We start from the raw sequence: 52,008 nt of genomic DNA, 5'->3' as shown, positions 1-52,008 counted from the left end.
CCACATAACTACTGCACTTATCCATTGGTCGTACGATACCCTTTCAGAAAATAAGGGCGGGGGGGGGGGGGGAGTTATATCCGGTCATCTTTATCCTAGGTTCAGCCATATATCCATTTTTCTTTCTCACTCACTTCTTGCTTGGTTTGATCTGGAAAAGTTGTATCTTTCAACCCTTCACATTTGCACAGCAACCGTCCTCTGCTACCAATTGTTAGACGTTTAGCTGCTGTTGTATAAAGAGTCAAAGCTTCTGCTCCTTTTCACAAATACCTTTAATTTACTTTAACAGACTCTGCACACAACTCTAACATCACATCACCTGACACAAAGGCCACCTGAAGCCCCTTTACATATCAGTGTCAATTATTGGATACGTAACAGAATTAAAAAAATTTTTTTTTTAAGAGTACCCAATTAATTTTTTCTAATTAAGGGGCAATTTAGCGTGGCCAATCCACCTACCCTGCACATCTTTGGGGTGTGGGGGCGAAACCCACGCAAACACGGTGGGAATGTGCAAACTCCACACGGACAGTGACCTAGAGCCGGGATCGAACCTGGGACCTCGGCGCCGTGAGGCAGCAGGGCTAACCCATTGCGCCACCGTGTTGCCCACGATACTTAACATCGTGGGGGCAGCACGGTAGCATTGTGGATAGCACAATTGCTTCACAGCTCCAGGGTCCCAGGTTCGATTCCGGCTTGGGTCACTGTCTGTGCGGAGTCTGCACATCCTCCCCGTGTGTGCGTGGGTTTCCTCCGGGTGCTCCGGTTTCCTCCCACAGTCCAAAGATGTGCAGGTTAGGTGGATTGGCCATGATAAATTGCCCCTAGTGTCCAAAATTGCCCTTAGTGTTGGGTGGGGTTACTGGGTTATGGGGATAGGATGGAGGTGTTGACCTTGGGTAGGGTGCTCTTTCCAAGAGCCGGTGCAGACCCGATGGGCCGAATTGCCTCCTCCTGCACTGTAAATTCTATGATAATTCTATGATAAATGAGACAACTAATTGGACTGTCTCTTAACCCATTACTTAACGCTATGTTTTATGGTCAACTCACCCACCCACTTTGCTAGGTGTTCAGTATTGTCAGTGCTGGTGGCTGTGCCACCATCTCAAAGTTTGAATCCAAGGTTTCTGGTTCCACCTAAATGGTGTCCTGGGGGTCCGGGACCTGTGGGGACGGTGCCTGGGGGCCCGGGACCTGTGGGGACGGTGCCTGGGGGTCCGGGACCTGTGGGGACGGTGCCTGGGGGCCCGGGACCTGTGGGGACGGTGCCTGGGGGTCCGGGACCTGTGGGGACGGTGCCTGGGGGTCCGGGACCTGTGGGGACGGTGCCTGGGGGTCCGGGACCTGTGGGGATGGTGCCCGTGGTAACGGGGGGCGGGGGGTGTAGTGATCTCTGTATTAAATAATACATGATCAGACTATGTTAAGCGAGTACAGGCAAATGAACACTAGATGGCCTCACTGCAGGACCTATATAAAAGTTTCCCCACTCTTTCTCAGAGGAGTGTGTGTCAGGATTGCAGAGAGAACAGAAGTGAGAAAGCTAGTGAAAATAAGTGGGGCCGGAGCAGCCAGGAGTGGGTTGGTCTGCACTGGGACGCAATTGCGGAGGTGGTCCATGTGTCTATTCAAATTCTGGCCTTGCGCCCGCACCATATAGGACACCGGTTACATCTGCTTCAGTACTACGACCCGGATCCATGTGGCTCCAATTAATTAATCAATCATCCAAGAGACAAATACTCAATTCAGCGAAACTTTCCCTTTTTTACACTAGCATAACATTTTACTGTGTTTTTCACATTTCTTGATTGTTTTCTCTTGTACTCTGATTTCTCATTCTTTAATATTTACAGGGATATTTGCTGGTTGCTCAAATGATCCCAATCTCTGGGCTATCAGTAATCTTTGCAGCATTTTATGTATTTTCTTTGTTTGATACCATCCAGAACTACTTCTAATCTTTGAATTACTGAAATTGGAATATAACCAGAGGAAGTGCTGCTTCGGTGGGAGGAGGCAGAGCAAAGAGTTGTGAGGATCGATGAAATCTGCAAGCCAGACTTGATAATGTCGTGAAATGAAAGCTAAATTGAACGTGTCAAGGGGCTGTTTAGCACAGGGCTAAATTGCTGGCTTTGAAAGCAGACCAAGGCAGGCCAACAGCACGGTTCAATTCCCGTAACAGCCTCCCTGAACAGGCGCCGGAATGTGGTGACTAGGGGCTTTTCACAGGAACTTCATTTGAAGCCTACTTGTGACAATAAGCAATTTTCATTTTTCATTCAATAAGTGAAGTTGGCGGGACATTATAATAAAACTATTGAATATTGGGCAAAGGCAAAATTCTGCAGGTGTTGGAAAGCTGAAATACAAGCAGGTAAATAAAAAAGCTGGAAATGCGGAGCAGATGAGGCAGCGTCTGTGGAGAGAATGTTTCAGCTCGATGAGCAGAACAGTCCAAATGTTGACAGAATTGGTACAGTGCAGAAAGGAGGCCATTCGGCCAATCCTGACTGTGCTGGCTCTCCAAACGACCATTCTGACTTCGGGCCATTCCCCAGACACCTGCACATTGCTGGCATAGTGGTTAGCACTGTGGCTTCTCAGCTCCAGGGTCCCAGGTTCGATTCCGGCTTGGGTCACTGTCTGTGCGGAGTCTGCACATCCTCCCCGTGTGTGCGTGGGGTTCCTCCGGGGGCTCCGGTTTCCTCCCACAGTCCAAAGACGTGGTTAGGATTGGGCATTCTGAATTCCCCCTCTGTGTACCCGAACAGGCGCCGGAGTGTGGCGACTAGGGGCTTTTCACAGTAACTTCATTGCAGTGTAATGTAAGCCTACTTGTGACAATAGATTATTTCTATTAGAAGAGTGGGGGGGCTGGTGCAGACCGGTTGAAGGAAACCGGCCACTGCTCAAATAAATTTATTTAAAAATCAGTGTTGGGAAATGTGACCCGGAAGAGAATTTTATCTTTTGTTTGCAATCAGAGGGTCAGGATCTGCGCCTGGGTCGGCCCCGCGCGGTGCAGTGTGGGACGCGGCCTCGCGCGGTGCAGTGTGGGACGAGCCCCCGCGCGGTGCAGTGTGGGACGAGCCCCCGCGCGGTGCAGTGCGGGACGAGCCCCCGCGCGGTGCAGTGCGGGACGAGCCCCCGCGCGGTGCAGTGTGGGACGCGGCCGCGCGCAGGCGCAGTGCAGTCGCGGGCCGCCATGAGCCGCAGCTACAATGAGGAGCTGGGATTCCTGGAGAAAATCCGCAACAACTGCTGGAGAATTAAAACCGGCTTCGTCCCCAACATGCAGGTGGGGCACAGCGGGGGCACCCCCCCCCGAAACCCTCCCCCCCCCATCCCCCCCCGAAACCCTCCCCCCCCCATCCCCCCCCGAAACCCTCCCCCCCCCATCCCCCCCCGAAACCCCCCCCCCATCCCCCCCCGAAACCCCCCCCCACCATCTCCCCCCCCCCCCACCATCTCCCCCCCCCCCACCATCTCCCCCCCCCACCATCTCCCCCCCCCACCATCTCCCCCCCCACCATCTCCCCCCCACCATCTCCCCCCCCACCATCTCCCCCCCCCACCATCTCCCCCCCCACCATCTCCCCCCCCCACCATCTCCCCCCCCACCATCTCCCCCCCCCACCATCTCCCCCCCCACCATCTCCCCCCCACCATCTCCCCCCCACCATCTCCCCCCCCACCATCTCCCCCCCCACCATCTCCCCCCCCACCATCTCCCCCCCCACCATCTCCCCCCCCACCATCTCCCCCCCCCACCATCTCCCCCCCCCACCATCTCCCCCCCCACCATCTCCCCCCCCCACCATCTCCCCCCCCCACCATCTCCCCCCCCACCATCTCCCCCCCCCACCATCTCCCCCCCCCACCATCTCTCCCCCCCCCACCATCTCCCCCCCCCACCATCTCCCCCCCCACCATCTCCCCCTCCCACCATCTCCCCCCCCCACCATCTCCCTCCCCCCACCATCTCCCCCCCCCACCATCTCCCCCCCCCCACCATCTCCCCCCCCCCACCATCTCCCCCCCCCCACCATCTCCCCCCCCCCCACCATCTCCCCCCCCACCATCTCCCCCCCCCCCACCATCTCCCCCCCCCCACCATCTCCCCCCCCCCACCATCTCCCCCCCCCACCATCTCCCCCCCCCACCATCTCCCCCCCCCACCATCTCCCCCCCCACCATCTCCCCCCCCCCACAATCTCCCCCCCCCACAATCTCCCCCCCCACCATCTCCCCCCCCCCCCCCCACCATCTCCCCCCCCCCCACCATCTCCCCCCCCCCCACCATCTCCCCCCCCCCACCATCTCCCCCCCCCCACCATCTCCCCCCCCCCACCATCTCCCCCCCCCCACCATCTCCCCCCCCCCACCATCTCTTCCCCCCCCCACCATCTCTTCCCCCCCCCACCATCTCTTCCCCCCCCCACCATCTCTTCCCCCCCCCACCATCTCTTCCCCCCCCCACCATCTCTTCCCCCCCCCACCATCTCTTCCCCCCCCCACCATCTCTTCCCCCCCCCACCATCTCTTCCCCCCCCCACCATCTCTTCCCCCCCCCACCATCTCTTCTCCCCACCCCCCCACCATCTCCCCACTCCCACCATCTCCCCACTCCCACCATCTCCCCACTCCCACCATCTCCCTCCCCACTCCCACCATCTCCCTCCCACAATCTCCCCCCACTATCTCCCCCCACTCCCACCCCCCCCCCCACTCCCACCATCTCCCCCCCCCCCCCCACTTTCACCATCTCCTCCTCCCCCCCCCCCCCCCACTCTCCCATCTTCCCCCCCCCACACTCTCACTCCCCCATCTCCCACCCCCCCTCCACACCCTCACAATTACTGTTCTATGCTTTGAATAATGTCATTGGATCTTTTGCAGTTATGGTTCGATGTCTCACCTTAATGGATGCACTTTTACAAACATCGCACTGTCTGCAAGCTGCATCAACCTGGCAGGCACGATGCTGAAGATCACTTCACTGTTGCTGGAGCTTACAGCCTGTTCAGTTTGAGGCCAGAGTGCTATAAATAAGCAAAAGTGGCATCTTCACCTGAGATGTAGCTGTTTGGCATTCATTTGTGTCAGTCTGGTCCTATGTACAAGTCTCATTCGCTGTTGGAACTGATCCTGTTTCAAGGTGGAATCCCAGAATTGGACTTGGCAGGAATTCCTATCTCTCCTGTATTTGAGAAATCATAATCACAGGTTATTGCAGATTGCAATTTTGAAAAAGTTGATGCTTTATTTATTTTCTCTTCTCTTTTTATAAATTTAGAATACCCAATTCTTTTTTTCCAATTAAAGGGCAATTTAGCGTGGCCAATCCACCTACCCTGCACATCTTGGGTTGTGGGTGTGAAACCCACGCAGACATGGGGAGAATGGCAAACTCCACACAGACAGTGACCCAGGGCCGGGATTCAACCTATGGGGCCATAGTGCTAACCACTGTGCCACCCCCGATACTTTAATAATTTTGTCAGATCTAACTTCTTAAAGACTGATCTGATTCTTCTGTATTGTAGGTGGAAGGGATGTTTTATGTCAATGATACCCTGGAGAAATTGATGTTCGAGGAGCTACGAAATTCATGTCGTGGAGGAGGTAAGAACAAATTGCAAGGTGTTGTGATGTGCAGTTTTGAGTCCACAAACTAGATTTATTTGCTTTAAAAATATGAACCGCAAACGAGCGTTGTGTGCATGTTATCACACCAGCAATGCTATCAGACTCAGTACAAATCCCACCACAGAAGCTGGGCACTAAATTTAATTAATTATATAATGCTGGAATGTAAGACTGATGTCAATATTGGTGACCACTAGACTAACAAATATTGTCAGAAAATTCCATCTGGTTGACTGATATCCTTGGGGAAGAATACCTACCATCCTTATCTGGTCGGGTCTAGATGTAACTCCAGATTCACAGCATTCTGGCTGTGTTTAAACTACCCGTCATTTAAACTACTTCAGTCATAATGAAGCGCTTCGAGACGTTGGTCATGAAGCACATCATCTCCATACTCCCAGAACGCCTTGATCCACTGCAATTCGCATACCACCGCAACCGGTCCACAGACACCATCTCCCTGGCCCTACGCACATCCCTAGAGCATCTCGACAACAAGGACACCTACATCAGACTCCTATTTATTGACTACAGCTCTGCCATCAACACCATAATCCCAACCAAGCTCATATCAAAGCTCCAAAACCTCAGACTTGGCTCCTCACTCTGCAAATGGATCCTCAACTTTCTGACCCACAGACCACAATCAGTAAGAAGAAACAACAACACCTCCACAATAGTCCTCAATACCGGGGCCCTGCAAGGCTGCGTACTTAGCCCCCTACTATACTCCCTGTATGCACAACTGCGTGGCAAAACTTGGTTCCAACTCCATCCAGATGTTTGCTGGCGATAAGTCTATAGTGGGCCGGATCTCGAATAACGACGAGTCAGACTACAGGAGGGAGATACAGAACCTAGTGGAGTGGTGCAGCGGCAACAATCTGTCCCTCAATGCCAGCAAAACTAAAGAGCTGGTCATTGACTTCAGGAAGCAAAGTACTGTACACACCCCTGTCAGCATCAACGGGGCCGAGGTGGAGATGGTTAGCAGCTTCAAATTCCTAGGGGTACACATTTCCCAAAATCTGTCCTGGTCCACCCACGCCGACGCTACCACCAAGATAGCACAACAGCGCCTATACTTCCTCAGGAAACTAAGGAAATTCAGCATATCCACATTAACTCTTGCCAACTTTTACCGATGCACCATAGAAAGCATCCTATCTGGCGGCATCACAGCCTGGTATGGCAACTGCTCGGCCCAAGACTGCAAGAAACTTCAGAGAGTCCTGAACACCGCCCAGTTCATCACACAACCTGCCTCCCATCCATTGATTCCATCTACACCTCCCGCTGCCTGGGGAAAGCGGGCAGCATAATCAAAGACGCCTCCCACCCGGCTTACTCACTCTTCCAACTTCTTCCATTGGGCAGGAGATACAAAAGTCTGAGAACACGCACGAACAGACTCAAAAACAGCTTCTTCCCCGCTGTCACCAGACTCCTAAACGACCCTCTTGTCGACTGACCTCATTAACACTACACCCTGTATGCTTCACTCGATGCCGGTGCTTATGTAGTTACATTGTGTACCTTGTGTTGCTCTATTATGTATTTTCTTTTATGCCCGTTTCTTCCCATGTACTTAATGATCTGTTGAGCTGCTCGCAGAAAAATACTTTTCACTGTACCTCGGTACATGTGACAATTAACAAATCCAAATCCCTCTGAAATGGCCCAGTATTCAAGAAGCTGACTCACCACCTTCTCCAAGGCTGGTTGTGATGGCAAATGGACAGCGAGTCAAATCTGTTTGGACTGGATGTAGCAACAAATGAAAGGAATTTCAGGAAGAGCCATTTCTGAGATGTACCCTACTCTAGCCAAGATGGACTTTTAAAAATGTAGTTGGTCATAGTTTTCTAAATTGTAGACGTGTCTTGTGACTCCTGACCATTGTGAGGCTGCACTTAATAAAGGAATTAGAATATTAAACAGAAATGAGAAGTCATTGGGAGTTTTGTTAAAAACTACATTGCTGTGATCCGGTCACACTGTGATTTCTAGACACTAAGCCATCATCGTGACATTTAGCCTCCAGAGGTATTTGAGAGAAAAGCAATAAGGCTGATCCCGTGTCAGGTGACAGATAGGTGAGTTTTAGAGGGATATAAAATAATCAGTTGAGAAACTTCAAACTGAACAATAAGGGGGCATGGTTGAAATGTGTAAGTGCAAACATAGGACTGAAAGGAAGTTTTTATTTCCACAAAGACTGATCATATAGAATGGAACGCTGGAGGTGACAAACCTGAAACTGTAAGAAATAATCAGTGTCATGGGAGATTTTGGGTTCTTCCTGTGAACTCCCTCATCATTCTCTTTGACGTTATGGTTACGGTTTGTATCCAGTAACTTTCCCAGCCCCTACTTCCATTGCTTTAAAAAAGAAACCCTAGAATCAGACTCTTGCAATCTCCATCCAGATTTTGGTAGTTTAGTATCTTGTATTAAGTTGACCAGGGTTGAAATTGCTCAGTTGGATAATAAAGCTTTTCTTGGGTAACTCCAACTGTAATGTAATTGGTTCTTGGTACTTTTTATTCCTCATCTTTCCCTATGATGCACATTAATGTAGATAGTATATTAGTTGAGATCCAGCACTAATCTCTGTGGCACTAGTTACAGTTTGCCAACCTGATATTGATTCTTGTTAGTTATGCAAATTTCTAACCATGCTAATATATCACACCAACACCATGAGCTCTTTGTGCCGTAACCTTTTATGTGGCACCTTATCAAATGCCTTTTGCAAATCCAAATACATCTATTGTTTCCCCTTTGTCCCATCCTCAAAGATGTCTAATGAATTTGTCAAACATAATTTCCCTTGACTGATTGTATTGTCTGATTGTATTGTGATTTTCTAAATGTCCTGCTCCTACTTTCTTAATAATGGATTGTAGCATTTTCTCAATATCAGATTTAGACTCTCTGGTCCCTGTCGTTTCCTACTTTGCCTCCCTCCTTTCTTGAAGCGTGGTGTAACATTTGCGGCTTTCCAATCCGCTGGGACTTCTCCAGAACTAGGGAATTTTGGAAGATTACAACCAATGCATTCACTGGCTCTACAGCCGCTTCCTTAAACACCCGAGTGTGCAGGTCATCAGGTCCAGGGAACTTGTCAGCCTTTAGTCCCATTAGTTTTTCTAATGCTTGATAAGTGAGGTGACCAGAATTGTGCACCGTATTATAGATCAAGCTGGGCCAGGGCTGGCCTTGCATTCTGTGACCTAACTGTAACCTATACTGGGTTCACCTTCGTAACAGCTCATAAACACTTTGAGCTTTGATAAAGAGTCATCCAAACTCAACGTTAGCCCTCTTCTCTCCACAGATGCTGTCAGACCTGTTGAAATTGTCCAGTATTTTCTGTTCTTATTTAATAAATACTGGTGGTATAACTTCAACAACGTATCTATTGAAGTTGTTCAATACTTCAATTGAACAACTTAGGTAGCACATGGTTAGCACTGTTGCTTCACAGCGCCAGGGTCCCAGGTTCGATTCCTGGCTTGGGTCACTGTCTGTGTGGAGTCTGCACGTTCTCCCCGTGTCTGCGTGGGTTTCCTCCGGGTGCTCCGATTTTCTCCTACAAGTCCTGAAAGATGTGCTGTTGGGTGAATCGGACATTCTGAATTCTCCCTCTGTACCCGAACAGGCGCCGGAATGTGGTGACTAGGGGCTTTTCACAGTAACATCATTGCAGTGTTAATGTAAGCCTACTTGTGACAATAATAAAGATTATTATAACCTCTGATCATTATCTTCAGCTGCCTCAGTGCACCTCTCTGAATGATGTGTAGATATTGTATGTGGAGTTTCTCCACAAATACAGTCATGCATCACATTGCATTTATTTATGTTGCTGTTAAAGGCATCTAGATGCTGTCCCACTGCCCCATCATATCCAGATTTTCCTGCTTGATCATCTTTGCAGTCATACACAGCTGAATATTATCAGCCCACTTGTGAATTGTTCTCCAAATGTGTGAGAGAAATTACATGGTTCAATCTTGAACCGAGATGTTAATGATTTATCTGCTGGACAATCTTTTCTGTTCTCTTTACGTTTTGTGACAGCAATTTTAAGTTTGGTTAAAATGTGTGTCCTGACGGATAGGGATGGTTTGGAGCATGGTGTTGTGTACATCTCTGCATGTGGTCTGTTCTTTCTTTTGTCACTCAACTCTTACCTTATTGCTCACAACTACAGGGAAACTCAAAAGGTTAATCCTTGTCTTGTTCTAGGTGTGGGTGGCTTCTCGCCAGCCATGAAGCAGATTGGAAATGTGGCAGCATTGCCTGGGATTGTTCATGTGAGTTTTGTGATCGCTTGTTTAAAATATATTAACAATATGGTATTGCATCGGAAAATAAAATCCAACAACATTGTTTATTACATAAAGTCTGAAGTATGTTGGAAGTGTAAACCATTGAGAAGTGTCTGATATAATTGTAAGAGGATTTTAGCTTGAGGGGCGGCACGGTGGCACTGGTTAACATTGACACTCCGAAAGAGCACCCGACTTATGACCCATATCTACAATCAATGAGGCAGAAAGAGAGGGAAAAGGGGGAGTCGCAAAGCTGAGTGCCTTTTTTCTTTACTGACACAAGACACCCAGCCCCCAAAAATAACTGCCACAAATTTATTAACCGACAAGACATTCCCAAAACCAGGATTGTTGACAAACACCCTGATCTGAACCGGAAAACCATGCTAAAAACCTACAGCTTTTTTTGCATCATTATAGTCAAATCTGTGTCAGCATCATAAGAACATAAGAACTAGGAGCAGGAGTAGGCCATCTGGCCCCTCGAGCCTGCTCTGCCATTTAACGAGATCATGGCTGATCTTTGTGGACTCAGCTCCACTCTCCGGCCCGTACACCATATCCCCGAATCCCTTTATTCTTTAGAAAGGTATCTATCTTTTTCTTAACGTTTAAAGAAGGAGCCTCAACTGCTTCACTGGGCAAGGAATTCCAGAAATGCACAACCCTTTGGGTGAAGAAGTTCCTCCTAAACTCGGTCCTAAATCTACTTCCCCTTATTTTGAGGCTATGCCCCCTAGTTCTGCTTTCCCTGACCAGTGGAAACAACCTGCCCGCATCTATCCTATCTATTCCCTTCGTAATTTTATATGTTTCAATAAGATCCCCCCCGCATCCTTCTAAACTCCAATGAGTACAGTCCCAGTCTACTCAACCTCTCGTCATAATCTAATCCCCTCAACTCTGGGATCAACCTAGTGAATCTCCTCTGCACTCCCTCCAGTGCCAATATGTCCTTTCTCAGGTAAGGAGACCAAAACTGAACACAATACTCCAGATGTGGCCTCACCAACACCTTATACAATTGCAGCATAACCTCCCTAGTCTTGAACTCCATCCCTCTAGCAATGAAAGACAGAACTCGATTAGCCTTCTTAATCACCTGTTGCACCTGCACACCAACTTTTTGCGACTCGTGCACCAGCACACCCAGGTCCCTCTGCACAGCAGCATGTTTTAACATCTTACCGTTTAAATAATAATCCATTCTGCTGTTATTCCTCCCAAAATGGATAGCCTCACACTTGGCAACATTGAATTCCATCTGCCAGACCCTAGCCCATTCACCTAACCTATCCAAATCCTTCTGCAGACTTCCGGTATCCTCTGCACTTTTTGCTTTACCACTCATCTTAGGGACCCCACTAGTTACAGGTTGCCAACCAGAGAAACACCCATTTATCCCCACTCTCTGCTTTCTGTTAGTTAACCAATCCTCTACCCATGCTTCCATTTTACCCTCAATGCCATGCATCTTTAGTTTATGCAGCAACCATTTGTGTGGCACCTTGTCAAAAGCTTTCTGGAAATCCAGATATACCACATCCATTGGCTCCCCGTTATCTACTGCACTGGTAACGTCCTCAGAAAATTCTACCAAATTAGTCAGTCACGACCTACCCTTTATGAACCCATGCTGCGCCTGCCCAATGGGACAATTTCCCTCCAGGTGCCCCGCTATTTCCTCCTTAATGATAGATTCCAGCATTTTCCCTACAACTGAAGTTAACCTTACCAGCCTATAATTGCCCGCTTTCTGCCGACCTCCTTTTTTAAACAGTGGTGGTGTCACGTTTGCTACTTTCCAATCCTCTGGGACCACCCCAGAGTCTAGTGAATTTTGATAAATTATCACTAGTGCGTTTACAATTTCCCTAGCCATCTCTTTTAACACTCTGGGATGCATCCCATCAGGGCCAGGGGACTTGTCTACCTTTAGCCCCATTAGCTTGCCCAATACTGCCTCCTTAGTGATTACAATCATCTCAAGGTCCTCACCTATCATATCTTTATTTCCATCAGTCACTGGCATGTTATTTGTGTCTTCCACTGTGAAGACTGACCCAAAAAAAACCATCACCTGGTAGGACTGAGCCCTATCTTGGCATTGCAATCTCTGCACATTTGCTGGAAGGGGAGACAGGTCCACAATTTGCTTTCTCTGGTCCCTCATTTTGCTTCTACTTGTGTCTCAGAACAGTACAGCACAGTACAGGCCCTTTGGTCCACGATGTTGTGCCGACCATTTATCCTAATCTAAGATCAACCTAACCTACACCCCTTCAATTTACTGCTGTCCATGTGTCTGTCTAAGAGTTGCTTAAATGTCCCGAATGACTCTGACTCCACCACCTCTGCTGGCAGTGCATTCCACACACCAACCACTCTCTGTGTAAAGAACCTACCTCTGACATCTCCCCTATACCTTCCTCCAATCACCTTAAAATTATGTCCCCTCGTGACAGCCATTTCCACCCTGGGGAAAAGTCTCTGGCTATCCACTCTATCCATGCCTCTCATCACCTTATACACCTCTATCAAGTCACCTCTCTGCCTTCTTCGCTCCAGTGAGAAAAACCCTAGCTCCCTCAACCTTTCTTCATAAGACATGCCCTCCAGTCCAGGCAGCATCCTGGTAAATCTCCTCTGCACCCTGTCCAAAGCATCCACATCCTTCCTATAATGAGGCGACCAGAACTGGACACAATATTCCAAGTGTGGTCTAACTCGGGTTTTATAAAGCTGCAGCAAAACCACGCAGCTCTTAAACTCAATCCCCCTGTTAATTAAAGCCAACACATCATATGCCTTCTTAACAACCCTATCAACCTGGGTGGCAACTTTGAGGGATCTATCTATGTGACCCCAAGATCCCTCTGTTCCTGCACACTTCCAAGAATCCTGCCTTTAACCCTGTATTCAGCATTCAAATTTCGCCTTCCAAAATGAATCACTTCACATTCATCAAGGTTAAATTCCATCTGCCACTTCTCAGCCCAGCTCTGCATCCTGTCAATGTCCTGCTGTAACCTGCAACAACCCTCAACACTATTTACAACTCCACCAACCTTTGTGTCATCGGCAAACTTACTAACCCACCCTTCCACTTCCTCATCCAAGTCATAGATCATAGATCATAGAATTTACAGTGCAGAAGGAGGCCATTCGGCCCATCGAGTCTGCACCGGCTCTTGGAAAGAGCACCCCGCCCAAGGTCAACACCTCCACCCTATCCCCATAACCCAGTAACCCCACCCAACACGAAGGGCAATTTTGGGCACTAAGGGCAATTTATCATGGCCAATCCACCTAACCTGCACATCTTTGGACTGTGGGAGGAAACCGGAGCACCCGGAGGAAACCCACGCACACACGGGGAGGATGTGCAGACTCCGCACAGACAGTGACCCAAGCCGGAATCGAACCTGGGACCCTGGAGCTGTGAAGTAATTGTGCTAACCACCATGCTACCGTGCTGCCCAAGTCATTTATAAAAACCACAAAGAGCAGAGGACCCAGAACAGATCCCTGCAGGACACCACTGGTCACCAACCTCCAGGCGGAATATGTTCCATCCACTACCACTTGCTGTCTTCTTTCGACCAACCAAAAAAATATTAAGGTAGATATGTCCCCAGGGCCTGATGGGATCTACCCCAGAATACTGAAGGAGGCTGGAGAGGAAATTGCTGAGGCCTTGACAGAAATCTTTGGATCCTCACTGTCTTCAGGTGATGTCCCGGAGGGCTGGAGAATAGCCAATGTTGTTCCTCTGTTTAAGAAGGGTAGCAAGGATAATCCAGGGAACTACAGGCCGGTGAGCCTTGCGTCAGTGGTTGGGAAATTACTGGAGAGAATTCTTCGAGACAGGATCTACTCCCATTTGGAAGCAAATGGGCGTATTAGTGAGAGGCAGCATGGTTTTGTGAAGGGGAGGTTGTGTCTCACTAACTTGATAGAGTTTTTCGAAGAGGTCACAAAGATGTTTGATGCAGGTAGGGCAGTGGATGTTGTCTATCTGGACTATAGTAAGGCCTTTGACAAAGTCCGTCATGGTAGACTAGTACAAAAGGTGAAGTCACACGGGTTCAGGGGTGAGCTGGCAAGGTGGATACAGAACTGGCTAGGTCCTAGGAGGCAGAGAGTAGCAATGGAAGGATACTTTTCTAATTGGAGGGCTGTGACCAGTGGTGTTCTGCAGGGATCAGTGCTGGGACCTTTGCTGTTCGTAGTATATATAAATGATTTGGAGGAAAATGTAACTGGTCTGATTAGTAAGTTTGCAGACGACACAAAGGTTGGTGGAATTGCAGATAGCGATGAGGACTGTCGGAGGATACAGCAGGATTTAGACTGTTTGGAGGCTTGGGCGGAGAGATGGCAGATGGAGTTTAATCCGGACCAATGTGAGGTAATGCATTTTGGAAGGTCTAATGCAGATAGGGAATATACAGTGAATGGTACAACCCTCAAGAGAATTGACAGTCAGAGAAATCTAGGTGTACAGGTCCACAGGTCACTGAAAGGGGCAACACAGGTGGAGAAGGTAGTCAAGAAGGCATACGGCATGCTTGCCTTCATTGGCCGGGGCATTGAGTATAAGAATTGGCAAGTCATGTTGCAGCTGTATCGAACCTTCGTTAGGCCACACATGGAGTATGGTGTTCAATTCTGGTCGACACACTACCAGAAGGATGTGGAGGCTTTAGAGAGGGTGCAGAAGAGATTTGCCAGAATGTTGCCTGGTATGGAGGGCATTAGCTATGAGGAGCGGTTGAATAAACACAGTTTGTTCTCACTGGAACGACAGAGGTTGAGGGGTGACCTGATAGAGATCTACAAAATTATGAGGGGCATAGACAGTGAATAGCCAGAGGCTTTTCCCCAGGGTAGAGGGGTCAATTACTAGGGGGCATAGGTTCAAGGTGAGAGGGGCAAGGTTTAGAGTAGATGTACGAGGCAAGTTTTTTACGCAGAGGGTAGTGCGTGCCTGGAACTCGCTACCGGAGGAGGTGGTGGAAGCAGGGACGATAGTGACATTTAAGGGGCATCTTGACAAATACATGAATAGGATGGGAATAGAGGGATACGGACCCAGGAAGAGTAGAAGATTGTAGTTTAGTCGGGCAGCATGGTCGGCACGGGCTTAGAGGGCCGAAGGGCCTGTTCCTGTGCTGTACTTTTCTTTGTTCTTTGTTTGTTTGGAGAATGCCTTGGGGTTTCTCCTAATCCTTCCCACCAGGGCTTTTTCATGCCCCCTTCTAGCTCTCCTCAGTCCATTTTTAAGTTCCTTCCTGGCTGCCTTGTAACCCTCGAGAACCGAGTCAGTTCCGTGCTTCCTCAACCTTACGTAAGCTTCCTTCTTCCTCTTGACTAGAAGCTCCACTTCTCTTGTCATCCAAGGCTCCTTCACCTTACCATTCCTTCCTCGTCTCTGTGGGACAAAACAATTCAGCACTCGCAGCAAGTGCTCCTTTGACAACCCCCACATTACTGTTGTGCATTTCCCAAGAACAATTGTTCCCACTTTATACTCCTCCGTTCTTACCTAATAGCAGAGTATAATTTCCCCTCCCCCAATTAAATACCTTCCCATCCTGTGTGTTCCTATCCCTCTCCATGACTATGGTAAAGGTCAATGAGTTGTGGTCACTGTCACCAAAATGCTCTCCCACCGGACAGCCGAGCACCAAGTCCAATATGGCCTTTCCCCTAGAAGGCCTGTCCACATATTGAGTCAGGAATCCTTCCTGTACACACCTGACAAAATCTGCTCCATCCAAATTGTTATGGGTCCGGGTTCACAGAACCCCAAAGTGTTTCATGGAGTTCAACCGACCACAACCTTTAATAGATTGTGGTGTGGGAAGCACACGGCGTACTCTCCAGGTGTGGTACAGCAATTATGGACAAATGGTTTTTAAAACAAAACCATGTTTATTCTATGAACTCAAGTTAACCTTTTAAAAACAAACATTGAATATCTTAACACCCATTACTTCAAAGATAACCCCAAAAGACTACAATACTAAATAATCCTTCAAACTGTTCCTTTAAACATCCAAAAGACTTCAAACCTTCAAAAACAGACACGAGGTTACATTCAATATATTTATAGTCTTCGGATTTGTAGACATCAACAGACCAGCTCTCAGCAAAACACACACAGACACTCCCAGCTGCCTCCTCAAACTGAAACCAAAAGCAGAAGTGAGCTCAGCTCCCCCCCACCCTCCGATATCACTTCAGCAATATGATCAGCTCCATTTCTTAAAGGTACATTGCTTAAACATCCATTTCGTAAAGGTACTCTCACATGACACCTTCCCCCCAAGAAAAAAGAAATAAACCATCAACTTCAAGATGGTTTCATTTTTCATGTTTGCACCATCAATTAAGAAATGCACACAGTAAAAACACTTTACCGGTTCAAAAAAAACAACACACGCCAACAGGTATAATAATATAGTCCATTTTTTTCCCCCCGTTCTTCTTCCTCAAACCGAAATCCTTCCGTTCATCACATTCGTGACAAAGCATCGACTGTCACGTTTTCCTGTCCTGCCACATGTACTATTTTTAAATGAAATGGCTGTAACAATAAACTCCAGCGAAACAGCCTCGCATTGTTATTCCGGAATCACTTCAAAAACGTCAACGGATTATGATCAGTATATATAATGGTGTCAGACGGATTGCTGGTCACATGGAATGTGAAAATGTTGCAAAGCCGAATGTGAGAATGTTGCAAAGCCAGCACCAAACTCAAAGTCTCCCTCTCAATCGTCGGAATACCTTTTCTGGTGAGAATTCAATTTCTTTGAAAAATAACCAACAGGCCGCTCTAGCCCTTCGTCGTTTGGTATAATTTGGCATGACTAACACAGGAGCAGTGGTTAACACAGCCTTCAGGCCGTCAAATGCCTGTTGACACTCCGCTGTCCACTGGAATTCGTTAAGCTTCTTGAGCAAGTCCGTCAGTGGAGCGACCACACTGCTAAAATTTGGTACAAATGTCTGGTGAAATCCACTCATACCAAGAAATCGCATTATTTCCCGTTGTGTCGAGGGTATCGGAAACTCCCCAATAACTTTTGCTTTCACATCCTGTGGGACCAATTGATCCTGTCCGATTGCATGGCTAAGGAAAGTGACTTGGGCTTTTCCAAATTCACTTTGGGCTAGGTTTACCACCAAACCCGCCTCCTGAAATCGATCGAATAACTCCAGAAGATGTTTTAAATGTTCTTTCCATGTCTGGCTGAAAACTACCAGATCGTCGATATATACCGCACAATGGGGTAATCCTGAAATGACTATTAGTTAACCGTTGAAATGTGGCTGGGGCGTTTTTCATGGCAAATGGCATAACTTTGAATTGGTATATACCATCTGGAGTCACAAAAGCTGAAATCTCCTTCGCCCTTTCGGATAAAGGTACCTGCCAGTAACCTTTAAGTAAATCCAATTTAGAAATAAAAGCGGATTGTCCCACTTTCTCAATGCAATCCTCCAAACGTGGGATAGGATAAGAGTCCGTTCTTGTAACTGCATTCACCTTTCTATAGTCCACACACAACTGTTGGGTACCGTCTGGTTTAGGTACCATCACTATGGGTGAGCTCCATTGGCTGCAACCCACTTCAATTATGCCATATTTAAGCATGAAAATGAAATGAAATAAAAATCGCTTCTTGTCACGAGTAGACTTCAATGAAGTTACTGTGAAAAGCCCCTAGTCGCCACATTCCGGCGCCTGTTCGGGGAGGCTGGTACGGGAATTGAACCATGCTGCTGGCCTGCCTTGGTCTGCTTTAAAAGCCAGCGATTTAGCCCAGTGTGCTAAACCAGCCCCTTTGGTTTCTCTCAATCTCTCTGTTAACCTATGCCAGTTTTAAAGGATTAAGTCTATATGGATGTTGTTTGATAGGAACAGCATTTCCCACATCTACATCATGTACTGCCATTTTAGTACTTCCCAATTTATCTCTACAAACTTGCCCATGTGATATTAATAACTCTTTCAGGTCAGTTTGTTTTTCCTCTGGAAGGTAGCTCAACAATTTATCCCAAATAAGTTCATCCTCATTTTCCAATTTAATTTGAGGTATGTCAAATGCACAGTCATCTGGATTTGGTTCGCCACTTTGAGTTAGAATTATTAAAACCTCCTCCTTTTTCTCTCCTTTCCTTTCAAAGTACCTTTTAAGCATATTCACATGGCACACTCGGTGAGTCTTCCTTGTATCTGGTGTTTTTACCACATAATTCACCTCACTCAATTTCCTTTCAATCTGATACGGTGCACAAAACCTAGCTTTTAAAGGTTTACCTACCACTGGTAACAACACTAAAACTTTATCTCCACTGGCAAAACTACGAACTTTGGATTTCTTGTCCGCTACCAGTTTCATCACATTTTGTGCAACTTTCAAATGTTGTCTCGCCAATTCACCTGCTTTATTTAATCATTCCCTAAAATTTGACACGTAATCCAATAATGTAACTTCCGATTTCTCACCCACCAATTTTTCTTGAATCAATTTAAGTGGTCCTCTTACCTCATGACCAAAAATTAGTTCAAAAGGACTAAATTTGGTTGACTCATTAGGTGCATCCCTAATTGCAAACTGTATGAATGGAATTCCTTTATCCCAATCCTCTGGATAATCTTGACAATAAGCCCTGAACATTGTCTTTAATGTCTGATGCCACCTTTCTAACGCTCCCTGCGATTCTGGATGGTACGCAGTTGATCTAAATTGTTTTATCCCTAAGCTATCCATAACTTCTTTGAATTACTTTGAAGTAAAATTTGATCCTTGATCTGATTGAATTTCTGTGGGTAGTCCATATCTAGTAAAAAATTTAAGTAACTCCTCCACAATCCTTTTCGCTGTAATATTATGTACTGAAATGGCCTCTGGAAACCTAGTAGACACATCCATTATAGTCAAAAGATATTGATTCCCACTTTTTGTTTTCGGAAGCAGTCCTACACAATCAATTAGGACCCTTGTAAAAGGTTTCTCAAATGCTGGAATGGGTATTAAGGGCGCTGGTTTTATCACTGCTTGACATGTGTGACCTGATTGACAAAATTTAACTCCATCTTTATGTAGCCCAGGCCAATAAAAATGTTTCTGGATTTTAGCTTGAGTTTTCCTTATTCCCAAATGACCTCCCACTGGTACCTCATGTGCCACTCACAACACCTCCTTTCTATACCCTACCGGCAATACTACTTGATGAACTCTGCCTACTTTTCATCCGCCTGCAGATGTACAGGTCTCCATTTTCTCATCAAGACATCACCTTTACGGTAATAACACTGGTATACTCTCAGATTCCTCTTCCGTATATGCTTTCTGATATATCCGTTTTATTTCTACATCTTTCTGTTGTAACTCCGCCAATTTTCCTGAACTAAAAATATCTGCCTCATCCTCCACCTGTTCTTGTTCTTTTTCAACCATCTGATCAAAAATCGTTTCTGATAATTGCACTTCAACTTCATCTTCACTCTTTGATTTCTCCCCTTGTCTTAACCTGTGACTTTGCGACCTTGTTACTACACAACTCGGAAAAATCCCAGGATATCCGACCTCCAACGCTTCAGTTGTCTGATTTTCCACTGGCTTATCAGCCACAGTAGGCATCACTCCCACCTGCGATCCAGCTACATAATTACCCAAGATAAACTGTATTCCTGGACAAGGTTGTTTCTCTATTACTCCTACTACCACTTCACCACTCTTCACTGGACTTTCCAACCTTACCTTATATAATGGAACACTACACCTCTCACCCTGAATTCCACATATTACTACCTTTACTGGCAACATTCTTCCCAACTACATAATTCCTCATCTCTTACCATTAAAGATTGACTAGCTCCTGTATCTCTTAAAATTGTGACTTCTTTACCTGCTCCTCCTGATACTCGTGAGTAAACTTTACCCACACAAGTACATTCTTTAAAGAGATCTGGCACCTTCTTATCAATCACCTTGATCAGGCTGTACAATCTTTTGCACCTCCTTCGCTTCACTTGGGCTTTCCTTTACCACTTTCACAAACCCCACTGTCTTATCCTGTTTTACCACATCAGCCTTCCCAGTGCTTTTCTTCAATCACCAACACTGTGACTTTACATGGCCTAGTTTATGACAGTAAAAACATTTAAAACTTTTCATTTCTTTTCCACCCTCCTGGATTTCTTTTTTAATCTGAGGTACACTCTCCTTATTATCTCCCATCAGATCACCTTTACCTTTACCACTTGAGTATTTCTCATGTCCCCAGTTTCTATCCCTCACCGGCTGAAACTGATGTCGGAAACCAAGCTTTGATTTATGAACTAATTCAGAATCATCTGCTATTTCCGCTGCTAATCTCGCAGTTTTAACCCTCTGTTCTTCCACATGAGTTCTCACTACATCAGGAATTGAATTTTTAAACTCCTCCAAAAGTATAATTTCTCTGAGAGCTTCATACGTTTGGTCTATTTTCAAAGCTCTTATCCACCTATCAAAACTTCTCTGTTTGAGCCTTTCAAACTCCATGCATGTTTGACCAAAATCTTTCCTTAAATTTCTAAACCTTTGTCTGTAGGCTTCAGGCACTAGTTCATATGCACCTAAGATGGATTTTTTTCACCTCCCCATACATCCCAGACACCTCCTCCGGTAGTGATGCAAACACTTCACTAGCTCTACCTACCAGCTTTGTTTGAATCAGTAACACCCACATGCCCTGTGGCCATTTCATTTGTTTTGCTACCTTCTCAAATGAAATGAAAAAGGCTTCCACTTCCTTCTTGTCAAACCTTGGCAATGCTTGGACATATTTAAATAGATCCCCACCAAGCCTTCTCTCTTTCTCACTATCCTCATCACTATCATCCAACTGTAGGTTTCCCTTTACACCTGCCAATTTTAACTGACTGTCATGTTTCATGGCCATTTTCTGAATTTCAGACTCTCTCTCTATCTTTTTCCCTGATCTGTATCTCCCTTTCACTTTTTGTTCTGCTGGGACTATTCTTTTCTAATTTCTTCTCTCTCCTTTTCTTTTTCCTCTCTACCTCTTTCGTATTCGAGCTGCTTTAATTCTTTCTCATGTTCCATTTGTTTAATTTGCAACTGAATTTTTGCCATTTCCAATGAATCAAATGGTATCTCAGGCAACTCTAAATGCTTAACCACTGCCATAATTACCTCATCTTTTCGCATTTTGTCAGGTAATGTTAACTGCACTGTTTTTGCCAAATCTAACAGTCTGCTTTTAGTCCCTGTTCGTAAGGTACTGCGTGTGACCGTCTCCACCCCCAAAAACTTCTGAGCCTCTGAAAGAGCCATTGTCCACAACACACTCCCCACTTAAACTAAAATACCACACCTGAAAAGCAACCACCATATGCTCACCCCTCACTGTCTTTAAGTTCACTAAGCCAATCCAATAGACAGACTTTTATCCCCCTCCAGCCCCAATTGTTATGGGTCCGGGTTTACAGAACCCCAAAGTGTTTCATGGAGTTCAACTGACCCACAACTTTTAATAGATTGTGGTGTGGGAAGCACACGGCGTACTCTCCAGGTGTGATACAGCAATTATGGATAAATGGTTTTTAAAACAAAACCATGTTTATTCTATGAGCTCAAGTTAACCTTTTAAAAACAAACATTGAATCTCTCAACACCCATTACTTCAAAGATAACCCCAAAAGACCACAACACTAAATAATCCTTCAAACTGTCCCTTTAAACATCCAAAAGACTTCAAAACTTCAAAAACAGACATGAGGTTACATTCAATATATTTATAGTCTTTGGATTGCAGACATCCACAGACCAGCTCTGTGTTTCTTCCTGCAGCTCTCAGCAAAACACACAGACACTCCCAGCTGCCTCCTCAAACTGAAACCAAAAGCAGAAGTGAGCTCAGCTCCCCCCCACCCTCAGACATCACTTCAGTAATATGATCAGCTCCATTTCTTAAAGGTACATTGCTTAAACATCCATTTCCGAAAGGTACTCTCACATGACACAACCATTTGCACTAAAGAGGTTCCAGTTAATATTAGGGAAGTTGAAGCCACCCATGACAATGAAATGAAAAATGAAATGAAAATTGCTTATTGTCACAAGTAGGCTTCAAATGAAGTTACTGTGAAAAACCCCTAGTTGCCAGATTCCGGCGCCTGTTCGGGGAGGCTATTACGGGAATTGAACCGTGCTGCTGGCCTGCCTTGGTCTGCTTTAAAAGTCAGCTCTTTAGCCCTGTGCCAAACCAGCCCCTGTTACCAACTCTGTTACTTCTGCACTTTTCCAAGATCTGCCGCCCAATCAGTTCCTCTATCTCTCTGCTGCTTTTGGGGGGTCCATAGAGAACTCCCAATAACGTGACTGCTCCTTTCTTGTTTCTAACTTCCACCCATACTGACTCAGTTGACAAACCCTCCTCAACTACCTCCTTTTCTGCATCTGTGGTGCACTTCCTAATCAACAGTGTCACTCCCCCTCCTCTTTTATCTCCCTCCCTATTCTTCTGAAAACATCTAAACCCCGGAACATCTAACAACCATTCCTGTCCCTGTGAAATCCATGTCTCCGTAATGGCCACAACATCGTAGTTTCAAGTATTGATCCATGCTCTTAAGTTCATCTCCCTTATTCCTGACACTCCTTGCATTGAAACAGACACACTTTAACCCATTCCACTGAGTGCAACTTTGCCCTATCAACTGTCTATCCTTCCTCACAGACTCGCTGCATACTATTTCTGCCTGTTCAACAGCTACCCTATCCTCTGATCCATAGCTCTGGTTCACATCCCCCTGCCAAACTAGTCTAAACCCTCCCGAAGAGCTCTAGCAAACCTCCCACCCAGAATATTGGTGCCACTCCAGTTTAGGTGCAACCCGTCCCTCATTTACAGGTCCCACCGTCCCCAGACGATATCCCAATGATCGACATATCTGAAGCCGTCCCTCCTGCACCAGCCCTGTAGCCACGTGTTCAGCTGCACTCGCTGTTGTCCTAGTCAACCTCCGAAAGTTAATGCCTTTTCATGAGTCATCAAAACTTGACAAGAGTAGTTGATATTTACTGACAGGGTGGCACAGTGGTTAGCACTGCTGCCTCACAGCACCAAGGACCCAGATTTGTTTACAGCCTTGTGTAACTGGAGTCTGCACGTTCTCCCCGTGCCTGCGTGGGTTTCCTCCGGGTGCTCCGGTTTCCTCCCACAGTCCAAAGATGTGCAGGTTAGGTGGATTGGCCATGATCAGTTGCTTCTTAATGTGCAAAGGTTAGATGGGGTTACAGGGTTCTGGGGCTAGGGTGGGGGAGTGGGCCGAGATAAGAGTGTGGTCTTTCAGAGGGTCCAGGCAGACCCGATGGGCCAAATGGACTCCTTCGGCACTGTGAAGATGCTTTATTGAAGATGCTTTATTGAAGATGCTTTATTGAAGATGCTTTAATATGAGATCACTTGTTGAAACTTAAAATAAACTCAAGATGAATGTTTAGCAAGTATCTGTTGGGGCAGCACGGGGTTGCAGTGGTGAGCACTGGTGCCTCAGGGTGCTGAGGACCCGGGTTCGATTCCGGACCCGGGTCACTGTCTGTGTGGAGTTTGCACATTCTCCCCGTGTCTGCGTGGGATTTACCCCCACAACCCAAAGATGATGTGCAAGATAGATGGATTGGTCTCGCTAAATTGCCCTTTAATTGGGTACTCTAAATTTTTTAAAAAAGTATATATTATGTTCTGCCAGAGGGTATTACGATCCTAGACCAGATCCCAACTGTGGCTAGGATATTAGACAGAAACGCCAATTTTTAATTTTGTCAGACTGTGAGGAAAGGTGACCTCGCTCCAGGAGTGAGTTCACACAAAATAGGGATTTGGTAAATGAAAACAAATTTTATTACTAACACATTATTAAAATATCTTTAACATCACACCAGAAAATAGCTTACAACTAACTTTTAAACAAGCTAATCAATACAGTGACACAATAACCCTTAACTGCTATCTTTATTCCCACTCAAATAAGCCCATCTCAGATCACGATCCACTTTTAAACACAGTTAGCAGACCCAGGCACACTTGCTGAAGAGATGTTCTTTGAGACTGTTTTAAGAGACTGACCTGAATTCTGTACGAACAATGCAGGATCTCCAGCTGAAGTCTTCAGAAACGGTCGTCATGATTTGACTTCCAGGAAACAACTGAACAATATCTGTTTCTTTGCTATAATGCACGGTACTCCTGCTCCTCCCATTAGTTACATCATCTTATCGAGCTGAATTCTACAGTGACTGCACAGGGAACTCTCTTTATCCAAACAAAAATCCATTAGCCCAAGCTTTTACAATGCTGTAATTGCATATCAGGCTCCCGAAAGGCCTGGCTGTCTTGCAGACCAGGAGTTTTGTTAAACACCACTGCAGCAGTCACGCAAACACTAAGCCTTATTGCACAAATACATACAATATATCTGAAATCTACACATCACAAAGGGCACATGTTAAGAACTTAATTTTGCATTTAAAAAGTTGCAGGCAGTGAGTTGAAGAATCTGGTAGACACTGTGTGGATCTGTGTGTGTTTGTACATCACACTGTGCGTGGGTCTGTGTGTATTTGTACATCACACTGTGCATGGGTCTGTGTGTATTTGTACATCACACTGTGCATGGGTCTGTGTGTGTTTGTATATCACTGCGTGGGTCTGTGTGTGTTTGTACATCACACTGCGTGGGCCTGTGTATTTTACATCACACTGCGTGTGTTTGTCCACCACACCGTGCGTGGGTCTGTGTGTTTCTACATCACACTGTGCATGGGTCTGTGTGTGTTTGTACACCACACTGTGCATGGGTCTGTGTGTTTCTACATCACACTGCATGGGTCTGTGTGTGTTTGTATATCACACTTTGCGTGGGTCTGTGTGTATTTGTACATCACACTGCGTGTGTGTGTGTTTGTACATCACACTCTGCGTGGGTCTGTGTGTTTGTACATCACACTGCGTGGGTCTGTGTTTCTACATCACTGTGCGTGGGTCTGTGTGTGCTTGTATATCACACTATGCATGGGTCTGTGTATTTGTACATTGCACTGTGCGTGGGTCTGTGTGTGTTTGTACATCGCACTGTGCGTGGGTCTGTGTTTATACATCACACTGTGGATCTGTATTTCTACATCACACTGAGCGTGGGTCTGTGTGTGTTTCTGCATCACACTGGGTCTGTGTGTTTGTATATCGCACTGCGTGGGTCTGTATGTTTGCACATCGCACTGTGCGTGGGTAAGTGTGTATTTGTACATCACACTGCGTGGGTCTGTGTGTTTGTATATCGCACTGCGTGGGTCTGTTTGTACATCGCACTGCGTGGGTAAGTGTGTATTTGTACGTCACACTCTGCGTGGGTCTGTGTGTGCTTGTATATCACACTATGCATGGGTCTGTGTATTTGTACATTGCACTGTGCGTGGGTCTGTGTGTGTTTGTACATCGCACTGTGCGTGGGTCTGTGTTTATACATCACACTGTGGATCTGTATTTCTACATCACACTGAGCGTGGGTCTGTGTGTGTTTCTGCATCACACTGGGTCTGTGTGTTTGTATATCGCACTGCGTGGGTCTGTATGTTTGCACATCGCACTGTGCGTGGGTAAGTGTGTATTTGTACATCACACTGCGTGGGTCTGTGTGTTTGTATATCGCACTGCGTGGGTCTGTTTGTACATCGCACTGCGTGGGTAAGTGTGTATTTGTACGTCACACTCTGCGTGGGTCTGTGTGTGTTTGTACATCACACTGAGCGTGGGTCTGTGTGTTTACATCACACTGCGTGGGTCTGTGTGTTTGTATATCGCACTGCGTGGGTCTGTGTATGTTTGTACATCGCACTGCGTGGGTAAGTGTGTATTTGTACATCACACTGAGCGTGGGTCTGTGTATGTTTGTACATCACACTGAGCGTGGGTCTGTGTGTGTTTGTACATCACACTGAGCGTGGGTCTGTGTGTGTTTGTATATCACACTATGGCTCTGTGTGTGTGTGTGTGTACATCACTCTGCGAAGGTCTGCGTGTGTTTGTACATTCTGATGTTTCAGACTTTATTTCTGGTTATTGAAAGATTGTTTTCTTTTTAAAGAAATCCATTGGACTTCCTGATGTCCATTCGGGTTATGGGTTTGCAATTGGAAACATGGCAGCCTTTGACGTGAATGATCCTCAGGCTGTGGTATCTCCAGGTAAAAGAAATATTTCACTGCCTCGATTAGGCTGGTGTAGGCACTTAGTTGTGGAGCTCTTGACAGGTTGAAGATCTGGAGTTTACCTTAGTGATTTACATATTATTCTGTTACATTAGATAAGAAAAGCACAAATATAACCTTCCTTGTTACTGCAACTATTATTTCTTTTCAAGGGATAGTGGCCGGAATATTGCATGGAAATAGGAATGTCCAAATGCAGCCCAGGAGCACCATTGGTTAGGCCACAAAGTGCTCGTCACTTGTGCGTAAAGCAAACTTTAGAAGCTTTTGACTTTAACTTGATATAATACTCAGACTGTCCTTCAATTGATGAATTTTAACCAAATCTGGAATTTTTAAAGAGCTAAAGTTTCCAAGATCCTGGGCTTTGGAGAAGGGACTCGGCAGAGTTGTGCACTGAGGTCTCCTGCTATTTATAAATATGGAGCGGGTGGTCCTTTTTTATTCACAATAAGAGTTTCATCTTTTGTTTACGCGGAGGGCTCCGATTACTGATCATTTGGCTGCAGTTACTGTTTTAGTGTGTATTTGTTTCCCACGTCCAGCTATTTGGACACTTTTGCAATAGGAAAGTTAAAAGCCAGAATTCCAGTTTCTGTTGGTGATCCATACTCCTTCCAATCCATGTCGGCATGGAGAATCTTTCTGCATTTCTGGAGGCCTCTGTGGATTGAACAATGCGTGCATTCATTCGGATACCTGAATTTGGCGTAGAAAGGGGTGTGGGATGTGTTGTGGAGATAAGAAAGTAATGATGTTTATGAAAATATGTTTTTGTAGGTGGTGTGGGTTTTGACATTAACTGCGGAGTGCGTTTGCTACGTACCAACCTCGATGAAGGGGATGTGCAGCCAGTCAAGGAACAGCTAGCTCAAGCCATGTTTGATCACATTCCTGTTGGAGTCGGATCCAAGGGAGTTATCCCTATGGGTGCCAAGTAAGATCGCTGCTTGAGACCTTGCAAGAAAGGAATGGAAAAGCTTTATTTTTAGCAGCAAGAAGCAGGAAAGGCTGACCTTGAAGTTTAGTTGCAAATTATATTATTTAGCATTTATCACTATGTGAATGTCATTTTTTAATGGGCGGGGGGGTGTTCAGTGTTAATATTCCTACATTAACTCTGACTTAGAAAGTTGTATGCTGAGGGAAAGAGATGTGCTCTCAATGTCTAAATGTGCAGTTCTTCGGATGAACAGTAATCTTTAGTTTGACAGAGTGCAGAGACAAATTAGTTGTAATTATTTAGCCCTTGTTCTCCCAACATATGTTCCACATTTCAATTTACTTTCATCGATGAGTTCCCCCTCACTCCTGGAGTGGTTCCATTTTCTAGATTTTATATGGATAAACAAAAACAAATCTTTCCACACCAAATAGTGAATGTAATCTTTTTAAGTTTGAGTTTTGGAGTCTTTAATTGATCATTAATTGATCGTTGTGTGACCTTGATTAATGAATTGATCATTGTGCGACCTTGCTGACAATTGCCATTTACTTGCAGAGATTTAGAAGAAGCCTTGGAGATGGGAGTGGACTGGTCCCTGAGGGAAGGCTATGCCTGGGCTGAGGATAAGGAGCACTGTGAGGAATATGGCAGAATGTTGCAAGCTGATCCTTCCAAGGTCTCTGCAAAGGCCAAAAAGAGAGGATTGCCTCAGGTATTTGTTTTGTACCATGCATTCTCCCTGGCTCGAGGTAGCTAGAATAGTAATTTTTATTATTGTCACAAGTAGGCTTCCATTAACACTGCAATGAAGTTGCTGTGAAAAGCCTCTAGTTGCCACACTCCGGCGCCTGTCCGGTGTGAGATTGGCTCTGTGACACAGTTATAAACAGGTCCAGGAGCAGTCTGCAGTAACTGTGGCATCGCCGTCATGTCAGTTTTATCTAAGATTAATTAGTTGTGTGAAGACGCACCGGTATCCACTTATCTGCGGTTTTAGAATGGATATTATTGCTGTTTGCGTGCATGCCCTTTTGTGATCTGACATTTCCCTGTGTGGACAATGCACAACTTTCTGGATCACAGAGTTCATTGTGATAGCAATAATGGACAAACATTTCTTACTTTTCTGATGTGCAGTGGGGTCTCATAAGTTTTGCAAAGTTAACTTTGGAAATTATTTTAGAAAGTTGAACATTGTGGTTACAATGTGAATATTAGGACATTTTTGCAATTGAACTGACACCAGCAGTTACATTGTAATGTGTATGCATTTTGTGTTAGCTGGGAACTCTGGGTGCCGGAAACCATTATGCCGAGATTCAGGTGGTAGAAGAGATCTACAACGATTATGCTGCACGTAAAATGGGCATTGACCACAAGGGCCAGGTGTGTGTCATGGTTCACAGTGGGAGTAGAGGCTTTGGACACCAGGTTGCAACAGGTGAGGCACTTTTCCTGTCTCTACTTATTATAGCACAGCTCGTGGGTTCGTGTAAAGCTTCAGCTGGACGTCAGTATTCCAACCTAAGAATATTAGCAATGGGAACAGTCACTTGAGTGACTCAGTGAGATCACAGCTGATCCTGGACCTCACCTCTGCTTTCTCACCTGCCCCACACTTCATTTGGTTCCCATAGAACCCAAAAATCTTATCGATTTGAACACCCGAGTATGAATCGATAGTATGAGGGGACAGCCTTATAAAAGCATGCCTGATATAATTACACAAAAGGTGTTGAAAAGCTCCTCCATCACGTTGATCCACCTAAAGCTTGTGGTCTGATGACCCCCCCCCCCAAACGAATATCATGTCTGATCGATTCTTTGTGGATGACTGCGTCTATAGAACCATTCCTGAAGTAGCAGGTGAGGTTAGCTTTCAGGAAGATCTGAATAATCTCGTCAAATGGGCCAACATATGGGGAATAGCACTCAACATAGAGAGATATAACATAAGAGTCAACAATAATCAAGGTCTTTCAGTATCCAACTACACAATGCATGATTCCCCCCTTGAAGCTACTAAAGAATACCATTACTTAGGAATCCACATCCAAAATAATTTAAAGTCGAAATGGACAAAGTCAATACGCAGCCTCCAAGACATCCAGAATTCTGGGTTTGTGAAATGGACCGTCTGTCACACTAAAGGGAATGCAGTATCAGACATTTGCAAGACCACACCCGGGTATGGGGTAGCCACTTGGGACCCAGGTACTGCTTAAAAAAAAAAAAAATCCCCCCTTGAGAAAGTTCAACGTCTGGCAGCTTGTTTTGTTACAGTTACACTATTACAGTGTCTCCCAGTTGGTCACATCACTGGGCTGGTACAGTCTCCAAAACCAAAGTAACCCGTCGGTTGAAGTTCCTCTACAACATTTTTAATGAACAAGCCAATGTTTATAAGCAGAAAACCCAAAAGAGCCCAGAAAACTTCCTGACCGGCAGCTGTAAACTCCCCAACGTGTGATCTCATTTTCCCCAACAACAATGAAGGATTGGAACAATCTTCCATAAACTTTGAGGGCATGAAGATTAAGGAAAATCTTTTGAGCTTTTTTTTTAAATGAATGTGTCTATTGACTATTTATGCATAAGCCTGTGAAAATTCCCTAGGGAAGGTTACAATCGGAAACCTTACCAAGTACCATTCTCAGCTTGAAAATACCGAACAACTGAGCATACATAACCTTCTGAAGTAGAGTATTTCAAAGATTCACAATCTCTGAATGAAGAGATTTCTCCTCATCTCAGTCTTAAATGGCCGACCCTTAGTGCTGTCTTAAGCGTCTCGAAGGGCTATTTGGCCTACTCCTGTGTATGATACTGCATGTGTCTCAGCAAACTGTGTACAATTGGAGACAGGCTTCTTTAGCCTTGTAAGCTGCTGGCAAAAAGGGTAAAAATCAGTGAGATGATGGTGCATTGTGGTGCCTGTTTCATCCGATTGCAAATGGTTTACGTTGTAGCACTTTCCTCTGATTTGAAAGTGTAAAACTCTGTGACTACACAGTGAATATTTTCTCTATCTTCCATTGTGGCTCTAAAACCTTTAACCAACAGTTAAGGGTAACTACCAGATATGGCAGAATAATGCTTTTAACCTCGTGTTCTTAATTCTAAATATATTTTGATGTTTAAAGCATTGATGTAATTTTGAATGAATATTTCAATATGCATGGAAAACAAAGGTTTCAGCAAATGCCTGCCCTCTCCTACTAATGATTATTAGTGACATAGCCTGTCTCACTGTTAAGATAACATTGCATTAAGTGGCTTTTGAAGTCATTTTAATGAAATTAAAAATGCAAGTTATCAATGCCACAATATAGGCATCATTTCTCTTCTGTCCATTGCAAGAAGATTATTCATCCCTCTTCATAGAACTCCAGATAAGTATTGGCAGCCTGAAGGTACAAATTATTTTTTTATAAGTATGATCAATTTATGCATGTTTTAAGATTCATACATGTCTTAAGTGTCTTTTGTCAGATTTAACAAATCTCTCTTTTACTGCATTGAAATGGTATAGAATATCCCCAATATACTTGCTTAGTGAGGCAGAACATTGCTTTGTTTTTCAGATGCCCTAGTGGCAATGGAGAAAGCTATGAAGAGGGATAATATTATTGTCAATGACAGGCAGCTGGCATGTGCCAGGATCAATTCCCAGGAAGGTCAGGACTATCTCAAAGGCATGGCAGCAGCTGGAAACTATGCATGGGTGAATCGCTCCTCGATGACCTTTCTGACGCGGCAGGTAGAGATTGTGTTGAACTGCACCAGTCATCTAATATTTCAAACTTTGTGTGCTAAGTGCTTCTTTATTTGTTCTCCAAGTAAAAATTTTGCATTACTGTAAGTATTTACCTTGAGCAATATTTAAAAAAAACTATTGTTAGAGCCACTGGGGCTGGATTAGCACAGGGCTAAATCGCTGGCTTTTAAAGCAGACCAAGGCAGGCCAGCAGCACGGTTCAATTCCCGTACCAGCCTCCCCGAACAGGCACCGGAATGTGGCGACTAGGGGCTTTTCACAGTAACTTCATTGAAGCCTACTTGTGACAATAAGCGATTTTCATTTCATTTCATTCACTGTGTCAACACAACCTTTTTCTAAACGATTTCCTGAACGGGAGCTCCTTATCTCGTCCAATCCATTCTGGGACATGCAAGGCAGCTCATCTTCTCTGGCTCTTACAAGCAGCTTCGGATTAAACAATCTCCCCTGTTTACCTGAAGGTGTAGTTGCTGCACAGTAGGATTTATTGCCGGGCGGTTCATCAATTCAGAGGGAGGGCTAACACGATACGGTCCTAGTTGATGATGTTACTGGACAAGTCCGATCCCAGAGTGAAACCTGGGTTGACGAATCCTAACTTTATAATTTTATTTTTAAGCCCTGGAGGTAAGTTACTGAACAAATTCACAGGAGTCTGTTGATGAACTTTTGACAAACATTTATATTAAACAAGAAATATGAACTATACCACAGTCGCTAAAAAAGGTCGGAAAGATCTTAAGAAGTCAAGAAAATGATTCTAGTATTCACAATTCCTTCACCCAGCTATCTGTTTACAGATACACACATTCAGAAAGAAAAAAACAATTCACTGTATCTACCTTGTACTCTAATGTTCAGGGTAAGTTTGCAGTACATGTGAAGCAACTGCCAAACTATGGTCAGGCACACTATACTCCGAAGTAAATGACAGATGCGACCAAAGCAGATGCTATGGATTTCTCCTTTTAAATTTTGAGTATCCAATTTTTTTTCTCCCAATTAAGGGGCAATTTAGCGCGGCCAATCCACTTACGCTGCACATCTTTGGGTTGTGGGGGTAACACCCACGCAGACATGGGGACAATGTGCAAACTCCACATGGACAGTGACCCAAGACTGGGATCGAACCCGGGTCCTCAGTGCCGTGAGACAGCAGTGCTAACCACTGCGCCACCGTGCCACCCATGGATTCTGTGGATTTCTCAACATCTCATCCAGACGCTTCTGCCTTTATGACCCGATCGGTCTCACTGAAACTCTGTCTGTCTCTCAATGGTTTCCAGTTACCTGCAACTTCCTCCTCAGATTGTCAAACTTCTCTTGAGCCCATTTTGCTTCAAGTCTGCTCCCCGCAGCGCTCTCTTTAATGTGGAGCCTATTCTCTGTTCCTTTCTCACAGCTTTATTCAACAGGATCTGTTTCTGAGCTCTGTCTTTGTCTCTTGGATGAGATCAGGAGCTCCTGGTCAGGAAGTCTTTTTCTGGACCTTCTTCTGCCCCACTTCACGGCTTGGGAAATCATCTTTTGTTTGGGACCTTCCCCTAACAAAGGTTAGTGGAATTGCGGATAGCGATGAGGACTGTCAGAGGATACAGCAGGATTTAGATTGTTTGGAGACTTGGGCGGAGAGATGGCAGATGGAGTTTAATCCGGTCAAATGTGAGGTACTGCATTTTGGAAGGTCTAATGCAGGTAGGGAATATACAGTGAATGGTAGAACCCTCAAGAGTATTGAAAGTCAAAGAGATCTAGGAGTACAGGTCCACAGGTCATTGAAAGGGGCAACACAGGTGGAGAAGGTAGTCAAGAAGGCATACGGCATGCTTGCCTTCATTGGCCGGGCATTGAGTATAAGAATTGGCAAGTCATGTTGCAGCTGTATAGAACCTTAGTTAGGCCACACTTGGAGTATAGTGTTCAATTCTGGTCGCCACACTACCAGAAGGATGTGGAAGCTTTAGAGAGGGTGCAGAAGAGATTTACCAGAATGTTGCCTGGTATGGAGGGCATTAGCTATGAGGAGCGGTTGAATAAACACCGTTTGTTCTAACTGGAACGACGGAGGTTGCGGGGCGACCTGATAGAGGTATACAAAATTATGAGGTGCATAGACAGAGTGGATAGTCAGGCTTTTCCCCAGGTAGAGGGGTCAATTACTAGGGGGCATAGGTTTAAGGTGAGCGGGGCAAGGTTTAGAGTAGATGTACGAGGCAAGTTTTTTTACACAGAGGGTAGTGGGTGTCTGTAACTCGCTACCGGAGGAGGTGGTGGAAGCAGGGACGATAGTGACATTTAAGGGGCATCTTGACAAATACATGAATAGGATGGGAATAGAGGGACACGGACCCAGGAAGTGTAGAAGATTGTATTTTAGTCGGGCAGCATGGTCGGCACGGGCTTGGAGGGCCGAAGGGCCTGTTTCTGTGCTGTATATTTCTTTGTTCTTTGTTTTGTTTGCCCACTGGAGCACTCTTTCTCAAATGACACTCCTGTTAGTTCACTTGAACTCCAGTTTTCGATTGTGCAAGCATTCAGGGCTGGTTCCCTGGCTAAAGAAACAAACTGCATGCGCACAGGGCCAGTTCCTGGCCTGCAGAGAGGGAAAACCACTAGTGCAGGTGGGACCATTCCTGCATGCGCAGGAGACCGAAGGCCCACTGGGAACTGTACTTCCTGAACTGCAACTACATAACAAGGTAAAGATTTACATTTGTTAGCAATGTATTGAATGGAAATTAGGAAATGTTTTTTAAAATTCTCTGGTGTACCAAGTGTCGAGGGTTTAAAGATACAATCTTAAGAAAAGGTGGAATTTGAGTATATAGCTGACATTGTACTGAAGTTTATTTCCTCTTTTTTGCCCGATTTTCATATCTTGCTCAAGTTTTTCATCTTCATTTTCTTTTTTCTCACTTTCACCTGTCTTTTTCCAACTTTCCTATTTCTCACCTATGTTCTCATCCACTTTCTATTCCCTCCGCATATTGTGCATTGTCTGTTTATATCTCCTGGTCACTTTATTTCCCATGTATTGTGTGCACCTGCTCCCACATCTCGCTGTGTTTTTTGTCCATATTCAAACTCTTCCAGTTGTTTTTTATTGGTCCTTATCTCACTAATTTATTCTTCACAAATTGCTTTTTGCCTACCCTTCTCATTCGTGTTGCTCTCTCTCTCGTGCATTAATTCTCTCTTGCTCTCCCACTCTTTATTTTAGGCATTTGCCAAAGTCTTCAACACTACACCGGATGATTTGGATATGCATGTGATTTATGACGTATCTCACAACATAGCCAAAGTGGAAGAGCATGTGGTGGATGGGAAACAGAAGACGTTGCTAATCCACAGGAAGGGTTCCACGAGGGCCTTCCCACCACATCACCCTCTTATACCAGTTGATTACCAGGTATGGAAATTACCGAGGTGGAATATATGGGCTCTCTGCATTTTTCTGGTTATCTCGAGGCTATTTACTACCTGGAGAAACCAGCATGATGTTAAGATTATTGAGAGTTGGATGCATGGTCTGTAAAGAACTATTTAACAGTTAAATTGGACATTTAGTACTAAAAGTTGGAGCAGTTTGCTGTTACTAAAGAAGTACAACATTTGAGTAAATATGCAGCTGAAACCTCTGAGGACTGGCTGTCACTGTCAGCTTGTCACTCGGCTCCTATTGGTTTTTACCTGCATTCGAGATGTTCATTTCTGACCCAGGCCTCTTACTGGGCCTCTTCAGAAATGTGGGGTGTGTACATGTTCTGCAAGACTGTTTCCATCCCAGGAAACCTAGCCACCTCTCCTCCACACCGTTTAATGACACTAGCTGCTGTATTTTGGGGAATCTTCATTAGAACATAGAACATAACAGCGCAGTACAGGCCCTTCGGCCCTCGATGTTGCGTCGACGTTTGAAACCACTCTAAAGCCCATCCACACTATTCCCTTATCGTCCATATGTCTATCCAATGACCATTAGAATGTCCTTAGTGTTGGCGAGTCCACTACTGTTGCAGGCAGGGCATTCCACGCCCTTACTACTCTGACATGTCTTATATCTATCTCCCCTCAATTTAAAGCTATGTCCCCTCGTGCTAGACATCACCATCCGAGGAAAAAGGCTGTCACTGTCCACCCTATCCAATCCTCTGATCATCTTGCATGCCTCAATTAAGTCACCTCTTAACCTTTTCTCTAACGAAAACAGCCTCAAGTCCCTCCGCCTTTCCTCATAAGATCTTCCCTCCATACCAGGCAACATTCTGGTAAATCTCCCGGAAAGCTTTGGGACCTTTAAATAACTTTTCAGAGTTGAATGAGTGTGAGTGAGGTAATTAGGTAGGATGGTGGGGTCCAGAGGAGGTTCACAGTGATGATCCCTGGAATGAAGAGCTTGTCGTATGAGGAACGGTTGAGGACTCTGGGTCTGTATTCGTTGGAGGTTAGAAGGATGGGGGGGATCTTATTGAAACTTACAGGATACTGCGAGGCCTGGATAGAGTGGATGTGGAGAGGATGTTTCCACTAGTAGGAAAAACTAGAAGCAGAGGACACAATCTCAGACTAAAGGGACGATCCTTTAAAACAGAGATAAGGAGAAATTTCTTCAGCCAGAGTGGTGAATCTGTGGAACTATTTGCCGCAGAAGGCTGTGGAGGCCAAATCACTGAGTGTCTTTGGGACAGAAATAGATAGGTTCCTGATTAATAAGGGGATCGGGGGTTATGGGGAGGAGGCAGGAGAATGGGGATGAGAAAATATCAGCCATGATTGAATGGTGGAGCAGACTCAATGGGCCGAATGGAACTCGAAGGGAGTCAGAGGAGCGGGGAAGAGGTTCGGTTGAGGGGCGATGATTGATTGGTATGGCCGGGGGGTGGCGGTTGAGGTGATTGTTGGGTCACCGAATCTGCGGCATTGCGACAGGTCCTTCAGCCTAAACTGGCCCATGTCAACCAGAAAGCCCATCGAAACTGAATAGAATCAATAGAATTGTAGTCGAAAGAACTGTTTAGCTGGGAGTGTAAGTGGTTATTTATAGTTACCCATGAGTTAGAACATTTTTCTCTAACATTTCCTACATGACTATCCAAGTGAGTAAGTTGGAACCCTCTGAAGTCCCTGACTCGGAATGTTCTCAGAGGAGTCTGACGGTTTGACTAGTGGGAGTCCGAACGTTGCAGGTGCAGTTCCCATGTAGTCCGTGCACCAGGACTTCTGAGGTGTCCCGTAGCACATCCCATCGCTCATTTGGGTTGGAAACAGTGAAGTGGCATTTAAAACAGACCAAGAATATTATAGCATTGGGATTAGCATTCTCAAGCTGATAAAGTGATACCACAAACAATCGAGGAACGTAGCTGTCACGAACCTTGTGATTTAAATGTATTTCAGAACACCTTGTAATCCCTGCTTTACTTTTTATCACCATTTTATATATGCTTTCTTAATTGGCTTCTTGTTCAATTTTATAAAGAACAAAGAAATGTACAGCACAGGAACAGGACCTTCGGCCCTCCAAGCCCGTGCCGACCATGCTGCCCGTCCAAACTAAAATTCTACACTTCCTGGGTTCCGTATCCCTCTCTTCCCATCCTATTCATGTATTTGCCAATATGCCCCTTAAATGTCACTATCGTTCCTGCTTCCACCACCTCCTCCGGTAGTGAGTTCCAGGCACCCACTACCCTCTGCGTAAAAAACTTGCCTCGTACATCTACTCTAAACCTTGCCCCTCTCACCTTAAACCTATGCCCTCTAGTAATTGACCCCTCTACCCTGGGGAAAAGCCTCTGACTATCCCCTCTGTCTATGCCCCTCATAATTTTGTAGACCTCTATCAGGTCTCCCCTCAACCTCCTTCGTTCCAGTGAGAACAAACCGAGTTTATTCAACCGCTCCTCATAGCTAATGCCCTCCATACCAGGCAACATCCTCTTTTTTTTGGGGGGGAAAATCTTTTTATTGGCTTTTCTCGTATTTATAAACTATTGTTACTTATACACATTACATTTTTCTTGCCCGCGCTAATTTGCTTTATTTTACAGAGAGATTTGTTTTGTCCTTCATTTGACTAACTGTACGTACATCTTGCTGCCCTCTGGATCGGTCTATGATATCCCCCCTTCCTCCTCCTCGCCCCCACTGGTTTCAGCCCCCTTCCTCTTCTATTATGGTCCCCCCCCGGGTTGCACAGTCCTTAGGTTCTTCATCTTTTTTCTCCCTGGCTTACTCCTCGTTGCTGGCCTCGAACAGGTTTTGGAACAGACCGACGAACTGCCCCCAAGTATCCAGGAAGCCTCCTCTGACCCCCGGGTGGCGTACTTAATCTTTTCCAGGCGGAGAGATTCCGAGAGGTCAGCGAGCCAGTCTGCAGCTGTGGATGGTGCTGCCGATCGCCAGCCGAGCAGGATTCTCCGGCGTGCGATTAGGGAAGCGAAAGCGAGGGCGTTGGCCCCCTTCCCCATGTGCAGCTCTGGCTGCTCCGATACCCTGAAGATTGCAACTATTGAGTATGGCTTCATCCTCAGCCCCACAACCTTGGACATTGCCTCGGAGAAGGCTGTCCAGAACCCAGCAAGCTTGGGGCAAGCATACCAGGCAACATCCTGGTAAATCTCTTCTGCACCCTCTCTAAAGCCTCCACATCCTTCTGGTAGTGTGGTGACCAGAATTGAACACTATACTCCAAGTGTGGCCTAACTAAGGTTCTATACAGCTGCAACATGACTTGCCAATTCTTATACTCAATGCCCCGGCCAATGAAGGCAAGCATGCCGTATGCCTTCTTGACTACCTTCTCCACCTGTGTTGCCCCTTTCAGTGACCTGTGGACCTGTACACCTAGATCTCTCTGACTTTCACTACTCTTGAGGGTTCTACCATTCACTGTATATTCCCTACCTGCATTAGACCTTCCAAAATGCATTACCTCACATTTGTCCGGATTAAACTCCATCTGCCATCTCTCCGCCCAAGTCTCCAAACGATCTAAATCCTACTGTATCCTATGACAGTCCTCATCGCTATCCACAATTCCACCAACCTTTGTGTCGTCCGCAAACTTACTAATCAGACCAGTTACATTTTCCTCCAAATCATTTATATAAACTACGAACAGGAAAGGTCCCAGCACTGATCCCTGCGGAACACCACTAGTCACTGCCCTCCAATTAGAAAAGCACCCTTCCATTGCTACTCTCTGCCTTCTATGACCTAGCCAGTTCTGTATCCATCTTGCCAGCTCACTCCTGATCCCGTGTGACTTCACCTTTTGTACTAGTCTACCATGAGGGACCTTGTCAAAGGCCTTACTGAAGTCCATATAGACAACATCTACTGCCCTACCTGCATCAATCATCTTTGTGACCTCGAAAAACTCTTTTCAAGTTAGTGAGACACGACCGCCCCTTCACAAAACCATGCTGCCTCTCACTAATACGTCCATTTGCTTCCAAATGGGAGTAGATCTTGTCTCGGAAGAATTCTCTCCAGTAATTTCCCTACCACTGACGTAAGGCTCACTGGCCTGTAATTCCCTGGATTATCCTTCTTAAACAGAGGAACAACATTGGCTATTCTCCAGTCCTCTGGGACATCACCTGAAGACAGTGCGGATCCAAAGATTTCTGTCAAGGCCTCAGCAATTTCCTCTCTAGCCTCCTTCAGTATTCTGGGGTAGATCCCATCAGGCCCTGGGGACTTAGCTACCATAATATTTTTTAAGACGCCCAACACCTCGTCTTTTTGGATCTCAATGTGACCTAGGCTATCAACACACCCTTCTCCAGACTCAACATCTACCAATTCCTTCTCTTTGGTGAATACTGATGCAAAGTATTCATTTAGTACCTCGCCCATTTCCTCTGGCTCCACACATAGATTCCCTCGCTTGTCCTTCAGTGGGCCAACCCTTTCCCTGGCTACCCTCTTGCTTTTAATGTACGTGTAAAAAGCCTTGGGATTTTCCTGAACCCAATTTGCCAATGACTTTTCGTGACCCCTTCTAGCCCTCCTGACTCCTTGCTTAAGTTCCTTCCTACTTTTCTTATATTCCACACAGGCTTTGTCTGTTCCCAGCCTTCTAGCCCTGACAAATGCCTCCTTTTTCTTTTTGACGAGGCCTACAATATCTCTCGATATCCAAGGTTTCCGAAATTTGCCGTATTTATCCTTCTTCCACACAGGAACATGCCGGTCCTGAGTTCCTTTCAACTGACATTTGAAAGCCTCCCACATGTCAGATGTTGATTTACCCTCAAACATCCGCTCCCAATTTAGGTTCTTCAGTTCCTGCTTAATATTGTTATAATTAGCCTTCCCCCAATTTAGCACATTCACCCGAGGACCACTCTTATCCTTGTCCACCAGCACTTTAAAACTTACCGAATTGTGGTCACTGTTCCCAAAATGCTCCCCTACTGAAATTTCTCCCACCTGGCCGGACTCATTCCCCAATACCAGGTCCAGTATAGCCCCTTCCCTCGTTGGACTATCTACATATTGTTTCAAGATGCCCTCCTGGATGCTTCTTACAAACCCTGCCCCGTCCAAGCCCCTAGCACTAAGTGAGTCCCAGTGAATATTGGGGAAGTTGAAGTCTCCCATCACCACAACCCTGTTGTTTTTATTCCTTTTCAAAATCTGTCTACCTATCTGCTCTTCTTATCTCCCGGTGGCTGTTGGTAGGCCTGTAGTATACCCCCAACATTGTGACTGCACCCTTCTTATTCCTGATCTCTACCCATATAGCCTCACTGCCCTCTGAGGTGTCCTCCCCTAGTACAGCTGTGATATTCTCCCTAACCAGTAGCGCAACTCCACCACCCCTTTTACATCCCCCTCTATCCCGTCTGAAACATCTAAATCCTGGAACGTTTAGCTGCCAATCCTGCCCTTCCCTCAACCAGGTCTCTGTAATGGCAACAACATCATAGTTCCAAGTACTAATCCAAGCTCTTAAGTTCATCTGCCTTACCCATAATACTTCTTGCATTAAAACATATGCACTTCAGGCCACCAGACCCGCTGTGTTCAGCAACTTCTCCCTGTCTGCTCTGCCTCAGAGCCACACTGTCCCTATTCCCTAGTTCTCCCTCAATGCTCTCACCTTCTGACCTATTGCTCCTGTACCCACCCCCCTGCCATACTAGTTTAAACCCTCCCGTGTGACACTAGCAAACGTCGCGGCCAGGATATTTATGCCTCTCCAGATTAGATGCAACCTGTCCTTGTACAGGTCACACCTGCCCCGGAAGAGCTACCAGTTGTCCAGATAACGGAAACCCTCCCTCCTACACCAGCTGTTTAGCAACGTGTTTGTCTGCTCTATCTTCCTATTTCTAGCCTCACTGGCACAGGGAGTAATCCTGAGATTACAACCCTAGAGGTCCTGTCTTTTAACTTTCTACCTAGCTCCCTGAACTCCTGCTGCACGATCTCATGCCCCTTCCTGCCTATGTCATTCGTACCAATATGTACAACGACCTCTGCCTGTTTGCCCTCCCCCTTCAGGATGCCCGCCACCTGTTCGGAGACATCCTGGACCCTGGCACCAGGGAGGCAACATACCATCCTGGAGTCTCTTTCACGTCCACAGAAGCGCCTATCTGTGCCCCTGACTATAGAGTACCCTATGACTATTACTCTCCTGCGCTTTGACCCTCCCTTCTGAACATCAGAGCCAGCCGTGGTGCCACTGCTCTGGCTGCTGCTGTTTTCCCCTGAAAGGCTATCCCCCCCGACAGTATCCAAAGGGGTATACCTGTTCGAGAGATGGATAACCACAGGGGATCCCTGCACTGACTGCCTGCCCCTTCTGGTGTTCACCCATCTCTCTGCCTGCACCTTAGGTGTGACCACATTCCGCCACCTGCATGCTCCTAAGTGTATCCAATTGCTGCTCCAACCGAACCACGCGGTCTGTGAGGAGCTGCCATTGGTTACTTGCTGCAGATGTAGTCGACCGGAACGCTGGAAGCGTCACAGATCGGCCACATCTCACAGTTGGAGCACTGCACTGAATCACCTTATTTATCTGCATCTATCTTTGGAGTAATGCAACTGGTTCACATTGAGGCTTGTGAAGAAGAATAATGTGGGCTGTTTGATCTGGGACAGAGAATTGGTCTTTGTAGGAGGGGGTGCTCAGTAAGAGATAATGTTGCTCAGAATGTGCTTAATACGGCCCAATGCACCTGTGATCACTCTGGGCTCAGGTTTAGTAACAATGTGATTTCCCTGTTCCAACATAGTGATATGCAGGTGATTAACTTTAAAAAGAGATGATATGGATTACAATTGAGAAAATACTCTGATAATTTTCATGCAGCTCTGGTGGATATGTTCTGTGTTCTCCTGTTTTATATTCTTTGTTTTTAATTGGTGTAGTTGACTGGACAACCTGTTTTGATTGGTGGAACAATGGGAACCTGTAGCTATGTGCTTACTGGCACTGATCAAGGCATGACCGAAACATTTGGAACAACGTGCCATGGAGCGGTAAGGAATTTCACAGTGGAGCATTTCAGTGGAAGTGTTAAATTTCGAAGGATTCCCCTTCCTAGAATTACTTACACTTCACACTGCAAGGGGGTTACTTGATTGTCTTATTCTAAGCCCTGTTGATAGACATTCTTACATTCTTGAATGCTTTAATATTGTTCAAGCACAATCCATTGCAAACATTGTATAACCTCAGTTATGTCGTGATCCTGTCTTTTTTTTCCTCTTCATGCCTCCATTGTTCTCCTGGTGATGAGATTAGCCAACCCTGGGACAACCTTCCTGGTGGTTCTTTCCTCCTCCTCCTCCGCCCTCACCACCCTGTTCTGAGTGAAGCTGCAGACTTAGAAATCGGCGGATTTTGCCTGTTCACAATGGGCTAATTCAACATAACACAAGCTTGTTTAGAAACATGGCACAGCTTTGCTCTATGTTTGGGACAACCTGTGCATTAGAATTTGGCTGTTGTTCCTAATTATATACACATCTGTTGATGCGCAGTCTTATTAATAAATTAATATTTAAAGTTTTTTTAAAATAGGACATTAAAAAGAGCCCTGTTTTACTTTTGCCTTAATATTTAGTCACTTGCAACCGTTTAACTTGATTAGACTTGGCTGATGTAAAGTAAGGATTTGGAATATAATTTTAGAATTTTCTTTCCAGGGGCGAGCTTTGTCACGTGCAAAATCTCGGCGTAACCTTGATTTCCAGGATGTGTTGGACAAACTAGCAGATAAGGGAATTGCTATTCGTGTTGCCTCACCCAAACTAGTCATGGAAGAAGTAAGAGTGGCACATTGCTTCTATTTGTTGGACATTTCTTTTGAAGTTGGTCAAATGTTGTGGGAGCAAGTTAATTCCTTAGTCTTTTTCCTATGCATGTTGGGGAACATTGATGAGAAAAATATAGAAACCCTGAGCTGCATTCTCCGATCGGCGACGGCAAAATCGCGTTCGGCGAACAGCCGGAGAATCCGGGTTCCCGACCAAATTGAGGGCGGAGCCGCTGTCGCAATGCTCCGCCCCCTTAAAAGCGGCGTACTCTAGGAGTATGCCACGCCACATATTGATGGCCTCAGGACATTGCCTGAGGCCTGACCCCCCCCTCCTGATGCTCCGCCCCCGACTGGCCAAGTACCCGGTGGTGTCAGTCACGTGTAGTCTCACCCGTCAGGAACTCGGCGAGGCGGCTGCGGGCACAGTCCAGTGCTGCCACAGTTGGGGGAGGGCAGGGGGACATTATTCGAGGCTGGGGCACTGTTGGGGGGTGGGGGGGAGGAGGGGTCCGGAGCGCGCGAGCCGGCCGAGGGAGGGCACTAATTTGTGGGCCGGATCCACAAACAGCTGCCTCCATGTTGCACGGCGTGGCCACGGACCCGGCAATTCTCTGGGGCGTATTGGCAGCTAGAGCCGGGTGCTCTACGCTGCCATCCTGCTAGCCCCCAGCAACACGGGGAATCGGTGGCCGTTTTGCGCCAGCTTTTCTGGCGTAAAATGCCACCGTTCCCACGCCGATGTGGGGACATAGCCCCAGAATCGGGAATCCAACCCCTGTTGTATATTTGACTTAAATTCTGAGTAGACAATTCTGATGTGGTAATATTTATAATTTACTCAGTTCAAACTTGATCTATAAATGTGTGCACTAAAAATTATTATTTTTAGCTCAACAGCGAGTGGAAAAACATTTTTAATCTTAATTACGATGGTGAAAAGGGTGTTTGTCCCACGGCCTCCCCCAAATACCCGTCGTTTGTGTTTGAGCCCAAGTTACTCTTAGGCTGTTTGAAGGAGATGTCATGCCAAGAGTAATTCATTCCCCATCCCATATCTACACGTGCATTTCAGTAAATCATTGTGGATTATCCATCTTGAGCTAATTTTCCCATCCCTGATCCTTGGTGTTAAGGTCAGTTGTAGCTTTCCAGATACCTTAGCTGAGACCAACTCACTAAAACGGTCAAGAACTATTTGTATGTTTCCTCCTCTGATACGATATGCATATGTTGAAGTCGAGGTGTCCGATGGAAATCTGCTCAATTGCACCGGCCAATGATGCTACACTTGAGGAATCTGGGCTGACCCGTTCCTTCCTTTCCGCAGACGTGCTGGCCTATTCCATTATAGAAAATAATTTCTTTGTAACGCCCACCCTTTTAATTCTGAGTTGATAGTATAGTCTTGTCAAGCAGAGTTGGTGTCTTTTCTTTAAAGGTGGTTATTGTTTCACTTCTGTGTAACAGGGTTAGATAAATGTTGTTCAGAAATTAGTCCTTTGATTTTTGGACACAAAATGAGGACCCTGGTATTGAAAGTTAGTGTTCCGTGGGTTTACATGTTTTCTTTCTTGAACCATTGGGATTGAAATAATGTACTTGTTTACAAATAAATCCATTATTGTCATATGATTATTTCCCCAAGGCCTTAGGACCTAGATTCCGAGTCTATTACAATAGTAATACTAATGTAAAACTTGTGGTCAGCTGGTAAAGAATACTTGTTTATCTTCTAGGCTCCTGAATCCTACAAGAATGTTACCGATGTTGTGAATACTTGTCATGAAGCAGGGATCAGCAAAAAAGCCATTAAACTGCGACCTATTGCAGTTATAAAAGGTTGATGGAGACTCCTTGATGATGGGCTAAATTAGGGAAAATGGACTGACTACTTTTGTGTTAAAGTTCATGTAGTTATTTGGTGAAAAACGTTGATTTTCAGGCTGACTATACAACACAACAAATGCTGAATTAAGTATCCTGCTTATTTTAGGCAATCCAAACTTTCATCAGACATTACTAATTATTGTTTATTCCATTGATTGTGATACTTGTTCATCTTTGCTCACAGTTAACTTTACATAATGTTTCTCCTTTGAATTTGATAAAACGGGAGTTGCGATGTTGACAACAATGCAGTGGATATCTGCACAATAAAATGGAGGAGAGTCCGAACTTGTCCTTTCTTTTGTCAACCGAAATAACAATTTTGAGAAGGAAGAACAATCTCTTTCATAAGAAACCCACCAAAAAATGACACCTTTCTGTCCTGTGAATGTATTTAAACTGCACTTTTAACCGTGGGCCTAAATCTTGCAGTGCTCGTGATGTTGAAACTGTTGGCATCCGCCTTTACAGCTCAACCAAAATTGACCACAACTGTGGAATTTGCACATGGAGTGTTCCAGAAATATCAGAGGTTAAAGGCACCCCCTGAACTGCAACCAAAATAAATCAATTGGAACTTATATTCTTAGGCAGTTGATCTCACTGTAAAATCTCTTGATGAAATTGAAGTGCTTGTAACTTTTCTGGTTTGCTGTTTTGGAATCTTTCCATGTGGTTTGTTGCTTACCTGCTGCAATGCCAAGACATCCCCTTAATTTAGTGTCAGATTTAAACTGCTGCTCGGAAAGGGGAAAGCACAGCACCAAGCTTGCTATGCCTTTGTGAGCCGGTTTCTTCCAGGTCAGTGGTGCACATGCCCACTGCTTTGACAGAGTCATCCAGACTCTAAACATGAGCTCCCTTCTCTTGCCAAACCTGCTGAGATTGTCCAGCATTTCCTGTTTTGGTACCCGTGCCCAATTACCACTAAATCTGAGCCATCATTTTGATGCCGAATGGAACAGCACATTGTCTCCTGTGGGGTAGCATGGATGTGCTATTGGCCTAATCACCCTGGGTTATACGAGAATAAACTTAACATTTCCGCACCCAATATATTTCCAGTGAGCCATGTTTGAAAGTACTCAAAGGGAATTTGGGTGAGAACAAGAACAGACTACATCCTAATGTTCCTCATCTCCCTCCTTTGTTCACACCATTACTTGACTTAGAGCTTCATACAAACATGTAAAGTGGGAAGAAGCTGTTTTTGAATCTTCTGGCGCGTGTTCTCAGACTTTTGTATCTCCTGCCCGATGGAAGAAGTTGGAAAAGTGAGTAAGCCGGGTGGGAGGGGTTTTTGATTATGCTGCCTGCCTACCCCAGGCAGCAAGAGGTGTAGTTACGAGTAATTGGATGGGAAGCGGGTTTGTGTGATGGACTGGGCAGTGTTCACGACTCTGTAGTCTCTTGTGGTCTTTGGCCGAGCAGTTGCCATACCAGGCTGTGATGCAGCCAGATAGGACGATTTCTATGGTGCATCTGTAAAAGTTGGTAAGAGTCAGTGTAGGCATGCCGAATTTCCTTAGTTTCCTGAAAGAGCTGTTGTGCTTTCTTGGTCATAGTGTTGACGTGGGTGGAACAGGACAGATTGTTGATGTGCACACCTAGGAATTTGAAGCACTCCACCTTGGCACCATTGATGCAGACAGGGGTGTGTCCGATACTTTGCTTCCTGACATCAATGAGCAGCTCTTCAACTTCTGACGTTGAGGGAGAGATTGTTGTCGTTGCACCACTCCAGTAGGTTCTCTACCTACCTCCTGTACTTTGGCTTATTGTTGTTCGAGATCCGACCCACTACGGTCGTGTCATCAGCAAACCTGTAGATGGAGTTAGAGACAAATTTTGCCACAGTCATGTGAGTGTAGGGAGTATAGTAGGGGAGGCCCTTGTGGGGCCTCAGTATTGAGGACTCATGGAGGAGGTGTTATTTATTCTTACTGATTGTGGTCTATGGGTCAGGAAGTCAAGGATCCAGTTGCAGAGGGAGGAGCCAAGTCCTAGGTTTTGGTGCTTTGGTATGAGCTTGGCTTTGATTATGGTGTTGAAGGCGGAGCTGTAGTCAATAAATAGTAATCTTTATTGGCACAAGTAGGCTGCAATGAATTTACTTGTGAAAATTCCCCAGTCGCCACATTGCGGCGCCTGTTCGGATACACAGAGAATTCAGAATGTCCAAATTCCCCTCAGCACGTCTTTCGGGACTTGTGGGAGGAAACCGGAGGACCCGGAGAAACCCACGCAGACACTCTGAGAACGTGCAGACTCCGCACAGACAGTGACCCAAGCCGGGAATCGGACCTGGGACCCTGGAGCTGTGAAACCACCAATCAGCTTCTCTTCCCCCCCCCCCCCCCCCCCCCCCCGCTCTCTCCTCAAAGGGGAAAGCAACCCAAGGTTATCTGGGACTATGGCAACTTTACTTTTACTTGTATACCAATTCTCTCTCACTCTTCAACCACCTAATACACCAGCTCTACAGCAGATGCCGCAACCTGGAAACGAAGATAGAGGCCATATTCTCAACTTGTGCTCAGGACGCAGCAGACCAGCTGCGGAACACCGCCAAACAGATGAGACAACAATACTATGCCACCTATATGCATACCAAGAACAGGAAGCTTGCGAAACTCTGCATCATCACCAGCAGCAACCAAGCCTCTCCCGGTACCACAGGAGAAAACAATACAGGGAAATCTATTGTAACTTGTCGGACTACACCCTTCAACCAGACAAAATCGGAGTCCTCAGCAGAGGGCTCAATTTCTGCACCACCACCAAAATGGACCCCATCAGTCTCGTGGCAGACACCGAGGAATTCATCAGGCAAATGAGGCTGCGGGAATTCTTCCACATGACAAGAGGCCGACAGCGAACTGAATGAACTGGAACAGCAGGTCAAGAGATCTGCGGTGCAGCAACCAAAGAGGAAAGAGTCGAATTGGAACCCTCCGGAAGGCCGCTGCCCTAGACTCGACATGTATGCTCAAGCTGTCAGGAGTCACGTCAATGTCAGATTCATCAATCGCATTCACAAGACAGCCCCGAACGTCACCCAAGCACAACACAACGCCATCCGCGCTCTCAAGACCAACCGCAACATCGTCATCAAACCAGCAAAGGAGGGGCCACCGTCATACTGAACAGAACGGACTACTGCAAAAAAGTGTACCGACAACTCCACAACCAGGAACACTACATAGTTACCCGCAGATCCGACCAAGGAACACACCCACCAACTCAACAGACTGATCAAAACCTTGGATCTAGACCTTCAGAGCACCCTATGTGCTCTCATCCTGCATATTCCCCGTGTCGGAGATCTCGATTGCCTCCCGAAAATACACAAAGTCAACACACCAGGCAATGGGACCCTGTGAGAACCTTTCTAGCTACATCGAGGGCATCTTGAAACCCATCGTACAAGGAACGCCCAGCTTCTGTCGCGACACAATGGACTTCTTACAGAAACTCGGCACCTATGGATCAGTTGAACAAGGAACATTTCTCGTCACAATGGACATCTCGGCACTCTACACCAGCATCCCCCATGACGACGGCATTGCTGCAACAGCCTCCGTACTCAACACCGACAACTGCCAATCTGCAGACGCAATTCTGCAACTCATCCGCTTCATCCTGCATAACAACGTCTTTTCCTTCAACAACAGGTTCTTCATCCAGACACACGGAACAGCCATGGGGACCAAATTAGCACCTCAATACGCCAACATCTTCATGCACAAGTTTGAACAAGACCTTGCCGCACAGGGCCGTCAACCGACGTTATACACTGACATTTTCTTCCTTTGGACCCACGGCGAAGAATTAATGAAACGACTACACGATGACATCAATAAGTTCCATCCCACCATCAGACTCACCATGGACTACTCTCCAGAATCGGTTGCATTCTTGGACACACTCGTCTCCATCAAGGACGGTCACCTCAGCACTTCGCTTTACCGCAAGCCCAAGGATAACCTCAACCTATTTATCTCAAGAGGCTTGGAATATGAAAGCAGGGATGTACTTCTGAAGCTTTATAAAGCATTAGTTAGGCCCCATTTAGAATACTGTGAGCAATTTTGGGCCCCATACCTCAGGAAGGACATACTGGCACTGGAGCGGGTCCAGCGGAGATTCACACGGATGATCCCAGGAATGGTAGGCCTAACATACGATGAACGTCTGAGGATCCTGGGATCATATTCATTGGAGTTTAGGAGGTTGAGGGGAGATCTAATAGAAACTTACAAGATAATGAATGGCTTAGATAGGGTGGACGTAGGGAAGTTGTTTCCATTAGCAGGGGAGACTAGGACCCGGGGGCACAGCCTTAGAATAAAAGGGAGTCACTTTAGAACAGAGATGAGGAGAAATTTCTTCAGCCAGAGAGTGGTGGGTCTGTGGAATTCATTGCCACAGGGCGGTGGAGGCCGGGACGTTGAGTGTCTTTAAGACAGAAGTTGATAAATTCTTGATTTCTCGAGGAATTAAGGGCAATGGAGAGAGAGCGGGACAATGGAGTTGAAATCAGCCATGATTGAATGGTGGAGTGGACTCGATGGGCCGAATGGCCTTACTTCTGCTCCTATGTCTTATGGTCTTATGATACTCCACTTCTCCAGCTTCCACCCTGAACACATTAAAGAAGCCATCCCCTATGGACAAGCCCTCCGTGTACACAGGATCTGCTCAGACAAGGAGGAACGTAACAGACATCTACAGACGCTGAATGACGCCCTCGTACGAACGGTCGTCGTACAAACATCGATCGACAGTTCCAACGCGCCACAGCAAAAAACCGCACCGACCTCAAGACAAACACGGGACACAACCAACAGAGAACCCTTCGACGTCCAGTACTTCCCCGGAGCAGAGAAACTAGGACATCTTCACAGCCTTCAACACGTCATCGATGGAGGCAAATATCTTGCCAATGCCATCCCCACACCCTCACTACCTGCCTTCAAACAACCGCGCAACCTCAAACAGACAATTGTTTGCAAACAACTGCCCAGCCTTCAGAACAGCGACCACGCCACCACACAAGAAGTGCCAGATCATTAACATGGGTACCACCATTACACGTGAGAACACCACCCACCAGCTACGCGGTACATACTCGTGCGACTCGGCCAAAGTTGTCTACCTCATACGCTGCAGGAAAGGATGTCCCGAGGCGTGGTACATTGGCGAGACCGTGCAGACGCTGCGACAACGGATGAATGGACATCGCACGGCAATCGCCAGGCAAGAATGTCTTTGGGTGTTTCAGCAGAGTTTCGCGGGTGTCGGGAAGATCGCAGAGCGATTGGTCGGGCCTTTCCGATTGTGGGGGCAACGCCCAACGGCAGTGATCGGCTTTTGAGTTGAGAATGCCGGCCGCAATCAGCCGTTAAATGCAAACCCAGTCTCCCACTAGAGGCAGTGGCGGAGAGCAAGTCACGTGCACATCCGTGCTTTGGATGCAAAATCACAGAGATTCTTCCAATTTGTAGCTGCCAGCAAGCAAGCAACAGGACTGTGTGAAGAACTGAAGATGGATCATTTTGTAATAAAGAGGGCCAGAGATACAAACAGGCCAGGATCTCACACCTGGATCTGCTGGAGAGAGCTACACAGGAGAGTCCATGGCAGGACGGTAGCACAGTGGTTAGCACAATTGCTTCACAGCTCCAGGGTCCCAGGTTCGATTCCCCGCTGGGTCACTGTCTGTGCGGAGTCTGCACGTTCTCCCCGTGTCTGCGTGGGTTTCCTCCGACAGTCGAAAGATGTGCAGGTTAGGTGGATTGGCCGTGCTAAATTGCCCTTAGTGTTGGGTGGTGTTGCTGGGTTGTGGGGATAGGGTGCTCTTTCTAAGAGCCGGTGCAGACTCGATGGGCCAAATGGCCTCCTGCACTGTAAATTCTATGACCGAGCAGTGCTGGTGTGAGCTGTCGAGCTCCAGGGCCTCTGGTGAACAACCTACTAAGAAACTGAAATCAGGAACAAAGCAGTACAAAGATGATTTCTTGAGGTATAGGTTTCTTAATTGTGCCAATGCAAATCAGGATGCAAAACCCACGTGTGTTACATGCAGATAAGCACTGGCAAATGAGAATTGGATGCTAACTATATCTTAACCTTGCAATTCTAAAAAACTGAACTTCAAATCGAAAGAGAAAAATGTTGATTGATTTCGGCACTGTGAAGTAGTTGCACTCCATTTGGTGAGTGCGGTAAGTGCAAGTGCAAATCTAAAACTGCCACAGTTCCCCACATTGCAAAGACACATCAAAGAAAACAGTGTTGGTAAGGGAACTGTAAATATACTGGTGACAGATGATTAGCACTGCGGCCTCACAGCACCAGGGACTAGGGTTCAATTCGGTCCAGATACATGAATCATTAAAATGTAATGAAAAATAAAATCAAAAAGGCTAATAGAGGTAGAACTGATGCTTCATCTCTACATAGCCTTGCTTAGTCCACACTTGGGATTATTGCGAGCATTTCCACACCACACAAGGATTTGTTGGCCTCACAGGGAGTGGATCATACAGAATGATACCTGGGCTCCTGGTTATACCTGGATTAAATTGAGTGATTATGTAAATGAGTAGGGTATTCTTTCATTTTTAGGAGGCTAAAGGGTGATTTTGTTGAAATTTTCAAGGGGGGGAACAGATGGATAGAAACATATTTCTTTTAAATTTAGGTTTTTAATATAAGAGTTTTTTGAAGAATTAAGGGTTATGGTGTTTGGGCCGGAAAGTGGAGCTGAGTCCACAGAAGATCAGCCATGATCTCATTGAATGGCGGAGCAGGCTCGAGGGGCCAGGTGGCCTACTCCTGCTCCTAGTTCTTGTTACCAAATTCATTTTTTCCAATTAAGGGGCAATTTAGCGCAGCCAATCCACCAATCCTGCACATCTTTGGGTTGTGGGGGCGAAACCCACGCAGACTTGGGGAGAATGTGCAAACTCCACACGGACAGTGGCCCAGAGCCAGGATCGAACCTGGGACCTCGGCACCTTGAGGCTAGCCACTGTGCCACCGTGCTGCCTAGAAAGATATTTCTGTTGTTGGGGCAGTACCAAAAATGAGCTAAACTTTCAGGACGGAAATTGGAAACATTTCTACAAACCGAAGGGTACTAGCAGTTTCAAGCCGGAATCGAACCTGGGACCCTGGAGCTGTGAAGCAATTGTGCGATCCACAATGCTACCGTGCTGCCCCTGTTGGTCCTCCAGTTTGCATTGAGCTTCACTGGAACTTTGCAGCAGGCCAAGGACAGGCATGGGGGCAGGGTCTTTTGTTAAAATGACAAGCAATGGGAAGGAAGGTCAGGGTCCTGAATGCGCACAGACCGAAGGTGCTCAACAAAGCAATCACCCAGTCTGCGTTTGGTCTCTCTGACCTGGAATGAGTGTTTTGGGCCTGGGATGTTAAGTATGGAAGAGGTAAAGGGGCAGGTGTTACACTTTCTGCGATTGCATGGGAAGGTGCCATGGGTGATTGTGAATATTTAGGTATGGCAGCATCTGTGGCGAGAAACAGTTGGCTGTGACCTTTCATCAGATCAGGTCAGGGCCTGTAACCTAGATTTTTCGTTCCCACAGATGCTGCCAGATGTAAATGGAGTTGAAGTATCAAATCAGCCATAATCTGATTGAATGGCCTGCCCCATTAAGCAGATTCATGCATCTGATCACCTGAGGGAAACATCCTTGCCCACTAAGCCAAGGGCTGCAAAGCAGTGAGAGAGAAGGCAGACAAAGTTACCCGTGAAAGTCTGATTTCAACAATTCCT

At 46.0% G+C, this 52,008-nt stretch overlaps 1 protein-coding gene across 1 annotated transcript; it reads left to right on the top strand.

The window, feature by feature from the left end:
- Window positions 1–3,145: 3,145 nt before the first annotated feature.
- Window positions 3,146–44,491, top strand: rtcb (RNA 2',3'-cyclic phosphate and 5'-OH ligase). The gene is made up of 12 exons (XM_072485386.1): window positions 3,146–3,316; window positions 5,565–5,643; window positions 9,925–9,992; window positions 26,185–26,284; window positions 27,089–27,245; window positions 27,810–27,966; window positions 28,536–28,695; window positions 30,839–31,014; window positions 34,256–34,444; window positions 41,428–41,538; window positions 42,208–42,327; window positions 44,057–44,491. Exons 1-12 carry the CDS (start codon window positions 3,224–3,226, stop codon window positions 44,162–44,164), a joined length of 1,518 nt encoding a protein of 505 aa, XP_072341487.1. The 5' UTR covers window positions 3,146–3,223; the 3' UTR covers window positions 44,165–44,491.
- Window positions 44,492–52,008: the final 7,517 nt, after the last annotated feature.

The sequence above is a fragment of the Scyliorhinus torazame genome, chromosome 19 (assembly GCF_047496885.1).
Source record: "Scyliorhinus torazame isolate Kashiwa2021f chromosome 19, sScyTor2.1, whole genome shotgun sequence".
NCBI lineage: Eukaryota > Metazoa > Chordata > Chondrichthyes > Carcharhiniformes > Scyliorhinidae > Scyliorhinus > Scyliorhinus torazame.
This window is presented reverse-complemented; position numbering and strand designations above follow the sequence as displayed.

Coding starts and splice junctions, on each gene's coding strand:
- rtcb (XM_072485386.1), top strand. CDS start 3,224: ATGAGCCGCAGCTACAATGAGGAGCTGGGATTCCTGGAGAAAATCCGC. Junction 31,015..34,255: donor TGACCTTTCTGACGCGGCAG/GTAGAGATTGTG, acceptor TCTTTATTTTAG/GCATTTGCCAAAGTCTTCAA. Junction 41,539..42,207: donor GAACAACGTGCCATGGAGCG/GTAAGGAATTTC, acceptor TTTTCTTTCCAG/GGGCGAGCTTTGTCACGTGC.